This window comes from Patagioenas fasciata, chromosome 1 (genome assembly GCF_037038585.1).
Source record: "Patagioenas fasciata isolate bPatFas1 chromosome 1, bPatFas1.hap1, whole genome shotgun sequence".
NCBI lineage: Eukaryota > Metazoa > Chordata > Aves > Columbiformes > Columbidae > Patagioenas > Patagioenas fasciata.
Window position 1 is genome coordinate 136,422,833 of NC_092520.1, and position 72,089 is coordinate 136,494,921.

General features: G+C 37.4%; 1 protein-coding gene across 2 annotated transcripts; it reads left to right on the forward strand.

The window, feature by feature from the left end:
- Positions 1 to 807: 807 nt before the first annotated feature.
- AEBP2 (AE binding protein 2) lies at positions 808 to 49,879 on the forward strand. Of its 2 annotated transcripts, XM_065858124.2 has the most exons (9): positions 808 to 1,645; positions 19,655 to 19,862; positions 22,874 to 22,981; positions 31,322 to 31,508; positions 37,596 to 37,720; positions 41,999 to 42,066; positions 46,049 to 46,162; positions 46,420 to 46,486; positions 47,788 to 49,879. In XM_065858124.2, exons 1-8 carry the CDS (start codon positions 1,002 to 1,004, stop codon positions 46,472 to 46,474), a joined length of 1,509 nt encoding a protein of 502 aa, XP_065714196.2. In that variant the 5' UTR covers positions 808 to 1,001; the 3' UTR covers positions 46,475 to 46,486; positions 47,788 to 49,879. The 2 variants fall into 2 exon arrangements, with proteins under 2 accessions (XP_065714196.2, XP_065714205.2); XM_065858133.2 differs by lacking the exon at positions 46,420 to 46,486 and having other exon boundaries at positions 809 to 1,645.
- The last annotated feature ends 22,210 nt before the right edge of the window (positions 49,880 to 72,089 follow it).

The window sequence follows — 72,089 nt, forward strand, 5'->3', positions numbered from 1 at the left end:
CTATATTTTGCATTCCCCTTTAGTTACACTGCTTTTACCTGATAGCCAACACACCTCTCTGCTGCAAACGGATGTTTAAGGCCACATCTAGTTTATTCTCTTTGCTCGTTCTCCTCACTGCATACCATGCCCACTTTTTCATTCCTTTTTGTTACTACCGCTGAAAACCCTTTTCTGTCTCCTTTGTGCCTCAGCCGAGCTTGTCTTTTGACAGTTCCCACTGGGTAATGTCACATTGTGACCTGCACCCTGTAGATCTCTGTGCTCGTTTCTCCCTTTCTCCTAAGTTGTGTTCCGTTTCCTCCCTATTTTAGTTACTACGAGCGCAGTCATCTCTGGACTCCCCACACCCTCCTCCCACCCCCGTTATCCTCTCACGGGTACAAATGTCACGCTGTGACACCCGCTCTCTTTGCACCCTCCCTCCAGCAGCCCCGTAGGACTAAAGCTGCCCAGCTTGTGACCGAAACACCCCGGAGGCTGATGAGATTTTGGGCACTTTGGCCGCCGGGGAGGTTTAGGGGGAAAAGGGGTGCGGCGGCTGCGCCTCCTGGCCGGGGGTTCCTGGTTCCCCGTTCCCGGCTCGTCCTGCGTGACTCCCCCCACCCCCGCACACGAGTGTGGAGCCGCGGAGTGTGAGTAATGATGACGCGACTCAAGCTGGACGTTGGAAAGCGAGCGACTGTCCCCGCCGCCCAACCGCCGCCCCGTCACCGCCCCTCCCGCGCCAGGGGGGCGGCCGCTCCGCCCTTTCTCACGATTTTTGTCCCCGGGCGCGTTCCGTAGCGCGTGCGGCGGCGGGCGGCCGCCCCAGCCCCTCCTCTCTGCGATTGTGCGGGTGAGAAGGGCAGCGGGAAGGGGGGAGCGTGGAGGGAGGAACGCGGCCGCGCGCGCTCGCACGGGACACGCGCACGCCCCCGCCGTTGCTGCTGCTGCCGCTGCTGCCGCCGCGCGCGCCCGCCCGCCCGGCCCCGCTCCGCTCGCAGCGACTCGCAGGCGCCATGGCGGCCGCTCGCAGCGACATGGCGGAGCCGGAGGGGCTGCTTCCCGGCGAGGCGGCGATCGCCGCCGCGGCAGCCGAGGAGGAGGAGGCCGCCGGGGCTGTGTCCGGGTCCTCGTTGTCGCTTTCGGCCTCGGCGGCGGCCGCGGCGGAAACTGAGTCGCTGTTGCTGCTGAACGGCGAGGCGGAGAGCATGTCGGAGCCGAGCCCGGAGAGCGCCAGCCAGGCCGGGGACGGGGAGGACGAGGAGGAGGAAGAAGAAGAAGAAGAAGAAGAGGAGGAGGAGGAGGAGGAGGGCGGCGAGGAGGAGGAGAGCAGCCTGGTGGGGAGCAGCAGCACGAGCAGTGGCTGTTGCAGCGACGAGACCCGCTCGCTGAGCCCCGGCGGCAGCAGCGAGGCCGACGCCAAGGAGGAGCCCAAGGGCCCCCGGGGCAGTCAGGAGGACGGGCTGGGCCGCGGCGCAGGCGGCGGCGGGGGGAGCAGCTCCAGCAGCGTGTCCAGCGGTGGCGACGAGGGCTACGGCACCGGCGGCGGCGGCAGCAGCAGCGGCAGCAGCAGCTGCAGCGCCACGTCGGGGGGCCGGCGCGGCAGCCTGGAGATGTCCTCGGACGGGGAGCCCCTCAGTCGCATGGACTCGGAGGACAGGTCAGTGCGCTTCTTGGTCCCCGCCGGTGGCCGCCTTCGCCTCTGCACTTTCCCCGCCCTTCCCTGGGGAGCAGGGGGTCCCTCGGGTCTGGGGGCTGGCGGGCGCCATGTCCGGTCGCCTCCCCGCCCCACAGCGCCGGGGGGCTCGCCAGCCCGCCCGCCCTGCCGCAGCGGCCAAGGGGGCCCTTTTCTCTGGGCGCTGGCTGCCCCTCGCCCCCCTCCCAGCCGTGGGGGCTGTCAAGGCGGCGACGCGGGGCAGCCACAGGTTTCTCCGGCCAACTTGCGCCGGGCGGGGCGGGCGGCGGCCTGCGGCGATGCGGCGGGCCCTGCTCCCCCACCGCGGTTTCTGCTTCTCCGGGCGCCCTTCGAAAGCTTGTGCGCTGCTTTTGGGAGGAGAGGACGCACCCCCCGGCTTGGCACCGGGCGGCAGGCGGCGTGGGGGCTGCTGGAGCTGCAGCCATCACCGTTAGGCGTCTGATGGAGAGCCCCGGAACGGCCCCCAGTGCCATCTGAGCACAGGGCGCTGCCTGTTCAGGTGACGATATTTGGTTACCGCTCTCCCCAAAAGCTGATTTTTTTCAGATGATGCTTTTGGGGTTCTTTAGGGTTGTATCTTGCACTAACGGACAGGCAGGGTGTACCAGAGCTTCAGGATGGGAGATCATCCAGGGATGTGGTTTTTACCTGCACCAAGATCTCTGCACTAGAGGCAGAAAGCTCTTAAAATAGTAGTGGAAAGAAAAATCTAGTTTACTAAAATAAAAAGCCTTTCCATATTAAGTGTGTACAGGTAATAAGTATGCACAGTATTAAGCGAAGCTCAGTAAATTGAGGTTCAAAGTCTTCTTTGGATGAGTTCTGTAATAGCAATTGTAAAGATGGTTTCTTACGTTTTTCTGTGTTAAAGGTGCGTCTCTCATTTGACTGAGGCTTTAGCTTGATTTTTGTGGAAAGGCACAACCAAATTCTCACACATGGTTGAATTTTGCCTTTCAGGTTTAGCTTAGCTTACTAAGTCAAGCGTTTCAAAGAAGGTGGTTTATGCAGTAGCTTTCTTGGATGTTGTGTGTAACAGTTTAGCTGACAAACTGAAAATAGAATGAAAAATGGACATAAGAGCAGCCTTAAAATGCTGTAAGTACCTTTGCTAATTAGTACTTTAAAATAGTTTAAGAAACTTGTGTGATCTTTTTGTTTCAGTTTAGCTTTAAAAAGTCTTTGACTTCCCTGTTAGAGTTACAGTTAAGTAACAATTACAATTTTGTTGGTCCTTTCTTAAGATGGTTTCATTGTTAAGTGTGAAGGATTATGTGGTTTGGTCCAGAAATGTACTTTGAATATATATTAGATCAAATTCTGTGTAGCTATACAAATATCTGTATTCCACAAGTGTGGCATCACTAGATCTAACTTAAAGTGTTAAAAACATTTTCTTTCTTCCATACTTGCGCAAGATGGAAAGGGGGCTGGGTACTGAGGTTTTGTTTGGTTTGTTTTTTTCAAAAGCTGAGATTTTATGTGAAATCACAGAAGTATGGAAGTAGACTTCTGGAAATAAAACAGGTTCATAATGGAGTTCTAAGATAATAGTTTATTGTTTCTCATAGAATTAAAATCAATCTGATCCTGATCTTATCTGAGTGCATGTCAATTTGTGGGTTTGGGAAATAACAGAAATAACTTGCAGGGTTTTTCTGGAAGTACAGTGTCATTTTGTCTTGTTTGTGCACTGCAGAGCTAGTGTGCTACTTTCTCTGTCATTGTTCTCATGGTTGTCTTGCTATAGTCACACAGTTGAATCTATGTGTGTACTTGTTGTTGCTCCTTTCCAGTACCATTGATACAGACTCGGTTGCAGGAGTGAGACTCTGCATTTAGTGTTTGAAATAAGGGCTGCGCCTTGGTTTTAATCTTTGCAAAGTTTTATCTTGAACTGCCAGGCTGAAAACTTGAGGTGCTGAGTGTAGATTTTGTGCTGTAATTTCAAAGCCTGCTTGTTGAGTTAGGTAGGAAAACAGCAATGCTACCAAGAGTGCCATTTGTTATTCCTTGGGATGGAAAATTTCATTTTGTTTGCACTCCTTCCTGCAGCATGGTAGAATGCTTTATTATTTTTCCCACATGTAGTCCAGCAAGTCACTTGCTTGACCTAGTGATCCAAATGATTACTGCTGCTTGGAAGTCAGCCACAACATACTCTTGTGTGTTTTAGATGATCAGACAGACAAGGAGAGTGTTGCAAAAGGTAGGGGATGTGTCGAAGAACTAGAGTGTGTGAGGTGAGATGGTGAAATAGCAGCTGGGAGCAGTTTAGACTTATAGGTGGAGGTACTGGTTTATGATAATATTTTAAAATCTTTAAAGAATTAATCATTCAATGATTTTGTTACCTTTGCATCAAAATGTAAGCTCTGTAACTATTAGAAAATGCTATTGTATCTATTAAGTGACATTTCATATGAAATAGTATATTGTGCAGTACTTCATGACCTTTGTTGACTACCTGTGTCTCTGAAGTCCTAAGACACTTGCTGTCTCACCTCACAGTGTGTTGTAGAGTATGATTACCCAAGGGAGGGAAAAGAGAAAACGAAAGAAAGAAATTGAACTAACATGCTTGAATTTACACTCCCTGTGTTAAGAGGAAGCTGATAGAAGGGTATACTTGATAAAGATTCTCTGCTGTAGGCAGGTTTGGTAACATTTAGAACATGCCTCTAGGCTTGGGATTTTTTTTTTCTTGTTTCCTCTTTAGAAAATTTGAATAAAGAAGAGGGTGTGGTGAGAGGGCCTGAATTCCATGAGTGATCAAATTCGTGTTTCTCTGTGTACAGTTGTTATCATTTTCCACAATGATCAATGTGTTCTTTCTTTGATTTTTAGTTTAGCAATATCAAATATAAAATAAACTACAATTAAAACAGCTGATAAATCATACATATGATCAAAATATAACTACAGTTGGGCAACTTCTCTTACTAATGTTTTGAATGTATTTAGAGAGTATCTGCTAACAGAATAAATAATTTGAGGCATTACTGTAGGAAATTTGTTTGTTAGTATTTAGTACAACACAAGAAACAGTTATAATTATGAATATCGATGCCCTGAAATTTATGGTAAATTTTAACTGGCTATTTCCATGCACATAGACAAACTTGTTAAGAAAATATCTTCTCATTGCACCCGCCTTCCCTCTCCAGCGCCCCCCCCCCCCCCCCCCCCCCCAAAACAACCCCCAACCCCCAAACTGATGCCTAGGATAACCAGGTGGCATTTTCAGCTCAGAGGTATTAGTCATGAGAGTTGAGAGCAGTAATTGTGGGACTAGTAAGCATCTCGTTGATGTGTAATCATTCTAGGTTTTTCCTGGGAATTGTATTAAGTTCCCACTACTGCGCTGAAGTTTGTCTATGACTTGAGCAGGCTCAGATCAACTGGCTCAGTAATAATAGGCTGCATGCGAGTGCTGATAATTTTCTTTTGCCTTTCCCTACCTTCAGACATGTTCTGAAAGAATGAATGTGTTTCTCCAGAGTTCTCTAGAACAGCTAGTCTGATTACAATGCTGAGAAACATTTGATATGACTTGAAAAGAAAGAAATAGTGGTTCCATTAACTATGAACGGTCACAGGAGTTTAGCATTATGCCACAGGTAGTGAAGCTAGACCTAAGCAGATGCATGGATTTGGGTATAAATCAGCTGATCTGAATGCAGTGAAGATGCATCTGCAGCTCCCTGATGTCTTATTACTGAACTATAATATTTACTTACAAACACTTAGTGTTAGATTACTTAAATCATTTAAATATTGTTTACTAGAAGTATATTTAAATCTGAAATAGTTTCATGATTGACACTGGTAGATCTTGCAATTGTAATAACATCTTTAGCAGAAATATGAGTTGTAAAGCTATATGAAGGGCTTTTTTGTGTACCCTTGTGAATTTGTCTTGCATCTTTGTGCTCTCACCCAGACATCACCCCTGGTATTCCATTCATACATCGTCTTTACCCTTTTTTACCAGTTTATCCTTTGCTCTCTCCTCATACTGACTAGGCAAGGAGCACTGAAAAAAAAAAAGTTTTAGCTGGAGGTATCAGCTGTATTTGCTGAATGATATATAGGTGCTGACTGACTAGCTGATAGACCAAATGCAACAGGTTGTCATTGGACCTGTGTAGCAATCGTTCCCTCAGGCACAGCACTAATTAGTGTCCATCTTTTTTCACTAAGCAGGCAATTTTCATGCAACTTGTAAGGCTTTCTTTTTCTTTTATTTTCTTTTCTCTCGCTCTCTTTTTTGTTTTTATCCTTTTCACATTTACTGTTATTCACCAACGGAATCTGTTATTGCGAGAGATTGACTCAAGACTTGTAGAATACTTCTAGAACTATTATTCTGTTCCTCTGTAATAAGCAAGCAGTTTTGAAAACAGATGTTTCAGATAAGTCTTTTTCAATAATCAGCCTTTTTGTGCTGCAGATTGTGAGGTTTGTTCATTTTATCGAGTGAAATGATGCAGTATGAAACTAACAGATTGAAAGCGAAGAGATTTATACTTGAGAAACCCAGGATCTAGTCTGAGTTTTTTTAAATCTCATTGAAAATTAAGGTCTTCTCAACCATTAGTATATATGCTGATTTTAAAATGCTAGTTATTTAAAGGTTTAAATATAATCTTTATCTAGTTTTTAAACTTTTAAAAGTGAAGCGTTTTCACGACCGACTAGGCATTTACATGTGAATTGTATGAGTGATATTATGAAGGCAAAATAGTAAATTTGAAATATAATCAGGAAGGCATATGGTACTAATACATATGCTTCATATATCCATGTGACCAGATTAAGAAGTGCTTCAGGCCTCTCTTTGCTGCATAGTCTCACTTGTTCCAATCCAGGAAGTAAAGAATCATTCATTAGCACTCATGGCAAGATGGTTAAGTCGTTACATTTTTTTGAGAGTGTGTGTAATATTGATGTGTTAGAGTAGGCTATATAAAATTACCTGAGTTTCCAAAATTGGGCTAAAAATTATAGTTTCAGCATTTGACTGAATTTGTTGTTGCTATTATTTGCTTTCAAATTGCAAAATAAACCCCTTGTTTCTGTAATGGTTATGTTCAGGCCTTTCTGGCACTGAGAAAAATAGCTTTTGATGGGAAGACAAAACAGCCCAGATATTTTGTATGGTGAGTATCTTTATGACTAAAGCTGTTGGTTGGTATAATTGAGTGGTTAACATGAGGTCTTTTTGTGAACTAGATGAAAGAGCTTGATATAATGAGCTGTTATAGTTATTTTATTAAGATGTAAATATACTTCCTAGAAGTTGAGAAAGACATTTTCCTATTCAATGTAAGAGATAAATGGTGTTGCTTTTATGTTGGATTTGTATATCCACACAGGTCTGTGTGCATTTGGTTCAAGTTTGTGACATCAGTAAGTCTGACAACTTCTGAATATGAGGTTTGGTCCTTTCAGGGAATTTCCTAGGCAGTAGGGGAAAGAACTGTCTTGGTCTCTTCCCTCCCCCCCACCTCCCTGCCCCTTCTGTGTGTGGGGGGGGTTTGGTTGTGTTTTTTTTTTTTTTTTTGTGTGTGTGTGTGTGTGTGTGTGTTTTTTTGTGTGTGGTTTGTTTTGTTTTTTTTTTTTTTTTCCTCCTGCCCCTCCACTTACCAGTTAGGCTAAACTGGAAGTTACGTGTAGCCTGAACATCCATTTGGCAGAGATGTGACATACTCATTTCTGGACTTGCTCACAAATAAACCATTTGGGATGATGCAGTAGAAATGTTCTACCATAGCCACTCTTATTCAAATCTGCACAGCTTTCCAATAGCTTAGTACATTTATGTGTTTTTTGAAAAAAGCCATCCAATAGAGAACAATAGTTAGGGAATGAGCAGTATGCAGAGGTAGCATGAAGGCAACAGTATGGAAGCACACCTAGAACCCATTGCACTGGACTAGTTGTAGAGCAATCTGTTATTGGGTAGGAAAGTGGGGACATGGCATAGAAGCGTGCAGATAGAGCATTTGACATGGGAATACTCTGTTCCCATTTGCTTGTGGCAAGGTGAAGATGTGAGATACACACAGAAAACTTTTGGTATGGTAAGGACTACGATGTCTAAGAGCCTGAGGAAGAAGCAAGAGCTTAACCCAGAGGAAGTGAAAAATGGGTCTCTACTGTAAATGAGCTGAGTAATTGCAGGGAATCTTTGAAACAGGTGGGATCATAATATCCAGTTAATTTGTGCAGGAGAAGGGAGCAGAAGTGAGTAAGGAACTCCTTTGTGTCAACAGTGAGGTTTTTTTCCCACTCTCCCAGTTGCTATTTGGTGGTATGACTTGCAGAAAAACAAAAGTGATAGTTTTGGAAGATTGTTTGGCTTGTTTTGTTATCTATCTATATAAGCAGTTCCCTTTTATAACTTTATATGCGTCCTGTCTGGAGTTGTTCATGTTTAAAATATGAACATGTTCAAATAAATTTGTTTTGGAAAATAAAATACAAAGATTCCATTTTATATTTGTTGGTTTTTTGGCATTTTTTAATGTACTAAGATAGTGTTTACGAATCTCATGATTTTCAAAACTAAAAACCAATAAATAACTGGGGGAAAAAAATTGAAGCCTGCCTCTGAAGATACATTTTTCCCTTCATGGTGGTAAATTGCAAACAAAACAAAAAAACCCTAACCACCACCACCACCAAAAACCCCAAGCCACAACAACCAACCAAAAAACAATGGACCTCCAAAACCAAATCAAAAATCCCAAAAGACCTGGGATTTATTTTTCTTTTTTTTTTTTTTTTTTTTTGCTGTACTAGAGTTTGAGATAAATATCTTTTGCTAAACTTCAGTTGCTGAAGTTTAATGAGTACTTTCTTTAATAGAGGGTTAATTAAGGTATATGCAAAGAGACTGAATAATGATAGAAAAGCAGATTTGTTGTGACCTTGAAAGTCCTGTTGGCGACCTGATGCACTGTAGTAGAGTGCTGTGATTCAATAGTTTGTGTAGTGTCAGAGAGTGTAATATGAACCTAAGTTGTTTGAGTTTAAAGGTTTGTTAAAGAAAAGGTTATCGGCACATATAATAGTAGTATAATTTATTAAATATACTTTACCTAAATAAGAGTATAGCATAAAGAATCTGCACTTGTTGTTAATGTTGTTCAATACAGCATGTTGTACAAATTACTGGCTCCCCTGTAAAATTGCAGTGAAGTCTTTATTTTGATTATTATAGTTTATTGTGCTGTAATCATAACTTACACTACAAATCTTAAGAAAAGAAAAATCTTAAGGGTGCAAAGAGAGTATTTTCATTATAGAACACAGTAAACAGAGAAACTTTTTAAAAAAATTGGAATAAAGCTATGTTTGGTATGTCTTTAAGTATACTTCCATAGGCTAACTTGCATGCCAAATTGTAGATTAGACAATTTGTACAAGTAAACATGGTGGTAACTGAAACTGGAGGGTTTTTTTAGGTCTTAGGAGTTTTGTGTCTGGTTTTGGTCATTTTGTCTTCTGCTCATTTTCAGAGTTTTGTGTTGTGGGCATGCGGGAAAGCATCCTAAGGGTGGGAGAATGGAAGGATAATAATTACAGGGGGTGAAATTTCGTTGATGCTGTGCCTGAAGTCTAATCAGCACTGGAAGTTAACAGCCTACTTCATACTCATTATCGTTCTCAGAATGGAAGGCAAGGTTCAAAAAAAAAAAAAAAAAAAGGCAAAAAACCAACCAACCAAAAAAAACCCTCACAGTTCTTTAACAACTAAATGTGTTTGTGTTTCTTTTGTGTTGATCTTAAGCTGTGCTAGTAAATGTACTGTTATATCAGTAAGAGTTGAAAATTATAAGCCGCTTGTTGCTCTTCCCTAACTTTCCAAGGAGATTATCAAGTTGAAGATAATGTGGTTCCCAGAAATGAAAGTCAGTTTTATTTGTATCTTCAAGGCAGAACCACTTACAGTTTCTTGATTTATGTAATCCTTTTGCATATGTAGTCTTTATGCTGTCATGAGTTATGCATGTTTTACCTCCTCTGCTCTCTCACTGCTCTTCTAATATTGTGATATTCCAGGTTTCTTTCCTGTGTTACCTATTCTTCTGTATGCTACAAATCCCTGATAACCTAAGTTTGTTATGTAAATATTATGAGCCCAAATATTGTAGGCCTAACAATTTAAATAATCAAAATAAGTGATCCAGGAGAGTGGAAACAGCTCTAGAGAGGTTGTGATTCATAACACAGTTTCTCAGTCTTGTTTTGTTTCCTGTGCATGTTTGTTATTTTAAGTTCCTAAGATTTCTCTGTCTTGAAGAGCTTTTCTATCTTCCCCTGGTTTTGTAGTATGACTCTGAAGTGTTTCCAGTGTTGCTCCCTTTTCTAGGTAATTATACCTAATCTAGACATCGCTTTACTCTAACATAAGTTGCTGCTTCAAGAATAATTTCACAAGAAGGGTTTTTTTTGTTATCACTTGTCATGCTGTATACAATTCTCTGCCTTGACCATTCTGTTTGCCACTACGTTGATTTCTTTGTAGTCATATAATGATATAGATTTTCAATAAAGAGTTTTGCAGACTTGTTTTTAAGATTGATTTATGAATGCTTTTTGAGTCTTGTCCATTTTGAGAAGTCTTTGTTAGAATAACTTAATCTGTGTAAAGCATAGGTTTGATTTAAAAAAAAAAAAAAAAGTCTAAGTGATTCAGAAGCACAGATGCTTCCAAGTGAGCAGATACTCTCTTGAATCATGTAGTCCTGGAAATCATGCCTTTTTCCTTTATCTAGAAGTTTCCTTAATGTTGCTTTTACTTATTTAAAGGTGTCCAAGGTGCTTCTGGAAAATGCTAGACCACCAAACACTGCTATTTTCCTTCTCTATCCCTCTTAACTTTTTAGTATTATATCTATTACTTGCTAGGTTAGTTCTCCCTCACTTTCACAAAATGACTTTGCTGACATATGCATTTTTGTTTATCCTAAATTTCCTCCCTTGCCTCTGAAGAGCCATAGAGTCAGTTGTGTTGCCGGATATCAGGGACCTTTGTGGATAGGAGCTGCAAGAGCAGATGTGAACAGAGGTACTGCCTCTAGAACAAAGTTGTTGACTTTTACTTCATGTAGTTCTGGCGTACTGTTTTGATCCAGGTATTCTAATTTCTTGTTGCTACATAAATTATCTTTCTGTTTGGCAGCCATTTAATGTTCTGCAAATTATTTTTGTTCTGGTTTTGTTTTGATGGTGGTTTATCCACATACCCTTTTTTCTTAGTGGTGGTAGATTTTCCTGAATTCAGAAACTGATCATTATCAGTCATTAAATTATTTTGAATGCGTCCTATTTAGATTAAAGGCAAATGGCTTTCTCAGGAAAAACCGTAAAACAAACAAAACAAAACCAACCAAACAAAACACGCCCCCCACCACCTGTTTAGAAATGCGAGTAGCTGAAGTTTTTTTTTTTGTCTACTTTGATTCTGTTTAGGTGGAAAGAAACTGTAGGAGCTCTGAAGCATTATGGCATTTCCATGTCATAGTCAAATTACCTCTGTTAAAATAAGGCAAACTGGTTTGCTTGTGGAACATAGGTGTTTGATTTGGGGAATTAAATTGATAGATCATGAAAATTTAGTAGTAGGAGTGTGTCTGTTACCAATGGAGTTGCATCATAAAATACCAAATTCACCAAAGACCAGGAGAGGAACAAAAAACATCAGACAAATGTTAAACTTTTCTACTCTGTTGCTGGCTCACTTTTAAATCATTTGAAGAACATAAAGCAAAGATTAATTTAAATCTGCTTGGACACCTGTATATAGTTGCCTTGAGCACTGCATTTTATTGCATGCTGGTACCCTGATGCACATATTTTGGCAGTAACCCATAAAGAGGTTGGCATTAAATTTTGCTTAATATTTAGCTTTTGCTGACCTTCAATAAATATTAATACAAATACATATGAGTGTATTCTTCCTCTCCTTTCATTTAGGAGGCAATATAGCAGTTTCTGTTATTAAAGAGTTGTATCAAGTTCAGTTGTACCGCTAAAATTGTTAGCTTTTAGAAACGACATTTGTCCTAAATCAGCTTTTAACAGCTTTGGTCTGCAGGTCCCATTTCTTAGTGGATGTGAAAAAGTAAAAGTTAATAATGTGATGCTCTTTGGAGAAGACAGTGTCTCTCCCATGTTTGGAAGTAATAGAGATTATATAAAAAAGATACATAAGATTCCAGGGATGGATGGAGGAGCTTCCTATCAAATATTTGAGCTCAGGGTTAATAATTTGATAATTTCCAAGCTTTGTGAGGATTTATCTTCGCTTGACCATTGATTGCATTAGGAAGTAGTGAGTGTAAATCACTTTGAATTTGATGGCCTCAAAAAACTGTACAACTTCCAGGTGGCCTGTTGTTTTTGTGGAGCTAGTCCATTGGACAGAACTATACACCAGATTTTTCTACTCCTTGTCTTGGAATGGAATAGCAAATAGAGTAATAGGGAAACTTATGAAGGTTTTTGTTTTCACTTCTTTTCCTAGGGAAATAAAAATAAGGAGGTGTTGAGTTATGTCACTATGCCTGTCATTATTATTAGTTTTTCCTCTTTCAAGTTTTATTATTTTTTGATTTGGTGTTTACAATTGAATGATTGTGATTGCTGTTTATTGTCTTTGGGGATATGTGATTTGGTCTTCCATGTTGTAAAAGCTTTCCTGTTGTATTCTAGCTTTGAACCCTTGAAGTTGCTGTAAGAAATGACTGTCATTTACAGTGTTTCCATTATTCTCAGTTTATTTTATCTGAGTGTTACAGTTCAGCTTTCTTTCTCAAGCTTCCCTCATATGGGTTGGAACTTGTAACTGAAGCTTCATGCAGAAATTACAGGGTATTTAACTGACTGGTAAAAGCTAAAGAAACTAGCAGGGTATTTTTTTAATCCTTAAAATATTCAGCTACTTCCAGTGAGGTTTGTAGTATTTAGATTCTTGAATGTTAATCATGCTTTTCATCTAGTGGGAGGCAATCTTCTGTGGATTTGATGCTTTATGACTGGATTATTACTGTATACTTTAGAATAAACTATTTCTGACGATTCCTCTCCTGCTTTAGGGTAGTGTACAGCTTGATGGCTAATCAGTAGTGTTGGTTTTAGCAACTCTGCAGTGTGTGTTCACTGAAATCTCTGCTTGTTTTTAATTTGATGCATTACAAGATGAGGTTAGTTATTATAGGATCTGTCATAGTTGTTTCCTTTGGTGTTAGCTGAAATCAGCTGGGTCCTTTCCTTACCTACAGAACATCTGGGGACTAGAAGCTAACCATTCTCAGTGGAGGTACTGTAACTCTGAAATGAGCTCCTGTTGATCAGACTGAAGTAGTGCCTATTGACCCTCAAGGGCATGGTATAAGGCCCATCTGTTAGGTCTGAATTTTGCCTGAGGGAGGGTTACTTCAGTTAAGGTCTAGAGGGAGTATGTTTAGCAGACATTAAAAGTATAATAGCAAATTGATTGGGCTTTTGTGCATGTGTTCAGTGCCTGGCTCTACTGTTCCTTCCAACTGGACAGTTGCTAATGGGGATTCATAGAAAGGAAAAATGAAATTGTACTGTTCTTATTTTGCTTTTGTTGATATTCCTTCTAGATAACAAAAAAGAGACCTAAAAATTTTGTTGGCCTTCCTTTTCATTAAATTAAATGGGACTACTTGCAGTAGTGAGGAAATCGATCTCCTTGGAGAGCAAAGTGTGTGTCAGGAATGATGTGGAATACACTATTTCCTTTAATACATTAAATCACAGGCTTGTTACGTTTTCATTCACATCTAACTGTACACAACAGTTAGTGCCCAGATGCACACATGGTGAAATAAATGGTTTGAAATTTGTGCATTTTAAATTGAGACTAGTTTGGATTTTTTTTTCTTCCTTTTAGAAAATATTCATGTTTATATGACTCCAAACAATGGCTTAATTTTGCTCAGATCCTTAAAGGAAAGTAATAATCTGGGACTTAAAATTCTTTGTAAACTTTTCTTTTCTCTATAAAGTGAAAATTACTTGCAACATCTTGTAAGATTTTAGCTATTATTTTTTTGTTTAAGTTTCAGGGTTGTTTGGACTGCTTTAACCAGCTATATGCATTTGGTTTACATGCACAAATAAATTGTGCAGGCACTAACCTTTTAACATAAAAGCGATGCTAAAAAAAACCTTGATCTGCTTAATTTTAAATATATATTATTTCCAGTTACAGGTAAAGTAGGTACAGGTAAAAATAAGACCTGAAACAGTGCCTTTGGGGTACTGATTTCCCTAAGCTTGTGTTAATGTTTTTGCTTAATGAACACACTTCAAATGTGAGTATCATTTCCAAGCTGTTGATCTTTTGGTAGAGGGAAAAATTGCAGGAGGAGGGGAAAAAGGTCTGTCTCTTCTGAGAATATTTTCTGTTTCCAGTTCTACTTTGCTGCATTTGGAAGGCATTGTTTGTCAGTGTTTGCAGATTTGGTAAAATGAGGTGTGGGCTCAGTAAGGTATTTTAGAAAGGCATTCAGTTCTTGCCTCTAAGGCTGTGATTTTTTTTTTTTTTTTTTTTTTTTCCCTTCAAATTGATTCTGGTGCTGGGATTAGGATGAAAGTAGGGATAACATAAGCTCGAAGACTATGTTGTGCTTGCTGTAACAGTTTTAAATTTTAGTAATTAGTCGGTCTTTTCAATGGTGCTTCTTAAAAACAGCTATTGTATATGCAGGCTCTCTCCAGCAGTGACTGTTTTTGATGCTCTATTGTTTGGGATGACCCCTGAGTTGAACTCTCTGAAACTCAAATGTCTAATGTTCTTCATCAGGCTATGGTCTATAGATCCATTACAATGGAGCTGTAGCCTGCTTACAGCTTGGGAGCAAACCCAGACCTGTCTGTCACTAGCAATAGGGGAATGCCACAAGCGCTTAAGTTCTACTCGTGTCATTCTGCTTTGATAGTGGCAGTCAGGATTTAAACAGATCTCCTGGTTGGGGAAAAAGGGCTTAGAAAAAGACAGAAAAACTTAATTTCACTTATATAGCTAAAAAATTATTTCAACTGTTTTGCTTTGTTACGAGTAGTTTGTCAGAATATCTGTTTTCCTTACTTTGTTTTTCTCCTCTTTGATACACATTACTTTCCCACTCACAGGCTTTGTGGATTTCAGATGAGAAAGCAGAAGGATGTAATTTCCATTGCTACATTCCCTTTGTTAAGGAGCTTTTCCCTCTCTTGGATCATCTCAAGCAGATAGAAATTCAGATTGGATTGAAAAGCCCTATTCATAGATACACAGGCACTCTTTTGGTATTCTAGCCCTTCTTGGGTGGAATTGACGTGCTTCTACTCCTTTGGTCAGGAAGAGACTCATGTGGACTAGATAGGATGGTGGAGTGTGTCCGTGCTTGTATGTCCTGCCCTTGCACCCTTTCTGAAATCCCAAAAAACAAAAAAAGTCTTCTCAAGTCAGTGTCTTCTCTGATGCTACAAACTTTTCCATGAAAAGCTTCATAATATTTTCTCAGTATGTGGAAGACTAGAGAAAGTGTACACATTCTTGAGCTGCACAGGGCACTGTGACAAAGAGGAAGGTTGTTGCTTGTCTTTCACAGATTCTCTTTGCAGCCTTTACCTTTTTCCTGAGTGACCCAGAAAATTGTTAAGTGGGAAAGACAGAAAATAATTCTAGCTTCTCAGTACTGTGAAGTGCCTGATCACCAGAAACTTGTTGGTTCTGGTGACCCAGAAGACAAAACAAAAATAATGAATTTTACAGTTTTATTTAATGGGTTATTTCTGGAGAAGGAATGTGTCACAGCAGTGAGTTTCTTGTGTTTTGATGGAGGCTATCAAGAGAACCACCAGGAAAGGAGTGATCTCTCATTGTGTGACTCCCAGTCATTTCTTTTTATAAGCAGTTTAGCTGTTTCTCTTCTTGGTCCTGTTACAGCAATACTTGTCTGTACTCTTTAATGTCTTACATTAAGTTCTTCAAGCTAGAAGAAGGGAGGGAGTTCCCTCTTAAACAAAAAGCTGATCATGCAGCTGGACTTGAGCTACATTTTTTCCCCCATTTTTAGACTTTATCTTGAATAGCTTATAGATTCATATTCCACTGTAGCATTTTATCCTCAATTTCCAAGAAATTCTATATGCTACTACTTAGTTTAAAAAAAGGCTGTCCATAGCACTTACTCCAGTTCCTCTGATAAGAAATTTTGAAATTGCATGTGCAACTCTAATCTGTTAGCCCTTAGCAAACACTTAGGCTATGAGAACAAAACCAAGCAAACATTTAAACTGTTAAAACTAAATCAGCTTTCTAAGTGCTTTTGGTTTCTAATGTCATTAATAACCCTACTTATCAGAATATCTTTTTCTGTGCTGGTAGTACTAGTTGCCTTTTCCATTTTTTCTTTAAAACAGGAGTAATTATCTACAGGTAGGATAACATTAAAACAAAAACCCACCAAGCACCATCAACAGAAAACCCCCCTAAGTATTTGCATTCCTTAGGCTGTAAAATTAGAGACCTGTGAATTGGTATCATAAGGTGGTTGAGGTACATTCCATTGCATTTGTAATATGAAATAAACTCTCGTGCTACAGGTTCATCAGTTTGAGGTGTGTTGTGTTTTTGCCCGTGAACTGGAGAAACCACACATTTGTGCATGAGTGCATGCTTGTGCTCCCTCTCCCATCAGTTATTTTATAGAACTTGTTGTGGGTTATGTTTTCTCATTACTTTCCTGCTACTACTTGGGTGTAAAACCAGGAAGCCCATGAGAGAACTGTGCTAAATACCCCTTCATAGTCTGTCCTTGTGGTCACCAGCACCATACCTCCTCTTAGTTGGAAGTTTGTTTATCCTTGCTTCTGGGGTTTTTCAGAATGAGACTAATGTTGGTGGATGTAGAAACTCTGACTGCCAATAGTTCGGAAATTAGAGCTCCTACTTTAAGTACTGTATTTTGGTACCTTTCAATTGTGACAAAATTATGGCTACTTACCCACGTTAAATGGTCTGAGGCAGTTGTTGCATGAGTGCTGTATCTGCAGTGCTTTGCCATCCTTGGTTAAGCAACTTCCTGTTGGAACCACTGATCTGTGTAACATTACTGTGTGCGACAGAAGTGGTCAGGCTCTGTGCCATCTTGTATGCATTCAAACCTACCTCTTAAGTATTGATATTGAGAAAACTGCATTTGGATAAGTCAGACTCAGGTGTGTGGGTGGTCACATTTAATTATTTATTCAATTTTCCTGTCATCATGTTGGTAAACTTTGCTTTCATAACACAACTTTACAGATTTTTACTTTTGGGAATAATTTTTGTCTTAAGTATTAGCTGAGAAAGGAAGGGATGTCATACCCCTAGTTGCATCTACTGTGGACCTTGCATGATGGAAAAATTGGGGTTGCTTGCAATGTATTTTACACTTAGAGCTTCTGACAATTTCCTGCAGAGATCCTAAATTACTATTACCAGTAGTTTTAGTTAGTGGCTGTTAACTCTGTTGGTACTGGTAGCTTCAGCTCAGTGCTAGTTGATGTTGATTTTTTTTTTTTTTTAAAGTTTCTGGTAAATATGAAGTTTTTGGGAAAGGCAGTGATATGGAACAGATTTGAAGCTATATCTCTTGGCCATTTTTATTTGCTAGTCATGGATTGTGATCTTTTTTGAAATTGAGTGTGGGGGGGAAGCATATGGCATTTGTATAGCATTTAGGGAGTATGCATTTGATTTATTTAAACAAAAAACCATTGAGAAGTTCTTTAAAACTTTAACTTGGAAAACAAAGGCCTACGAATAATAGATTTAATAATAGGTTTATTTTTTATTTATTTTTATTTAATTTTATTTATAGGTATATTTAATAATAATAGCTTTAATAGTATGAATAATCAGCTTTAATAATAGGAGAAAACTGGCTGGTTGCAAGTTTTTCAAGGGATCTGCACTTGAGATATGGTAGTCAGCGTTTTCATGAATGTTACCTTGCTGATATTGCTCAGATCAGAATTCGCTTGTGAAGCCAAGTTCCTTGGGGTAGTTAAAACTGAAGCTTAACGTATTGGTAAAGGGAATCTGTGATTTTGAGTAAGGCAAAGCGTTTTTTATTTATAAATGCAGTGGAATCCACATGAGAGGTGAGGGATGGAAATCTAAACAAAGCAAATATCTGTGATGAATTCCAAATCTATCACAGGAAAAAATGGTAGCACAGTAGTGATTGAAAAAGAGAAGCTAAGTAAAAGCTTTTAGAGCAACAGAGCAAACATGCTAATGTTTGCTAATGCATCTTCAAGTTTTTAATAATGGCAGTTTTTGTTTCATCCTTTTCAAAATGTGTAATAGAACAATAATGGGTATGTAAACAGTGGTGGTCAAAAAATACGAAACAGCACCTGTACCTTTAAAAGCAGAATGTTTTAGCATAAAAATTATGTGCAAGAGGTGGGGGAAAAAAGGGGTATGATATTAATACAACTTAGAAAGTCATAAATATTATGTAGAGCTGAATAGGAAGTTATTATTTTCTTTCAAGTAATGTAATTGGATTTTTTTCCCTTGCATTTTGCTCAGAAGAATATATATAGACACCTATGCAAAAATTACTGCTGCATACATTTTTGCTGATACAGCCCAGTATCTGTGTGGCCAATAGAAGTGATACCTCAACTCTTCTTGGCACTATTAAAACTGTGTCTAGATTACTGTGTCCAGTTTGGGACTCATCCCAGATACATACAGGAGAGGATCTGGTAGAGAGTCTGCGAGGTGGTTAGAAGACTCAAGCAAATGCTATACATGGAGAGGCTGAGAGAATGGATTTCTTCAGTTTGAGGATAAGAAGGGCAGGGTTATTGTTCTTTTCACTGACCTGATAGGGAGGTTTAGCAAAGGAGGAGTCAGAGTCATCTCAGCCCTACATCTTCCAAGGATGAGAGGCAACAGGCAGAAGTTGCAACACTGGAAATTTTGATGTTGGGAAATTTCCCCTCCCCCACAATGAAGTTAATCAGACATTGGGAAAATTGTTCAGAAAGGCAGCAGAAACTCCAGACTTCAAAAAACGCCCGTTAACAACTAAATTGGACAAGACCATAAGCAGTCTGGTCTCGCATGCTCCTGTTTGGGCAGGAGATTTGACCACCTGAGGTCATTTCAAAGATGAGCTGTACTGTAATGTTGTGGGTTTGTGGAAGACAAAAACATAAAGGTCCTAAAAGGCAAAGAACAGGCTCACAAGGTTACAAAAAGTACATCAGTAGCTAGTTAATGTTTATCCAGGAAAAATATCCATTTAACTACATGCCTTCTTGTTTATATATGGAAAGAATACACACTCTGCAATGTTTTTTCTGGTCCAGTTTGATACTCCATTCTGTATTTGCCAAGATACAGAGCAGAACGGCTGATGGAAATGACCCCTGCTGGCCATATCCCCACTAGTGCTGGTTTTTGTTTTCTGGTGCTTGTTGTTCTGGTGTTTGTTGTTGTTATTGTTTTAAACCCACACACAACAAAACCAGAAAGCATTAGTTTAGACCATGTATGTGATAGACACCATGCTGGAGCAATTTTTCTTCTGGGAAACAAAAATAACGTATGGCTGTTTAATGTAGCTTAAAAATTACTGTAGTAATAATGAGATTTAATTTTCACACAAGTCAGTGAATGGGAGCATTTTTCATTCCTCCCTTTTGTTGCTCATGTCCAGAAGAAGTTACATTGTCAAGTAATAGTAGCTATTTCCTGACTTTACATTAAGGTGATGAACTGCAATAAACAGTAAGTTTGTATAAGAGTTTCTTTTCAACCCATCTAAATATATTTGAAACAAAGCCCCAAAGAGATACAATTTTTATTTGTTCTGTTCACATGCAACAAATGCAAACTTTGCCTTTTTTTTTGTTTGTTTGTTTTTTGTTTTTGTTTTGCAGCATAAGCAGCACTATTATGGACGTAGACAGCACAATTTCCAGTGGGCGTTCAACTCCAGTTATGATGAATGGACAAGGAGTTCCTGCCTCCTCTGCAAAAAGCATTGCTTATAACTGTTGTTGGGACCATTGTCATGCTTGCTTCAGCTCCAGTCCAGATTTGGCAGATCACATTCGTGCCATACATGTGGATGGTCAACGAGGAGGGGTTTGTGTTACTTTTTTGTTTTCTTCCTCTTTCTGTGTTGCCAATATTTTACTCTTTAATGACAGTAGGAAATTTTATGTTTTAAAGTACTAGTTCTATAGCAAATGGCAACTAAGTTTGGGCCTTCAACAACCTGATATTAAGCATTCAGATGTTGTCATTTGCATAGTTCACTTGATTTGGTATTCTGTGTTTTAAATTGAATGCTTGACTTTAAGAATGTAATAAGTCCTTTTTAATAAGTGGTTTGAAGCTATCAGGTTTTTGATAGCTGTGCTTAACTTCTCAACATCCTGAAGCTGTTGGTGTATCTTGTAAGTGCTTATACTTGGAATTCATTTTCTTAAAACTACTAGTCTATGCATTACTGCATATGAACTCAGGTGAAGTCATATCCTCATTATTTTTATGAATGGAGTTTAACGAGGTAAAAGATATGCAGAATATGTAATAGGGATGATGCGAGACTCAGTGATTTCAGAGTACAATGTCCTACCTCAACAGCTCTGTCTGTAGTACTGATGGCAAGTATACCTTCAATATAACTGTATCTAGTATGTTTTGCCCTTCCCCAACCTTCCAGATTACCTTTGATGCCTGGAATATGTCGTGTAAACTACCTTCACACCAAACATGAGCAATCTGTCTGCCTTTGGCACTGTATGTTGCAGCTCTTTCATTTCTTGGAGGGCCAATATAAATTCTTAAACTAGAATAGTCACTATCTTTTGACTTTTTGTTCTGTCACTTCTCCAGAGGTAAAATGTTAAGCCGTTACACTTTATCTTGAGTGAATAAGAGACTTAAATAAAGTGTTGATTTGCGTTACCTTAAATAATTTCTTACGTGATTGAGTTACTGAGGCAGCCATGACTCTGGTTGTATTTAGCTAATGGTTTTTTGTATGATTGAACTTTCAGCTTCATACTTGGTGACTGTTTTCATTTCAAGCTCTAAACAGAAGCATCCATCCAGTGAGCTGGCTTCTGAGCCACCCATGAGATTATGTGTGTAGTTCACTTCATAGCATAGGTTTATAAAAGTGTTATGTGAATCCTGGATGAAACAATTAAATTGATGAGGTGTATCGGTATCCTGTGAACACTCACATAATTGAATATCTGGGTATCTTGATCTCATCCATGACCCCTTTTCATTTCATGAAAAGCGAGTGCAATATTTTTCAGGTGTTTTTTTTTTAAATTGTATTTCTGTTCACTTACATTCCATGCAACATAATTTGTGGATACTTTTATTTAGAAAATATTAGACTGTATTTGTCTTTCTGAAAGAGGAACTTGTTGGAAACACCAGGTGTCTAATAAACTGTTGCATTCAGTTTGCGCTTTTCATCTCCCTACTGGAGTTGGTTTATTTTTTTGAAAAGTTCTTCGACTTAATGCTGTGGAAGGGGACCGATCTTGGCTGTTTTGTTTCAAGGGATTGTCTGCCACCTGCTGGCGAGGTCTTTAAGTGGTGTTATACATAATCTTCCTGTGGTTTTGATTGGTTTTCAGATATTACTCAACTACAACGACTATAAATTTGAAGAAAAGTGGAAGTAGTAACTGCTTGTTGAGAACTTAAAAGCAATGTGATAAACATCTTTATATGGGAAAATGTGTATTTTCGAGCTAATACTGAGACAATAGCTCCAAGCCAAACCAGATAGATCCATTAAGATGCCAGGGAAGTTTTTTGTAAAAGTAATTTTGGATTCAGCCTTTTGACAAGGGTTCCCAAGAAGCATTGTGTGGACTTCTAGTGGGTTGTTGTAAAACAAAGTGCTTGTTTTCTAGAGGGATTTGATTTCTACAGTCTGTGACTTCATAGTACTGCTTTGCTGAGTGCCCTGCAGTCTACAGTTGCTGATGAAAATATTGGGACAGTTATGGAGTTGTTGCAGAGCCAGGAATCTCAGAAATTCCAATTCTGTGGCTTCAGGGAAATCTCAAAACCGAGGACCAGCAGACACAAAAGGTTTGGGGAATTGGGCCTTATGTGTAGGTTGACATGGATCCGTCACCCAGACATGCAGAGTCTTCCAGCTTTGCTTTAGTAAGCTGGGTGATCTATATATTATATAGCAAGTATGTAGCACTCCTGGGGCTGCTCTTCTGTTCTGAAAATAGAGTCTTTTGAAGATTAAGTTTTTTAATCTGCAAAAGAGAACAAGAAACTCAAATCCAATTAGTTTCCTGCAGTTCTGAAAACCAGTATTATGGACAATACTCTTCCTGGGGACTGTATTTTGCTGCTGCAAATCAGTGCTGTACCCCCTTCACACACAGACCTGTTGAGGAAATTCTAATGAGAGGCTTTTTTATTCTCTCAATTATAGATAAATACAATGCGAGGAGAGAGAAAAGCAGCATGAGTAAGTTCTGCTCCCCTTAATGCAGTATTGTGCATGTGACTGATCTGTACACAGGAATCACAAAACACCCATAGACTTTGAATACTATAAGAAATTGTAACTTTCTTCATCAGGAATTGAGTATAAGGCCCCAGCTAGAGGTTTCCAATATTCCATAAGATGAAACTCCGGTATCTAAAGAACTATATTGTAATGAAGAGCTGTTACTTTTTTTGCTCAAAGAATATAATTATTACTTGCTCATGAGAGTAAATGATTTAATTTCTCAGTCTGCTACCCAGAAACGTAGATTTGTCCTGTAAAAATGTTCTGTCTCAATATCTGCTTGATACAGATATTGAATACAAACACCAACTCTTTACAGTGTATGCTGTGGCTCTCGAGTGTGTTTATCTGCAGGAGCATCTTTTTTTTGATATTTTATTCCAGTGACCTGCTTTTTTGAATACTTGTGGTTGTAATTATTTTTCCTTGGTGAGACAGAAGTGTGTTGCAAAATAAATGATTACTGTTCAAAATTCTTTTAAGTACTTTGTATTGTGAAAGCGAATTCCTCTGCTAATCTGTTGATTTTTGGTGGTTGTTACTGGTTTTTTTTGACTTGTGTAAACTTACCGCATTTTTACTCTATTAGGTGTTTGTTTGCTTGTGGAAAGGTTGCAAAGTATATAATACACCTTCAACAAGTCAAAGTTGGTTGCAGAGGCATATGCTGACACACAGTGGGGACAAACCTTTCAAGGTAAGGTTCATTGTAAGATATATTATCCCTTCTTTAAGAGCAGACCTGTTCATTTTTTCCTGATACGTTATATTTAATTGAAAAATGCCATCACAGGAGGATTTCTTAAAAAGCATGCAGTGAGCTGAGCCTTCATCTTTGCAGTAATTGTGCCCAAAGGTCCTGTTCTGTTATGAAAACACATGAAGATGATAAAATTATTGCTTATCTGTCCCTGTTTCTGTTAATCTATAAATGGTAGGGGAGTCTAAAACTAAATAGTGCCGAAGTTCGGGTTTTTTGTGCATTTTCCAGTTGAGCTTTTAGACCGTAACAGTGAGAAATTTTGCCTCATCCTTTATACTTCCACATTAAAATTTGGGTCATGCCTGATGGTGCACATTCTGTGCTTGACTAAGAGCTGGTTTTGTTAACAAAATTCAGTGAAACAGAGTCAGTGACTATTTATGGTTAACCTCTCCGAGAATAATAAGGAAGTCAGGAATGCAGGACCATTTAGCTGACTGTATATCCTGCATAGTATTTTCTAACTTTCTCTTTCTTTCTCCCCCTAATCTGTACCTGCAATTCTAGGTATAGTAGTGTTTATCATTCCCATATCCACCAATCCGTTATTAATGAGTTGCTTCATCCTCTTATGGATACAGTTGGGGCAGTTCATAGCTGTCAGTCCTGGATCACTTAATGGTAAGTCCCACCCACACTACTTCAGCCTGAAGTTCTTCCATGTAGGATATGAAAATGATTAGGGTGTTTTTTTTAAGTTTAGGTAGCATTTTGTGCCACCTTCTCCCCCAACCCCGCCAGGTTTTAGTCACTGTTTCTCCACTTCTCTCTCCTTTCTTTCTTCTCAAGTAATAGCTTCTGCTTTTTTTTTTTTTTTTAATATATATTTTAAGTCAGATTTATTGCTAAAAAATACTGTTACAGTGATGGCTTCCAGAAGTTACTACTTCTGCACAACTTATAACAGTAGTTGTGACAGGACACAAAACTAAACTCAAAACTTAGTAAAAATCGTGTGGTGCAGGTGAAAAAGTTTTTTGATAAAGATCAGACTATTTTTCCATACTGAACTGTGTAGTTTAGTCTGAAAATTTCTGACTGAGTGAATAACAACAGGAAACTTCTCTTGAGGTTTTCATAGCCTTTGTTCAAAGGAATAAGGTTGAAAACAGAGTATAAGGGTCATAGATCCCTGAAAGTTTGCAGATATTATGTTTCCAGCAGCTGATCTGATCTTGTGTTAATCTCTGATGATTTTTTTTTTTTTTTTTTTTTTTAAGTCATCAAAGGAAATTTGGACCTTAGGTTTTCTCATTTTGGAATTAAATATTTTATATAGCTTAAGGTGTAATGACAAGCTTTGGTCTTGAAGGAAAGTCCTTCAGTAGGGTAATTGGTATACTTATTTGGTCTAGATGAAAGAAACTCAGTTTTAGAGACATTTGGTTTAAAAGAGGTGGGCATAGCTCAGAAATACCAGTACTACTTTTGAGTCTGTCAGACTTACCTAGTGAAGTCAGTAAATGTTGGCTAGGCTGATTACAGCTAGAACCCTAAATTTAAAACAAATAGTTCTGACAATAATAATCTTGTGTTGAATATGTGTAGTTTCACCAGCTCATTTTCTGTTCTTTCTGGTCATACTAGGGGAGAGAACAAAACACAGACTGGGATTGCAGTAGTTAATCATCATTGCTTAGTATGTGTCACTTCAGTATTTTTTCCTACTGTTGTCTTCGGTCTGTCTTGTTTGGTTTTTTTTTCTCTCTCTATTTTTCAATTTGTTCCTGGGGGCTTTAAATGGAGGATAATTGTGGTCTGAATAGAATTTTCTAACATCTTTTGTTCCCCTGTCATTTACAGTGCATATAGGCTTAAGGGCTCACATGAGGTAGCCAAGTATGTAAGTTTCTGTGATAGCAACCTATTAGTTAACTAGCCCCCTTTCCTTCTTTTCTTTTACAAGCTTTTGAAATCTACTGTGATACACTTAAGAAAGTGTTGGATATTAGTCTTGACTGGTCCTGGAACAGCAATTAACTAATTGTTTTATGGCAGTCATTCAAAACCAGAGCAAACGCTTCTGTTTAGTGCATTTTGCTGTTCTTACAAATCTTAATTGCTCACCTTGTAGGAAAGACCAAACTTTTTCAAGTCAGGATTAGGTTAAAGATCTCTTATTCTCGATGATTGCTGAAAGCAAAATATCTCCCAAAACCTAAATCACAAATGAAATTTCTCTTGCCCTATGAGAATATGCTTGAGCATAAAAGGAGTCTGTCATTTGAGAGGACTTGCTGAAAATACCTAGTTATTCAGTGTTTTATTAAAAACAAACAAAAAATGTCAGGTTTTTTGAGGAAAGCTGTAAAAGGCAATAATGGAAATAAGATAGATGTGTGCTGTTGCCTAAAGAACTGCTGTTCAGGATGTTTTTGAGAAAAGCAAACAATATTGGCTAGAAGAATGACAATTACAAGCATGGAAAATTTACTTTTGTAAGGCTAAAAGAACACTATAACTGTTTAATTAACAGAAGAGAGCAATAAATAGAAAGAAGGTTCCTATATTCCTATTCTTTTAGTCAAAATAAGAGACAAAAGTATTTTCTTACGTTGAAAGGCAGCTGGGGACTGTCTCAGGCATAAAACTCTCCTTTGCATTAAGACTACTCTAAAGGATATGTCCCTGGCCTGTCACCCTTCTGCTTTTAAGTGGAGTCCTTTTATGTAGTTGCCCATCTGAGGTTTCATTTTCTATTTTTGTGATAAACATGGTGGTGTCCTTTGATTAAAACCTGTATCTGGCTTTAAATGAGCTGCTGTGCTTTCATATTAGAAGGCCTTTTGTGGGTTTACCTGCCCTTTCCATGCATTCATATAAATTTTGTGACTGTGTAATTAATTTGTCACAGAAATGAACCCACTTGTAAATTACAAAGGCAAAATGTTTCATGTTTTCATAAGTTTCTCCTGTTTGTTTGTGTGGTTTAGTGAGTCCCACCTCAGCATCAATATTGCAATACCTCTGTCACAGAAAAGGTCAATTTCCTTATGAATACCTATTTTTGAGACTTTTTTTATGCTAGCTTCATTTTTATATGGGGCAATTTCTTGGTAGTGTAGGTCCAGCTCAGAAAGGAGGAGACATTTTATATCTGAGCCATCTGCTGAACTAAGGAGAGGAAAACAACAACAAAAACAAACCGAACAAAACCAAAATAGATACCCTAGCTTTTTTGGGCAGCATTTAGGGCCTTGCTTCCCCTTTGGTCATCAGAATGCTTTTCTGTTTATTCCGTCTCCTTTTTTTCTAAGTTTTTAATACTGATGCCCTTGGGTTTCATGTATACCACATGGATGGATTTTTTTGCCCTTTTTTTTTTTTTTCTTGAGGACATCATAACTGAGTTTTGTTTTGGTAAACTATCTTTTCCTAGGGTACACACCAATCCTTCTACCAAAGAAGTGTCCATCTAATGAGATATAGTTATCATTCATGGCTGCTGGTTCTCAGTTTCTAATCAAATGCTGTTTCTGCAAAGCAGTATGTTTTTCCAATCCTGCTTTTGGTAAGCAGTTTCCTAGTTTTGTTTTTCATATCAAGAGGAACAGGCAAACAAACCATTATTCCAGAAAGTGGCTTTGGTTGAGAACTTACCGACCTTCTTTGGCCCACTGTTAGATATTTTTGAAGTTATGCCACTCCTCTTAATATTTGAATTTCATTGCTCTTATGCTGCTAGAAGTTTTTGCTTATTGCAGTCTGTTTCTGGATATGCTTTCATTATTTTTGTCACTGTAGACATTAATATATGTATTTTCAGAGCATGTAATTGTTTCTCTGAAGACATTTAGTATGTTCATGTTCATATGATTTTACATTCAGAGTTGATAGAGGAAAAAACTAAACATTCTTTTTTAGTTTCGTTATGACATAATTTAGCAGCTTTTTAGAAACTGGTGGGATGTTGTGTAGTATCACCAACATGGAGAGGTGGTCCTGTTTGAGGTTTCAGCAATTTAAAAACTTTCAGGCTTTCAGAACATGTAGACATGTGGATCTAGGGGAATAATCTGCCGAGTTAGTAAACTTAAGCTGGTAAGAGTCTTTGGCAAGCTGAGAGAATTTCTTCATTCACTTTATCTTTCTTGTCCAAACCTTGAATGTTACAAATAATAAGTATTTGAATAATTAAGCCTTCGTTTTCCAGCATCATTTCTGGTACTCCAAGTACTACTCACCATGCCTTATTGCTTTACAAGGCATTAAAAGTTACTTCAAGACATACCAATGAACTCTTAAAATGTAGTCTAGTGACCAAATACAAGATGTTAGGCATCATGAAAGGGCAAATGGTAGAGTGAGCACAAAACAGCAGGAGACTTTATGCAAAATAATTGCATATAGCAATTTTCTGTAAATATAAGACGGAATGAGGGTATACTAACAACAGCTTTCCCGTACTGATTTCAGTGGCTATGCTCTTAATGTTTAAGATCAGTCATGCAAGGTTCGCTCATGTGGGATAAATACCTTCAAAAACAAGGAGTGACAGTACACAGGTTCATCAGAGGCTTTATTCCTTTGTTTAGAAAGGAAGAAAAAAGGAAGAAAAAAAATGAAATTGGGTGCTCATACTTCCACTTGTAACTTGCAGAATTTATTAAGAGGTGGCTGCATTTGGTAAGATTCTCAGTAGAGTAACAGTTGTTGAAATCTAGAAAACGCAGCCAATCAGCTTCAGTCCTCATTTGGAATTAGTGTCTGTTACTCTCCTGGCAGAATATCTTCTATTCATCAGAACACCACAGATCCAGATAGAAAATGTAAAGACATTCTGCCTGAACATTTAGGTGATGAGACAATAAGGAGGTTTATCCGGATGTCTAAAAATACTGTTAAATTTATCAGGAAAATTACATATTGAATATTCTAAAAATGAGATTTAGTTCTTCTTAATTTAATTGGAAAAGACCCTGTATTGCTAGATATGTTTATCCTGTTTATATTAAAGTTGCTGCACATTACTGCCCATTAATAATGGTGGGTATGGGTACACTGGAGAAATTAATCTTATTATGTGTTGACTTTTCTCTTGAAGTAACATATCCACCAATCCGGACCCAATCTGTCATATTTAAAATTGAATGTAAAATTTTGAGATTTAGGTTTTGGGGGAAAAATTAAGAGTTTGGTTTGAAGTTTTACATAATAGCTGAGTTTGGTTTAGTAGAAGCCCTCTAGACCTGTATTATTATCTGGTGGGAAGCTGATTTGGTGTGACTTACCGTCCAGAGATCCTGAAGTGACAGCCTGAACTGCTCCTTTATCTTTGGAGAGAAGAGACTTTACCCATTAGTAACGGATTGCTGGATATATTATTTTAGAGAAAAAAAAAAAAGAAAACAGGTAAGATTTTTCTCCTCTTCTACTATTTCCTGTCTCCTACAAAGGCATTCTGTGCTATCTTTGATATATCAGCTGTTGATTATTTGATGACTTGACCTTGTAGTCTCAAACTACACAATATCTGAATGTGATTATTTCTGTAAATATTTCATACTGTGGCTGCAGGCTATAAATGGGCTTTCTGGAAAAGAGAATTTCTAGTTGTGAGTTGCATATATTGATGATACAAAGATACTTGTTTCGGGCTTTTGAAAGTATAACTTGGGTAGAGCGAGAAGAGTGGTGTCTTCTATAGATAGATAGTCTGTATAGAAGATCTCTGTTTTCTTTGTACATGACTAGACAAAAGTTACAACATTGAGTCAAACTGCAGTTTGGCATGAAACAGTGTTTCCCATCTGACAAAAAATACAATTGTCTCATTAAATTGTGTTTTTAAAAGTTTTAGAAATGTGCCTGACACGAAGTTTGTGTTATTTTTCAGAAAGTGTTGCCTTTTGAAAGTACACTTTAATAAACTTTGAATGGAGTGGTCATGCATGCACTGTACCAAGACTTCAGGTTATTTTTTACCTTTAGGACGCATTGGCAAGACTGAAATTTTAATTTTTCAGTGTGGTTATACTTCAGGGTATGGGTTTTGTGTGTTTGTTGTTTTTTTTTTTTTTTTTACTCTTTTTCTGTCAGTATTTGTAGGATCAGAAAGGGATAGAAGTTGAAGTCAGGAGCACCTTAATGAAAGTTAAACCTAAGTTTAGATTTAGTTGCTTAATTTAGATTTATGGCACTGCTTTTGTTGGCAAGACAGCTATTTCAAGGGCTTAAAAACGGAGAATATAGAGTTGTTTGAGCTAGTACATGCATGAGTTCTACCTGTATCTGTTGATTGTGAATTTGATCACCTCTAGTATAACTAAATGGATCAAGTTCAAGGCGAGGTTGTGTGAGGCTTTGAGCAGCCTTATCTAGTAGATGATGTCCCTACCCATGGTATGGGGGACTGGAACTGGATGACTTTTAAAGGTCTTTTCCAACTGAAACCGTTCCCTGAGTCTATAAGTGTAAATTTTAGTTTTCAGTATTAATTTGAAGTAATAAATATTGCATTGAGGTTATCATAGTGTAAATGAGATCAGGATATTCAGTGTTTTGAATGTCATAGATGTGCTGAGATTTCTTACACTGTAAGTCACTACAGTGTAAGTGTACAATATTGCTATTGTTTGAATATGGGAAATTACAGGGCAAGACAAAAAGGCCTAGGTAGGTTTTTTGGTAAAAATCGTCAACATTCTCAAGATACTTATTAGTGTGGGAGACAGGAAGTATAAATGCAGTGTGAAGGGTCCTAAAACTTTTTGTCAGGGAACTTTGTTTGTAGTTAGGACAGTACTTAGAGGAAGTCAGGGAAATTTGATCATCTTGCACACACCCCCCCCACCCCAAAAAAAGAAGAAAGGGGGGGGGCACATTAAAATGTGAGAAATGTCCTATTTTTTCTCTCTTACTGTCTTGAAAAATATATGTGTGTGTATTTTTATTCCTATAGCAAGTAATAAATCCTTGGGAATAACACAGATATTTCTCTTCATGGACACTGTATTGTTTTATGATGATAGTGAAAATCCATTTGCTAGGTGTGAGGTAGAAATAGACTTCACAGTTCTGCAGCAGGCCTGGGGCAGATTCCTGAAAGAGCTTGCAAATCATCTTAGTCTTCAGAGAAAACTGCAGTATGTACATAGTTGCAGCATTACTTATTGCTGACCTCCTGTTGGAGCTGCCTCGTCAGTTGACTGTGAGGGGAAGTGCTGGGGAAGAGAGGTACAGATGAAAGAGCTAAGAAGGAGAGGAAGGAGCAGCACAGATGTGGAAAGAGGAGAACTTTGCAGTGATTTAGAGTGATATCTTGCTGCTAGCTAATGAACTCATTTGCCCTACTACTAGTCTCTGGATCAGGAGAAAAATTTATCATGTGGATACGCAATGCATTGCAGCCCATGATGAAATGCATATCTTAAAATCAATTTTCTATTATCCTTGCAATCTTTGAGCACAAGAGAAAAGGTTTGCACCTCCCTCCGCAGCAGTATAATTTAAATACTCAGTTTCCAAATTAAACAATTGTAAATAGAATTATATAACTGTAAATCACGTGCTTATAAAAACACCAATAAATGTAGCCAGTACTAGCTTAGTTGCATATATCTTTTGATATCTGTCTTTCTGCTTAGTTATTTGACCTTTTCTTATTTTTCTGTTTGAGAAAGAGAGGACATTTTATTTAAATATGACTTCTGAAGTAATAGTAGCATCCCAAACCAAATGTATAAATAATTGTCAATACAGCTCTGAAGTTCTTGATGTTAGTTTTAGACACAATGGTATAGCATTTACAAAAAATGTTAAGCTGTTTCAAATTTAATGTGGGTAATGATTTTTTTTTTCCGCTTTTGCCTTGTCACAAGAAAGGAGGATGTTAATGTCACTATTCTCAAGTGCAGAAGATTGGAGAGCTGTTGAGAAATACACAATAACACAATTTTGAAAGACAAGAGGATATTGGTCCGTAAAGGGAAAAGTTTTTCAGAAACATTTATTTTCTGTGGGAGGAGTGTCAGTACCTCGCTTGAGATTGGTTTTATGCTATACAATATTACGGAATACATATAGCATAGAAAATTATTTTTACACCATGGAATAGTTATTGAGAGTTACAAGGTTTAGATAGAAATTTATCCGAGATTGTTTCTGTTTTTCTTTTTAAGAATTGCTTGGTCATTGAGGAGTTGTCTTCCTTTTAGCGTGTTGAAGGTTGAGCCAGAAAAGTCAAATTGAAAGATCTATCAAACTCCTGCGAATGAGTGCCAAATACCATGCTGATACAGTCGTTCTGTGTTTTGTTTTGTTTTCCCCCATTAGTGTGTAGTTGGTGGGTGCAATGCCAGCTTTGCATCTCAGGGAGGACTTGCCCGTCATGTGCCCACGCACTTCAGCCAACAGAACTCTTCAAAAGTTACCAGCCAGCCAAAGGCCAAAGAAGAATCTCCATCTAAAGCTGGAATGAATAAAAGAAGAAAGTTAAAAAACAAGAGACGACGATCATTACGTAAGTATTTCCAGAGTAGAAGTTCTTGAAAGTTTTGTCTTCAATAGGATTTCTGTCTTCAATTTAGATGTTTCTTTGCAGGTACATGTCTGGTAGGGCTGGTGATCTTTGCATTAGAGTGTTGGCATCCCTTGTCATGGGAGTAATACAGTTCCACATTCTGCTAGTGTTCCCTTCTGGGGGTAAAGGATCTATGTGTTCAATAGAAAAGATCAGTTTTCTGTGAGCAACAGTTTGAGTTTTTCATTTTTGAGTCGCCTTTTACTAATTTTATTACTGTTGAAAAATGTTCTGTTTAGCGTTTAAGAGACCTGGAGTTCAGTACTGCAGGCAGAGATTGCAGATTCATATAAATTGGAGATAAGCACATGTTATATAAGGTCTCTTTTAAGCAAATATTTCATTAGCTTAATGACAGTTTTATGAGTGAAACCAAGATCTGATTTTGATGTTCGTTAAACTTAGATGAATCAATGTGTTTAGGAGTAATCACTTAACCAGTACCTTTTCTAGTCCATCTTAATCCAGTTGTTTGATTCCAGTTGTCCTAGCATCAGACTAATAACCACGTCAAATTTATTCTAATGTACAGAAATACTTAGGAAAGAATAGGCAATTGTTAAAATAAAGCTATGTTTTATAATTGCTTTGAATGCAGGACTGAACTGATTATTTACTAATTTTAAACAGTTACTGTGACAGTTGCGTTTTAGAGTAGAAAGATGTGAAAACCCATTTGGATTTTTTCCTGCTAGTATGTCAACAGCTGAAGGAAAAACTTCCATTAATTTTTACCTGGCAGTTCTGGTTGACAACAGGTTGACCATAAGTCAGCAATGTGCCCTTGTGGCCAAGAATGCCAATGGTGTCATGAGATGCATTAAGAAGAGCGTGACCAGCAGGTCGAGGGAGGTTTTCCTCCCCCCTCTACTCTGCCCTGGTGAGGCCACATCTGGAGTACTGTGTCTAGTTCTGAGCTCCGCAGCTTAAGAAGGGCAAGGAATTACTGGAGGGAGTCCAGCGGCAGGGCTATGAAGATGATTAGGGGCCTAGAGCACCTTTCTTATGAGGAGAGAGTCAGTGTGGCTCTCTTTAGCCTGGAGGGTAGAATGCTGAGCGAGGATCTTATCAATGTTTAAAATATCTCAAGGGTGAATTTCAAGAGGATGGGACCAGACTCTTTTCTGTGGTGCCCAACAACAGGATGAGGGGCAACAGGCACAGACTGAAGCACAGAAAGTTCCATCTAAACATGAGGAGCAACTTCTTTACTTTGAGGGTGCCACAGCACTGGAACAGGCTGCCCAGAGAGGAGGTGGAGTCTTCTTTGGAGATGTTCATTCCTATGCAGTCTGCTCTATGTGAACCTGCTTTAACAGGTGGGTTGGACTAGATGATCTTCAGAGGTCCCTTCCCACCCCGACCATTCTGTGATTCTGTGATGCCTCCTTTTATGGATCACTAGACCTCTTGTATCTCATACTGTCCACAGAAATGGAACTTTGTTCATAAGCAGGCAATTATTTCACTCTGGTCTCAGGGCTGGCAGTAGGATTTTAGTGATGGTGTGCTGGAAAACTTGCATTCCTTTGCTGGGTCAGCAATTACAGTCTTATTTTTCCAGAACTCCTATTTGACAGAACAGTTCACTGTATTGTTCTTTTGTTCTTGTGAAGAAATGCAGTTACTAGTTATTCAAATGGTACTGCAACAGTGGATGCACCTACTAGTGGTCTTAGGCAACTGCTGTATATCACATGATTGTGATTATTCTTTTAGTAGCTCATCTGTGTTCTAAGCAACTGAAATTTATGAAGCAGCGATTGTGTTTCTGTCTTGAAAAGTGTATTTCTTGTATCTTATTTCTATAGCATGTAACGATTGTGCAGTTCAGTGCTGGAAGAACCACTGCTAACTTCAGTTATAGTGATTTTTTTTTTTTTTTTTAAAATGTTTGAGTATTGTTAAAATATATGTGAGCGTATTATACCATTAAACACATCTTAAAAGTGTAAACTTCAAGAATTTCCCTAATATTGGCACTGATTTAACATTCAACGAAGGTAGAAATCTGATTTTGTTGTTGTCATAATTTAACTTTCAAAGAGCTTTCCCATTTACTCTAGTAATCTATGTAAATAAGAAGATTCCAGAAGGGAAGGCTGATCAATGAAGTGTTACATGGTCACTTTGCAGTATCCTTTCGGTTCATCTTAGGCGTAGTGAAAGAGAGACTTACTTGAAATAGTTGTACATCCCTGATTTATTACCTTGAAATGTTCAGTTTTACTCAAATGAAATATAGATGTCTAAGACTTGTAATCTCAAAAGTTTGCATCTCGACTTGCTTTTCCATATTGATTTTATTAGGTGGCTGATATAATGCATCTTGATTCAATTTCCCCCCAAGTAGTTTTTTGGGTTGTTGTTTTATTAGTAATTGATGAATATTATAGACTTAAAGTTTCAAATCATAGCTTAATAATTAACTTCAAATTACCTGCTAATATGTTCTAGTCATAATAAGAATTTACTGCAGAATTCTTGAATGAATCTGTGGCAAAAGCATTATTAGTAAATATTATGGGAATGTTGAAGACCAGACTGTAGTACTTGAATGGTCTGCTGTCTTGATCAAGTGTTGTGCAGGAGAAAAAATGACAGCTGCTTGAACAATTTCTTATCTTCTTGCCTCTTGAGACAAATGCAATACTGGCTGTAGAGTTTTGCCTTAAGGCAAAAATCATCTGCAACTGAGTTGGGAACTGACTACTGTAATGTGTTTCTCTAGGGAGTATGTGACCCAGAAATGTATCCATAGTTGATGGCATTTTCTGAAAATGCTAGGTAGTGGTAGCTTTTCTTTCAAACTTTGTGTGGATTATTGTTGATTAGGTGAACTTTACAAAGGGCTGATGCAATTTTGCTTGTCTTTCTGTTTCTTAGTGTAGTTTTAGTTAATGAAGTATTTATATTTTGTCTTTACAAGAACAAGGGGGACAAGGACCCTTATTTTAGAAGCCAAAGTAGAAAAATAACAGTCTAAATCTGTGTTCCTAGCTTTATGTATTCTATATCTATGTATTTTTAAGAGGATTCCAATGGAGAGGTCTTGAACATGCTTACCAGGTTTTCTGCAAGTTGAATTGTAAGATATTATGACAAATGCGTGTAAAACAAGATGCTATTTGGTAGTGTACAGTCTGTTTAAATTACTCACAAAGAGTCATTTGATGAAAACAGGTTTACATCGCAAAACAATTTTTTCCTCCTGAAAAAACATTGTCAGTGTGTTCTTTAAACATCATCATGTTTTAATTATACCCTAGGGTTTTTTTGCAAGGTGTAAGTGGCTTGCTAAATATTTGACGATTGCTAATACATGCTGCTATTGAGGCATGCTCATATATAAATTCTTAACAGTTTAAATACAGCAAATCAATAAATTTGCTTCCTCTATATAGACCTATGTTTTGTATCTCAAGGTTAACACCCTCCTGGGAGACAATGCATAGATAAAAAAGGAGACTTTACTGTTACTTCATATGTGACAAAAACTTAATCTATAAAGATAATTCATGCTGTTACTTTTTTTAAATTTTCTTTCATAAGAACTTGTCATTGTTAAACTGTTTTGTATTTGTCTTTTCCTGTCTGTAAACAGTACGCATTTTTTTAGGTTTGGAAATTAGTACTTTTATTATGAAAGCATGTTTACTGTAGACACTTAGAGTAACTGCTTACATTAGTGGTACTACAGAGACCATCTCATTTGTCATATTAATTTTGATATTGCAGAGTAATTCAGGATTACAGCTAGTAACTTTCTTCTTGATAGTGTTAAACACATTCACTGTTCCATGTAATCTGTCATTTGAAGGTATAGAGCCAAACATACTGAAAGTGTGTAGCTTTAAAATAGATCATACCATTGCTATTCTGAAGCTACCTCAAAGAATTTTGGAGAACCTAAGATCCTATTTGCAATATTGTTACTTGCTTTTCCAGTAGCAAAGATGACACTGTAGTCATTAACAAGCGTGACAATTGAGTTTACTGGAGAAATTTAAGTGAGATAAGGAAACTTACTGTTCATGGAGTTTACAGTAAGAATGTTAGTTACATAAGACTTGGAATTCCATTTAGTAGGCTAGTGGTATGAAGATTTTAATTTTTTTGACTTAAGTAATTGATGTGTACTTGGAACTTCTATTCATCGGGGGGCATGTTACTCTGGAAAAAATGTTGGTGGAATAGATTTAAGATACATGGAAGATACAGCATTAACACTCAATAAGGACTAAATAAAACTATTCATGTGCCTTTGACAAATGTGTTCTTCTGCATCTATTGAATATTATCCAATGGTAAATCCTGAAGAAATCTGCTGCGTGAAGCCAAAAGCAAAAATTTGGGGTTGTCTTTTCCACCCTCCATCCCTCCTTCGTATTTATTTATAAAATATTTATATGCTTGCATCACTGACCACCTGCAGCATGAGCTGCGGTTCTATGTTACACTTACAGCGAGAGAACATTTCAGTAAGATGATTGCCTAATTGGCAGTGTCCAACTGAGATAGAGTAAGGAGAACATAATGTACACATGAATTCTTAACAACAGTTAGTCCCAGGAGTGTAGCCAGTACAAGCTTTAAGTGGAATTTTTAATTTGTTTTGAAATAATAGATTATCTTGGTTAAAACGAATATAGAGGTTGTTTTAAATGAAGACAACAGAACTCTGAAACACTGCTTTTGCAGATTACAGGATATATAGTTAATAATGTAATATCAACTCCTATTCTTAGTTTTAATTTCAGTGTGTTAAATAGAGAATTGCTACTCTCAAATAAGGCTTAAAAAATATGAATATTTTCATACTGTAATATATGGTTTATTTTAAGAAAAGTTGTGTGAAGTATTTTAACACTATGCAAGTATGTGCCTAGTAGCAGTTTTTCAGTTGAAGTACTTTTAGTGTAGAATTGATAAACCTTCTTTACACTCAAAATCAGAATTCAGTAACTTTTTACTGTTCAAGAAACACTTCATAGAAAAGGGCTTTATTAGTGCATGCTACTTTTAGACTATTTGTGAAATCTCAGATGCATGTTAATTTCATTTTACTCATAAATGGAAATGTAGTATATGATGCCGTTGATGCTTGCCTAGAAAATAATCTTACTAATAACTGAAGAACATGGAATGACAACTTTTGCATATAAATAAACATGTCTAGCAGTGTGGAGTTTTTCAAGTAACTATTCAGCATTATTTCTCCTTGGAGATCAAAAATTTCTGGAGCTGGTATTTTCTGTGTTCACAATTCATAATCCTTTGCTTTGTGTCCCATTGCAGTACCACACAGTTTTGTTTTCAGTGCCATTGTTGATCTCCTTCACTGGAAATATCTGGGCTTTTTAGTGATTATAAATTAGATCAGAATGTTTTATAATAAAGTTAAGAAATAAGGTATGGGTATAATTCTGCTTTTAAGATGTTGATTGTATACATTGTAATGTTTTGAAGAACTAAAATAGTTTTTTAAAAGTCACAGCAGTACTGTAACTACTCACTGTGCTGTAAAGATGACTTGGCCACTTAGGTTCCCATAAACATCACTAACTAACTGGGTTGTTTTTGCATTAAATTAGATCTCACATTTATTAATGAGTTCTGGGTTTAGTTTCTTTGTACTGAGACTTCTCTTAAAAAAAAAAAAAAAAAAAAAGAAGATGATAGCAGTGGATGTTCCCAGAGGTACTCAGCAAAATTAATGAATTCTTAATTTTGAAGATTAAGAAATAATAGAATTTACTTGAAACTTAACAAGTGTTAATTCAGTTTGTCAAAATAGCTGTTTCATTTACAAGGACTATGTTTTGACCAAATATAAATGAATTGTGCCTATCTTCCTAGTCATTCCTGTCAGTTAAATTAATGCTTACAATGTGCTGACAAGGTAGTGCTACTGCCATACTGATAAATGATTTCCTGATGACACTTCAGACTTATTTAGGTGCTTGTATGTGTTTCAGTGCTTTCAATGTGCTCAACACTAAGGATCTCTTACTTTTTTTTTTCCAGCAAGACCTCATGACTTCTTTGATGCGCAAACACTGGATGCTATAAGACATCGAGCCATCTGCTTTAACCTCTCAGCACATATAGAAAGCTTAGGAAAAGGCCACAGTGTTGTATTTCATAGTACTGTAAGTATATGTATTATGCATTCTGTTTGTTGACCTATGTGTCTGAAAAATCTAATACTTCAGAAAGATTTCTGTTTTCCTCTTACTGCTCTCGGCATTTAGTAGTGAGTATTTTACATTGTTGATATGTCCATTTCTCTTAGTAAATTAACTTTCAAAAAGTACTATTAGTGGTTGCTCTAGCTCACAAATTGAGTAACTTGCAACATTTCCTGTCTGATACACTTGGGGAAATATATAACAGCAAGTATTTGTGCAGAAAAAATTGGTTATGTCTTCTGAATAAGAATAGAATTTAGATGGCATTCCCATAGTCATGAGTAACAGTGCTAATTAGTCACAAGGAATATTTTGAGGGTAATTGTAAAATTGAATTTTCAAATATGCTGATCTGAAATTTGTGTTTATTACTTTTTTCAGTTTAAAAGATACGATCCTGAATAAATGTGGTGTTGTCCCCCTTTGCTTCTTTTAATAAACTCACCACTAAAATGTCAGTGAATTGCTAGGAGGAGGCAAGAACCAGGTGGGGAACTGGCCTTTAGTCCTGTTTCCACATCCTATTTTATCAGTCTCCCTTTTTTGTGGATAGGATAGGTGCTTTGTAAATTGGCAGACCTAATATGAGGTGAACTGCAGTCCAAGGAAAGAATACTTGACTGCTGTGTCTTCAGCTATGGCTTAACATTAACACATGATTGAAATTACTAAACTGTCAGTCTCTTGCCGTACATAGATGATTTTATATGCATGAAACTTATTTTGTCGTGTTCTGCACGACTGATGATTATTGGAACTATCTGTGGCCTGTGTTAGAATGTTTTCCCAAGTGGTTGCTCGTGAACTTCATGTGTATTGAGCACCAGCTGCAAGTAGAAATTTGTAGGTGTCTCAGCTGTTACTGTATTTAAATATCATTGTAGTTTTCCAGGCTAATGTGGATTTTACAGTGCTGTGAGAAAAGCAGATTCCCTTCCAATTCACAGCTTGCTTTAATCTGAAAGGTTATCCAGACGGATTACTTGGTTGTGGAAGCTCACTTCTGGCTATTGGTATAATTCATAAAGAGATGGAATTAGAGGAAGGAATGTGCTCTAAAACTGCTTTGAATTAACTTGGAGGAAGTGGTGAAAATCCTTTTAACTTACACATACATGGGGCACTCAAGGTCGTAGGGAGTTGATTAGATCTGAAACTGCTTAAATTTCAGTTGTGGGAGAGGTTGTACCAGTGGCAGAACCGTTCTAAGAATCCAGCCCTATGCTGCACTTTGCTGCGCTGTTTTAGTGTGTTGGGCTTATGCTGCACATCAGCTATATTGATGAGACTCAGCCTAAAATCTGCCTTAAAAAGGAAAGGTAGAATAGAAGTGATCTTGTGAATGTACACTGTTATACTGAGCTAATTGTCACCTCAGATGCAAACAAATTTTGCATAACATGCAAGCATTAGGACATTGAATTTGAATGGTGACTGGATAAATAGTGTAATATGTTTGTATGGTCCACTTCCAGATTAATAAAAAAATGTGTAATTACCAAAGGCATTAATTTGAAAAGTGAGAAATATGAAGATAGAATTTTCTTGCTGTCTGAAAACTGACATAAATGATGTAGGTGTATTTCTTTTTATGCAGCATAAGAATAATGCCAGTATTTTACAGGATGGATATCCTAATGAAAAATTACTAATGTGAAGAATTTCTAAACAGTCACTTTCATCCCCTATGAAAAGGCACTCCTTTTTATATACATATGTTTTCAAACACATATTTTAGTTTATACATATGGAAAGCTGTAGAATGCAGTCATCACTAAAGCCTTTTTGAAGAAATGTTTTTGCTATCCAGAGTTCATCCTTAACTTAATTTTTTTTCCTGCTTACTTTTTTTTTTATTGGAGTCAAATTCCTGGTACTTTGATTCTCTGAATTGTCAGATGGAAAAGTCAAACATTTCTATTTAATCTAAAGTGCAGATATTACATTGATTAAAAATGTATCTTATAGGTTATCCTGTCCTCAGCTTTCCCCTGCCCAGCTTTTTGAAATGCCTGGAGTTAATTCTCTAAAATATTTTAATACTAACTTGTTCTTCACTGGTTTTTAGCTTCTTTAGATATTTCAGTTCAGTGATCAGATACTAGTTACATGTGTTTTGAAACACACTAAGTAAATAAAGTGAGATGCAGATCCATTTAGAGAGTGAAATTTTTTTCTTTTTCCAGAAGAGGTCAGCAGAACTCCATTTCTGGTTTCAGACAGCTTTGATGCATGTTTCCTTCACGGAGTTATTTTCAAATTAAATTTCACTGTTCTTGCGAATATAGTAAGAGTTTTTTCCAAATAAAGCTGTGCTGAGCATACATCTGCTGGCTGAATAATATTTTTAAAGAGCTACACTATTCATTTTCTATATGCTAGATTTTAATAGCCTTTTTCATAAAGATCGCTTGCCACCTTTCTGTATTTCTGTGTTTTAAAGGTTCTCCAGTGTCGAGGGTTTTGATTACGGGGTGACAATAAAACCCTGGCAGATGTATTGTTAACCTCCTCTCCCCCCTTCCCACTAAGGACAGGTGATTGGGATGGAAAGGACAGAGAGAAGAGAGTTAAAAAAATAAAAAATGTTTTACTAATGCTACTAAAAAGAATAGAGAAAATAATACAAAATATACAAAACCAATCTTGAAAGTCTCAGCAACTGCAGAGCCGGCACCCAGAGTCCTGGGCTAGACTCTGCAGCCAACTGGAGCTGGATTCAGTCTGTCACCAGGCCTCAGTTTGCAGGGACAACTCACAAGGTCCTCTCCTAGTGTCCGCCATAAGGAAAAGGGAAAAGAAGGGGAAAAAAAAAAAAAAGGGAAGAGATCCTCATGATCTCCCACTTTTATATGAAGTATTCATGTGAATGGGATGTTATACACAGTTGGTCAGTTTCTTGGTCACCCGTTTCTTGTTGCCCCTGTTGCGAGGTGTCCATCCGTGCTTATCAGTAACTTTGCATTCCATTGCTATATTTACCAAAACATATATCTGTTTCTCCAGGAAAATGCAGCTAATATGAAGGCTTTTAGCTGACAGGCAAATTCACTAAAAGAGAACAAAACCAGGACATCCAGTGAACTTTTTGGTATTTACAGTATCTTCAGTGGCTATGTATAAAACCTTTCAAAGATCTAATAGGTGTTTTATGCTCAGAGGTGCAGAAGGTGGGAGAACTGGTGTTTGAAACAAGTAGGAAAATCTGCATGAAATGTTGCGATGTGTAGTAGAGGAGAAGCTGAGGGTGAATCATTAGAAGAGGAAGCAAATGACCTTTCCCTGTTTTCCTGGATACTATAAATCTTTGGGATACCTTTTGAAAGCTGATGTTAAATAATATATTTGTACATGAATGGACAGATTTATCTTTTATACTATTGGTGTGTGTATTTCTAACTTTATCTTGGCTAAAGGTGGGAGTCTAGCTTCCAGGTCCTGCACCTAAGAACTTTATTCTCTGTGAGAGTAGCTTATGTGTTGGTCTACTCTGAGCTAGTGTGAGAAACTCTGAGAAAACAGTTCTTACTTCTTGTCTTGGACCTTACTTGTGGGGTCCGTATGTTCTGCTTAAACTTTATCAATTGTTGACAAGTCTTTGACATGTCATTTGGTTTGTCATTCATGTAACAATAGTAGCGAGTGTACTCTCTACAGTGTTAAGGGGATCCTTCTTACGTGTGTGTTAATCTCTGTAAGCCTGTGAGTTCTTCCAAGTGGCCTTTGCTTTGCCTCGTTCAGTGCTTGTTTTAGGTGTTGAAAGGAATGAGTAAAGGTTACCTAGTTATACATATTATGAATCAGGATGTCAAAGCATCTGTGAGAGAAGATTTTATTCCTGTGACATGCTGTAATTAATCTATAAGCTGCATCAGTTTGTTGCGTCTTCTATAGACATCTCGTGGAACAATGTGAGCATATTTGTAGGGGAATGTATGTTCTTCAAAGTTTTTGGAGTAGCTGCTTGAAAATTTAAACTATTTTAAAAGAAAGAAGGCTACTTACTGGATGCACCTGATTTTAATGGGGACCAGTTAGTAGACAAATGTTAAAGTAAAATGTTAAACCTTGACAAGATAGGCTTGAGTAGTGATATGTGCATTCTACCCGTATATAGGATTAATACAACTTTTGAAGAGTAAAACAGTTGGCCTTTCATGAATGTACAGTTGAACAACAGTTTGGGGCAAAAAAATCTGCAGATTTGATTTTAATTATGATTTATATAATTATTGTCAGGTAATAGCTAAAAGAAAAGAAGATTCTGGAAAAATAAAACTCTTGCTTCACTGGACACCAGAGGACATGTGAGTATATTGCTAGTGATATGATATAGAATTCAAATGGGGAAGGATTTACAGTGGGGTAAATAAACTGTCACTGAATTATTTTATGCCTTTGAATATCTAATCTGGATTTCATGTTTTCTAAATTACTTTTTAAAAAGCATTTTTAAGTTTAGAAAATAATTAGCAATGGTTTGATTTTTTTACTATGACTTTCAAGTCTTTAGGCTCTGGTACCTGTTCAGGTAAATGTGAAGCTGTATTTTTTGATGCATTTTGTCACTATGGGTATTAATAACAAGATCCTCTGTTTACTGAATGGAGAGTTTAGGTTGGTTTTAGTAACCATATACATAGGGGAATTTATCACTGAGACAACTTTGTTTTACCCAGTCACTCATAACGATCTTAAAATACTTTGAGACACTGAAAAATGTACAATCATCAGTGTAACAGTAGAACTACAAGAATTTTTGCCTAGGTGCCACAATTTAACAGGATAATAACTACAGTTGGCCCTTTAAGATACCCATCTCCTGTTGCTGCTGCTTTGAATTCTCCCACTGAAGCTTGGAATATTCTTCCGGCATATTTGGCTACTTTTTCCTCTCGGTTTTTCAAAGTTCTACCTTCTGAGTGTGTAGCCTTGTGTGTAATACAGAACGAAGGAACTGCCCTCAGATAGGCTTGGGACATAGGAAGTAGTAAGTGTACTTCAGAAATAATTTATCTACTTATTTGAAACAGCTGATATCTCATATCTTCTGATAGAGGAAAGAATTTACATGTAAATATTTTGATCTTAATTCTATAGAAAAGTAGAGTAAATGTTTGGTTTTCACTACGCTGTAGGAGAACGGTGGGCAGAGTATTTTTCAGGAGAGGCAGTAGCTGTATGTTCCATGTTTTTCACAAGTTTTAAGGCAATTAACTACTTTTCCTTTTAAAGGTAAGAATAATTGTAATAGATTAATTTCCTGGATCCATACTCCCACATTCCTGGATCCATAGTTCTACATACAGATGAAGTTACTGGGACGTATAGTTCACATTAAGGTGGAAGTTACTAAGACATTTAGTTTGCGCTAAGATGAATACCTAAATAATCAGGTGGGACATGCAGGTTTACAGGCTCTTTCTTAAAAGGAACTTCAGTTTTACCAATAAGCTATCTCTGAATTGGTAGAATTCATTAAGTAAGGATATCTTAAGTTTCAGATGAAGTAGTTAGAGTTCATGCAATTATCTTTTGGAACAAAGAGGTCTTTTAGATTCAGTGCTGCTTTTAAGTGATCGAGTAGGATGGTGATGCAAAGCCTTAGCACAGCAGAAATTTGCCTTTGCTTTGGTGATGTGGTTTGAATTACTCAGGTTTGTAGTGTCTCGGATTAGTCATGTGCAGTAGTGTGAACTTGGAAGTGTGAATCTATTATAACTTCTATTTGCAGAGGACTAAGAGGTTACTGATAAGTTATCTGCAGCAATGTTTGGCATTTTGGTGCAGTTTTGAAATGTCTAGCTTTATGTTGCTCATTGCAGCACTTCTAGACAAGTTCTAATTAATCTTGAGAGAGAATAACTAAAATACTGTAGTAAAAAGTGTCATTTTGCTTCCTTTTAAGACAGCTGGTAATACTGTGCATAACAGCATTCTGAAATTATTCCTATTGAAGTGTTGCAGATGAAGATAGATAATTGCATTTTAAGATAGAAACATTTTAAAAAAGCATGTAACACTCTGGGAACATGAAAAGTAAAAAATACTTTTTTCCTAGTACAGAGTAAAATGAGTTTTTTGCTCATGCAGAGCAATACAATATTAGAATTCCTGCATTGGATAAGACAAATTATTCAGTGATATTAAGACATCCCCAATAGAATGTATATTTGGTTCATCAGGTCAAAGGAATAAAGTGTTTTGTATTGATAATTCTTGTATCTTGGCTGGGTTAGGTAGAGGATGTATTTCCTGCACTGAGTGATATAGTTTTCAATTACTTAGTATTTGGTATATTCATCTGGATTATTACAGTTAAGAACAGCAAATGCAAGGTATCATGGCTCATGTCTTCTCTGTCTTACACAGTGAATGTACTCACACTTTAGAAAAGTTTAATGTAATGATGATGATTACTTTCTGTTGTGCTGAGCTGTTCATCAGCCTTTCAGATGGAGCTAGTAGTAATGATTTAACTTTTTCTACTCTGAGTCACCTTGACAAACTGTTAAACTGCTCTGTGTTCTTGGGTATATTAAGTATTTTTTTGGGAAAAGTAAATACTAGTCTTTAACCAGTTTCCTAGACAAGATTAAAATAACTTTTCAATTTTTGTTTGTTTTAGAGCAGCAATTTATTCTTTGTGCCATTACTACTTAGCTTACAGAGTTAGTTTTTATGTACATTTCAGATAGTCTTTGCATGTGAAAAGTTTTATTTTCTGTTTGTATCAGTTTGCATCTTCAGCATATAGCTTCTACTAAAATTGTCTTCCAAATGTTGCTTGTCAAAAAACTGAATTTTGGCTTATTTTTTTTAAAAGCCTTAATTTTTTTTTTTTTCATCTTTCATGATCAGTATTAAACATAAGTAGATGTATGGATTGCCTCCTGGGTGGTTTCACCTCCCCTTTTTTCTCTTTTCCTTCCACCTTCATCTAGAAAAGGAAAAGTATCATTGAAGAAACTCTTTTTCCTACTGGGATAGAAGTTCTCTGTTTTATTTAGTTTCATTTTTTGGATGGCTTACCCAAAAAATTGAATTACAGCTAACTTCCTTTGCTGAAAAATAGAGATTCAGTTTAATAATTTGCAAAAGTCTGTCAAATTGCATAGAGCTTCGGTCAGAGAAAGATCTGTTTCATTTAGATAGGCTTAAATGTTTAATTTTTCAATTTGAAACTTGTTTCAAAATGTTAGAATTCTTAATTATGAACTTAAAACTTTTTCTCCAATCCGAAATTAATTTTTGGCTCCTAGATAATGTTAAAAAGAAACAAACCAAAAACAAAACAAAAATCACTTAATGTGGGCTGAAAATAATCTCAGGAGGATGTTGTGTTTTGTGGGGTTTTTTTTGCTTTTTTGTGTGGTTTGGGTTTTTTTATTTGTGTGTGTGGATTTTTTGTTTGTTTTTATCCGGTAGTGGGAAGCAAAATGGATCACTTGCTTGTTCTGCACAGGCTTGGTCAATGCTGACTTTGGAAGGTGACAGGAAAGTGGGTTTTCAGTAAAACACTGGTGACCCCTGCAAGCCCAGTGTTACCTGAAAACCTCAGGAGGGTCTTAAGAACCAATGTACTTTCAGCAAAAGAAACCATAATGCAATAAACCACTCTGAAGTAGACGTGCTTGGTTTCAAAGGATTTGAGTACAAAACATAGAACAAACGGGTAGGTTTCCAGCCATCTTCCCCAAGTTTCACTGCAGGTGGCAATGAAGCAACAACTCCCTTTGATGTATAAAAATGAAGTTTTATTCCATCTCACTATGAGAACTGTTACATAGCCAAAATATTTTGTGGTGTTTGCCTAGAGCAAGCAAATTAGTCTAACTTGAAGCCCAGTGCCTGCAATATATTCTGACCTTTACTTACTTTTTTGACAGCATAAAAGAATTTTATGCCCAGTAAAAATACTTTCAAAGATCTGTGTTGATGTGATTTTTTTGTTTGTTTGTGTGTTTGTTTGTTTCCCCCTCCCTGCTACCTATTTTCACATTAAATAGTGAAAATGGAGAATGTAGTGCCATTGTCATTGTATGTTTGGTGTGGTATTCTTTTGGAATAATCAAAATTCTTTTGAGTATCTTTTTCGCACTGAGAACTTGAAAAACTTAGAAGTGTAATGTGTAAAGATTGCCTGTCTTACTCCAGTGAAGATGCTTTTTAATGAGTGAAAGGTGAAGATTTCTTAAACTTCATATGTACTAGTTTACCGCATAATTTTATGGTAAGAAGAATGGTTGATTTTTTTTGAATATTTTTATTTTATTTATTTATTCATAGTCTGCCTGATGTGTGGGTAAATGAAAGTGAGCGACATCAGTTAAAAACTAAAGTAGTTCATTTATCAAAACTACCAAAAGATACTGCCTTGCTTCTGGACCCAAACATATACAGGTAATGTCCTAATTTTGAAACTTTATTTACTTTAATGTAGTCTTAAGCCTTACTTAACTTTTAGACGTTGGAAAATCGGGGTTGCTAATGCATTATACACCAGTGCAGGGACCCTCGATCCTGTCAGCGTCCAGGAGTTAAGTTCTGAGGCCTTAAGTTGTTTCAGAATTACTTCTTGAACTGAACTCTAGTTACTGAGAAACGGGGAATGTGTGTATTTACCAAGTGTATTTTACTTTTTTGTGCTTGGTGTACAGAAATTCTAGTAAAGGAGGTACATACAGTGGAATCCTGAAAGATCACTTCTGTTAAGATCACATACTGGTTTGTATACCAATTTTTTTAAGTCCAAATTTTTCTTTACATATTTTATATTCAACTGTAATACATGCAGTATTACCTTGAAATATGTACTTGTGTACAAGTACTGTTATTTTTTTTAATACGAGATTCTTCAGAGGGGGACAGTACATGTTACTTGTATTTAAGCTGTATTCACACTTGTGTTTTTAGGACTTCAGATTGGCTTCTAATCCATCTTGTTACTTATAATTTCCTGCCCTCTCCCCCCAGCCCCCCCCCCTTCTTTATTGCTGTGCTCACATAATTGTTAATACCCACAGGTCTGTGTGTGTACAGTTTTTAAAGGTGATCTGAAATGCTTAATTCACTCTTCAGTTTTCGGACATCCAAAGATACATGTTTATGGGCTTATATTAAAAATCCATGAAAATGGGTCCAAAAAGAAGTGTGTTTTTCTGCCATAAGTTCAGTGTTCCTGTGTTTCTTCCTTAACATCCAGTGACCTCATGTTTAAAGGAGACACTAGAACACTTATCTGAGGTCTCAGTATGTGATAAGCCTTTCAGTTCACCTTTAATATTCAGTGTATTTCACTAATCAAATGAATGAAAACTTGATTTACGATATCAAAATAAATCATCATACTATATCTGCTGTCTTTGTAAATGTAAGTATGTAAAATACTTACTTTATTGTATGAGTTACTGATGTTAACAGTAGGTCATAAAGATGTTATGAGGAAATTGGATTGCATGTTTTAAAACTGCTTAACACAATGACTGTTTTATAATCTAATGTAGTTGTTAATCATCTTTATATTGGTTACCTTTGCAGAACTTGATAGTTTGATTTGAAAAGAAAAACCAACCTTTTAAAATAAAAAATGTAATGATTCTTGGGATTAAGTCCTTGGAGAAAACTGAGCAACCCTTTCTGCATCTCCCAAATAAAATTAAGGTCCCCTCACATAATGTGGTGCTAGATTTCTAGCAATATAGATCAGTGTGATTAAAAAGAGCTTTGGGACCACCTGTGGGAGATCAAAGAAATAAAGCTGAAGACCAGAATTCTTCAACAGAAAAAAGTGGTTAAGGGAGTTCAGTGGCAGCTGTTAATGTCATGCTAAAATAATGACTCCAGTAGAAAGTCTGAAATAATTATCTGATAAGTACAGTAATACGGTATCATCTAAAATGGCTTTTACTTTCAATCAAATTAAATGAAAGTAGATTTTATATTGTTGTGATTACATAGTATATTCTAGCTGACTTGAATGTACACCTCAGTGTATTTATGTAAAGCTGTACTATCTTCTTTTACAGAACAATGCCCCAGAAGAGGTTGAAGAGGTAAAAACCAAGAAAGTGGGGACACCTGCAGTCTTAGTCACTGACAATGGATTTAGAAATAAAGTTGCACATTAGTCAAATCCCATCCTTTTTTTTTCTTAGATAAATATTTATGCGTAGTGTAAACATTCTGTGAATGAAGTTGATGCTTCCGTGGAATATATTAATATATTACTGTATATCCACATTTTCATGGAATGGTACAGTGGGAGACTGAGCAAACACTCTTCTGGCAACTTAGTGGAACAACTAAAAGGCTTTGCATGCTTGCTTCTTTAAGCTGCTTTTTTCTTTAGTGAATACAGTAGTCTATATTTGATGAAAAGAAAAAGTAACCATCACCATTTACTCACAATTCCCAGGAGAACTATTAACAAGCTATTAGACTTCTTGTCAATGTTAACTAAATGTAACACATGCCAGACAATAAAACAGCTACCAAGGGATTATCCTGTTGCCCTTTGAGTATGGTGGATAGTAATCATTCGTAATTTGTAATCTCGTGTCCTTTTGCAGATCCCTAAAATATGTTGGATTATAATGTTTAAGCAAATGTTGATGGAATGCTTGTCTTTTCCAGTCAACTATGAATACATATAGTACGGTTTAAAGACATTAAGAGTGTTGCAGTATGTCTGACCCCCTTTTCAGGAGTAGTATAGTATGTTAATGAGATCTGCTTTTATGTGATCCGTATCAATGGACGGTTTTTGAAAAACCTCTACTTAAGCAGTTATTATTATTGGTGTTTTATTTTATTTTTTTGACCCTTTAGGATCCCCATTCACTTGTAAAGTATACTTTTTTTATTTGGCGTAATGTTTTCTAGATGTAAAGAAAATGGTATTTTTTAAAAAAAGTAATCTAGAAAATCAATCCTTTATGCACCAAAGTTGGCTTTGAAAAGGAAAGTTAAATCATTTTCTTGCTTAATAAGCAAGAAGCCATGGATTTTTTTAACTGACAAATAGAAATGTGTCTAACCTGTTAGTCTTTGTATGGAGACAAAAATGTTGCATATAGATAATAGGACATTGCTTGTAAATATTTCAGCAGATTTGTAATATATTTTTATATTATGAAATGTACTGTAGATGTTTTTCTAGAGGCATGAAAGTTAAAGTGTATATATTATGGTAGAAATAATATTGAAGGATATTGTAATTCACTAGTGCTGCCAGAAGAATTGTTTAAAAAAGCACCTTCCTTAACAATAAAAAAAACTTTCTTTTACATACCTAAGGGACTATATACTACTGTTGTTATCTGTTGTAAGAACAAAAATACGTTGAACATCCTTCCCAGAAATCTTAGAGGGATGAATAGTACCCATAATTAATTCATGGCACTCCTTTCTAATAGTGAACATGAAATTAGTTTTTTCCTTACTATTGGAAGGAACTAATATGTAAAATTTGTATGGATATATGCAGTCAAACTGCAGAGTTAGTCCTCCTTATTGGGGAGGAATTTACTACAGTGAAACTAATAACCAGCAGTTTTTACACTAAATTTTTATTAAATAGAATAAAACTTAAAGTAACCCTTTGGTTGCAGAAGTGAGCATATCCTAATAGACAGATGCATTCTGCATTGGTACTGACACGAGAGTCTTGCTTAGCAACAGTGGGTTAAAAATGTTACTTATATACACAAAAAAATCTTATGAAACAAAATGAAGTGCAGATTAAAAGCACCACTAATATAAGATGTTCTGGAATGGCTGTTTAATAAGGGTATTATTCATGAAATCTGTAGTGATGTGACTTTATTTTTGAAAAAATGCAGTGTTTTGGTTTTTTGGTTTTGTTTTGGTTTTTTGCTTGAGCACTTCACCTACTGCTTTTTCTGTACCTATAAAGTAATCCGTAATCTTTGTTTCTTTTTTGAATTTGTTATAAAATTGCCAAATAGAAGTGTTTCAGATATAGTTTGTATTTGTATTTTTTTAATTTTATTGCTTCATGAGTTCATGTAAGTCATTTATAATTGACAGATGATTGTAGACCTTGCCTGAGTATTTTTTCTAATAAAACAAAGCAAACAAACCTCATTAGCTTCAAAATTGTAAGATTTCAATGAACTTTTCAAAGATAAATATAAAAATATAATTGTTTTTCCTGTAAGTAGTAACATGCATACCTTTACACAATTGGGAATTAATGGATTCAAGTCATGTTCATGTAAACTGTGACTTTCTTTTTTGGGTTTGAGAAAAGTATTATCTCATACTCTAATGGTACAGCTTCTGCTTTGGAAGGAAAAATCAGTTGAAATTCAAAATGTGTGAACAAATGGATTCATTGGAATTAACTAAACTTTCCATAGCAGTCAAAAGGTAAGTTGATTTTTGGTGGGGTTTTTTTACCTCAGAATTATCAAAGAGAAGAGCTAAAAGTTTTTATGCTTGAAAGTTATTTAGATTTACAAATTATGCAATTATTAAGTGGTGTTCTATGTTTCAAATGACAGTCATGTCCCTCTAAAGCTCTGCTTCTGTTTTTATGTGTATCCCCAGATGAAATCCAGTTTTGTTAGAGTACCAGATACATGGAACTGGCACTTCATGCTGGGAGACTTTGATCATTTTGTTCTGAATAAAAATCCTATTGCTCTTACTGTTATTCTTGACAAGTGTTAGTGAAATAGTTGGCCCCTCCTTTTTAGAGTAGGTCTGTGTGCCTTCTTTTGGGATGTAACATAGAGGTTTCCTCTTGTCTTTCTCAAGAACATTTTTTTTTATTAACAGATTATTCCAAATACCTACAGAATGCATTCCCTACCAGCTGAAGTGTTTGTTTTCTTTGTAGAGAAATTTCACCAAGACAAACCTATAGTTATTATACTCTTTGCAGTTCTGTTTCCGGACTGCTTTGAGTAACTTTATAAATATCCTAAACGTATACTTTTTTTGCTTAGTTGTTCTGTATTATCTTGAACACATTGCAGAAGGTGAGCAAATGAAAATGGCTGATTTTACAGTTCAAGCTGAATCATGGCAAAACACGATGGACTGTGTACTCCACAAGGAGAGGCTGAGGGAGCTGCACAAGTTTAGCCTGGAAAAAGAAGGGTTTTGAGGAACTGAACAGCAGCCTTCCAGTACATAAGAAGTTACCAGGAAGGTGGAACCAAGGTCACTTAAGACTTCACAGCAATAGAACAAAAGTCAGTGGTCATAGATTGAAATGGGAGATGATGAAAGTCAAGTGTTGGAACAGATTACTCCCAGAGATCCTAGAAGTCTCTGTCCTTGACAGTTTTCAAGATCAAGACAAAGCCCTGAACAAACTGAACTGGATTCAGTTGTGTTAGTGTTGCTCTGGCAGTAAATTCGATCTGGGGCTGTAGTCTATGTTTGTTTTCTCCCACTATGTGCCTGAACTACAGTGATAATGTTACCTTAAGGTGGATAGTGATGCTTGAGCATGTGGATCAGAAAGGGCAAGGGATGGAATGTTTACTCCCTTGCTGTCAGGTGACACCAGCAAGGGTTTTCAGAAATCTCAAATGTGGTTGTGGGTGTCTTGGATTATGTTTACTTCTGGGATACCTTTAAGGAGGAAATGCTGTATCAAGCTTCTTGAAAGTTGAACTTTTCAGAAGTTGCAGTGCACCTAAACATTGGTGCCCAAAATCTCTAGTCCTTTTGGAATGCGTTGGCTTGAATTTTACAGTTTTCTAAAGCTGAGTACAACAGGATTTTTGAGTGAGGAGTGCTGTTTTGGGAATGACGAACATCTACGACTTTTGCTTAAGTGGATGGAAATCCTTCTCCTAGCATTTGGGTAGTGTCCAACTGATTGTTTTTTACTAGATACCGTTCCCTCTGGTAAAGCATTTTAATAGATGAAGCAGAAACTCAGAAACTCTTTTCTAATACTTTTCTTGCATATAAATGTATCTGAACTTACTGTAATTTTTCAGATTTTGGCCAAACTGCATAATATGCAACACTTTTTTTTTTTTTTTTTTTTTTTTTTTTACCTCTGTATTCTGTTAAGTAATTACATCAGTAGTTCCTGGTTTAAATTACGTATTACATTTGGGCTGGCTTCATTTGGTAACAAATAGGTGAATTATGTATAAATCTGTGTGATTTTTAATAATAGGAATTTAAGTGGTTGATTTCACTTTCTGCTTTTCAGTGCAACAGGTGAATTGATTATCATTAAGAAAAGTCTTAATACTTCAATCTGAAATTGATGATGTATCTTCACTTAATGCTTTCTTGCCTTGACACTTTAAACTTGCATGTGAACCTCTCATAAGTACTTCTCTTGTCACCTTAATGCATGACAAGTACAACAGGAAAAAAAGTCATCAGGCAAATTGGCTTTTAAAAAAGCACCTGAACCTATGGTTTGTTTCAGTCATTTTCTGTAAGTTGTTAAGTAGATGTTGTGTGAATGGCTCCTATATGTACATGGCTCTGGAAATAAAATGTCCAGTTTGATCCCTAAAACAAGTATTGTAAATAAAACATTGAAGCAACAGAAGATGGTTTCAACATCCCTTGGGTTTTCTTAGTAAAGGTACCCTTAGCTCTGTTAGTTATCCTGGTGTTTACTTACTCCAAGCAAAGAATACTCTCTGGTGAGCTATGTTGCTTCAACTTGAAATAACAATTTTCAAATTATGTATTTTAGGGAGGGAAATCCCTGCCTGCACTGTTTCGAGTAATACAATAGAAAAAATATTTTAATATCAAGAATATATATTTGTTCATGCCTTTTCAAGAAGACCTCTTTTTCTAAAACTCTTGTGTGCTTGCAGTTATATAAACCAAGTTGAGAATAAAAGAATGACTGCTCATTTTAATACAACTGTAGTCGCCCAGTGCTTGTAATGAGAAGAACTAGGTATAAATACTAGAGGTGAAGCTCTCAAAGTATACTTATAATAATTATCATCAGAGTGCAGAAGGGCTTCACTATTGTAATCTCTATTACAATATTTTTTCTAATGTAGGTTGAACTAAAATTAGACCAACAATAAAATCTCATACTCAGGGAAGATGAGGGTTTTTTTCTACCATCTATTCTGCTGTGTTTTCCTGAATATAGCTGACAAACTAGAAAAAAAAAAATAGGTATGCTGGCAAATCTCAGGTTATCTCCTGAGGCAGGGGAAACCCAGGGATAAGTAGTGTGTGTTTAAAGCAGAACTTTGTTTCCAGTAGAACAGGAGCTCTGAATTCACTCTTTCCAGGTAAGAAACTGGTGATGAACATCGACCAGTGTTGCAACCTGTATTGTTGGGTGACTGGAAATGGCAATACTGAGAATTTGCTTGCTTACTGTATTACAGCAACTGGCCTTAATAGTGAAAAATTCTCCATAGACTGTATGTCCAGGTGTCTTAATTTTTATAGTACAATATATATCTCTGTACAGTAATCTGTGATGTATGTTTGGATTTTGATGTAGTTTTATCAAAATCCTGTGTAATCACTGTTTTGTATTTTTCTTCATTTTAATGAAATGTATAGTTGGAATACTGTTTTCTGCCTCTTAAGGCTTTGTAATGCTTAAAATCTAACCAACTTGCTTGTCTTTTCTGTCCAGGACTTCCCATGCTAATCCATTTACACTACATTATGGCACACAGTAGTACAAGTACAGAGGTGGACCAAATTTGTGAAGTTCCACATGTACCCATAATTCTTGTGTGCCCTGATTTTTTTGAAAACCTGTCTTGCAACCTCATCTTACAGTACTTATATCTGTAATTTCTTAAATTATTTAAAAATACATAGTGATTCCAGTATAGAGCATCTTACCACCATTTTCAGGGGTGAGAGCAGAATTGGGAGTTACCTGTTGGTATCCACAAGGCTCAGTGTGGCAGCTGCAGATGTCGTCTTTCATGCAGACTTGAAACAGGAAGGGTAGGAGGAGATGCTATTTGTGAGTGTGTAGATGTTGAAGATTGAGAGGTAGTAATGCTGTGCTCAGTTCTAGGCTGGAAGCAACTGTGATATAGATCTCTCTTTAAGGTTTTATGCTTAATTGTTTTTCTTTCCTGTTTTCTAATATTTTTAGGCAAAAAGAGAAGCAGTGTTCTGGTCTAGTGCTACTTTGCTGTCAACTTTACATCAAGTTTCTCATATTTGTATAATTTTCTCTCCTACATACATATTTGAACTCCTATCTCTATTTTCTAGAGAAAAGTTAAAGTTGAGATGTGCTTGATGTCACAATGTAAAGCTTAAAAGTTAGGTGTAAAGAGATGAAAATTGCATTGATCGCATACTAAAAGTGGGCTATTTGTTGACAGTTATGGGTCAATTCAACTCTTACAGTTGTTTGTGAAGGTTAATATGCTGTGATTTCTGCTGCTTTATTTGTTTTTTACTAATTCTAAAAATGGCCCTTTTCACTTTTGTAAATCCTCCTTGATAGTAGAGCAACAAATAGTAAGTAATATGATAAATCTGTTTACTTTGTCTCAGATGAGAGATGTTTGCTGAGCAGCCTGCCCTGGCTTGGCTTCCTTACAGGAAATTGGAGTACTGTCTACTGAATGCCATTCAAAAGTTTTGTCAAATTTTAATATAATTTCGTCTTAGTACTTCGCCTGTGTTTCTAGTCTCAGTGGAGGATATAAGATCCCCTCATACATTTACCGTGAAGAACTGTCTCTGATTTGAGACACAGTAGCCAGTCTGACTAAAAAAGTGGAGCAAGAAAATGTAGAGTCGATGATGGGTTACTGTGGTGGGATGGGTTTCTGGTGGTGTGAAGTTTTGTTTGTTTTGCTGGTTGTGGTTTGTGTGGTTTTTTATTTACTTGAAAGTGTGTGGTTGCATTGTTTCTGAGGAGAATGTTACTATGGAGAGAGGTGAATCTAAACAGAAATGTTTCTCCAATACTTGCTTCTAAGAACAGCTACTTTCAACAATATTCAGCAAAATGCATGAAGGACATTTCACCGTAAGTTCCAAAGGGACTTACGGAATACTGGAATACTAGTAATGCACAAAAACTTGACAGTCAAAAGCTAATTCCATAATAGTACTAGATGTTTAATGCTGCTGACCAAACTCCGAGATCTCCTTTATCTGAATGTCATTATTCTGTCGTGTTTTTTGACTTGTTGCATCATGTTATGTCTAAGGTCACAGAGATTTGTGTGGGCATATGGAGTCTGACCAGTGCCTTGTTGACTCTAGGAGGACTTCAGTATGGATACTTTGTCTACCTCAGTTCAAATCTTCTGAAACCCAGATTGTGAAATGGGGAGGAATGGAACATGATGTTGCTTATGGTTAATTTAAGCCAGAAAGCTCAACATGAACCACTTAAACGTGTCTAGGCACTGAAATATATGTTTGGATTTACATAATTTCAAGGCCAAAAAATTAGTAAATGTGTTGTTTTGGGAGCAAAGCATTGGAATGTGAGATTAAAGACTGCCCTTAGGCAATAAAGGCATTTTAAACAGTTTTAAACAGTTTGCAGCTTTTACATTCTAGTGAATATGAGGCAGGGGCTTGGACCCTACTTGCTTTTCCTTTCTTCATGTCTTAAGTAATCTCTCCTAGAACGTTGAAAATATGTCAATTACACTGAAAACAGTTTCTTGCACAGCAGATGTGTGTATAGAGCAACTGTAGCTGAAAGCCAAAGTATTTAATTAGCAGTTGCCTGCAGCTGGATTCTTTCTTTTTATACAAGCGGGGAGGTGGGGAAACAAAAGGATGTCAAGAGACGTTCTGCTGACACGGATCAAGTTCATGTGTAATTACTTATTAAAAATTTTGCTCTGCCTCCATACTCAAAGAGCCATCATGTGGTATCGACGCTTTTTCATTGTACTGTGCAGTCATCTATGAATTTCAAGTCCTCACTGACCAGATACGTGCGCTGCCTCATTCAAATAACATTTGATTGGGTTGTTTACTCTTTAAAAGAATAATAGATATGAAGATTGTTTTAATAATCTTTATGCTCATCTATTAGTTTCATTGTAGCTGTTTCCTCTACAGTTGTTGAGGGTTTGCTATTGATTTGAAGGCTGAGGATTTATGTTACTGTCAGATCTTGGAGTCTGGAAATACCTTCCTCATGGGTAAAATGGTCCAGATTTGCTTGTTCACGTGTTAAGTACTGAGACTCCTAAGTTGTAACATAGACTGCGTAGGTCAAATCTGTGGTGGCAGGTTTGTGTTTTGTGGGTTTTTCTTGTTGAGGTTTTGTTTTGTGTTTTTGTTTTACTTCTTGTTGACTAGTTATGAATAGCAATAGCTTTTAAAGTGAGCAGATGTAAATAAAAGTTGAAACTAGGCTGTAAAAAATTTAAAGCACAGGTTTCAGCATGCAAGTTGGCCTCTGTGTTAATATTAAGTGCATAGTTCCTTTGTTGTTCAGAAGTGAATTATTGCAAAGGAAAAGTGCAAACTGAAAGTTTTATCTTGGTTAGTGCTTCATCTGGGTCATCTACTACCAGCTGTACAAGATGCATTTTGTACTTTCTGATGTACTTATTTCCTTGGAATACTCTGCCTTTTTTCTTCCTTGGCTAATATATTTGTTAATTTTAATCTTAGAAGGTATTTCATAATTTCGTAACATTACATCCATTCCAATGGGAGCTGATTTCAGCAATAGAAGATGATGTGAAGGTATTTTAAGCTGGAAGATGGTAAGTAGATGTTAAGACATGCACCCACACACAATGCAGTTCATAGAAAGTATACACAATGGTCCTGTCCCACCCCCGCACTGTTCCCTGAGATGCCAGGATCCCAAACATCACAGTATGTATTTCCATTCTGTGTGTGTTTTGGGTACAAATTTAATTTCATAGCAATCTGTAGCCAAAAGGTGGCAGCAATCTACCGCACTATGAGTATGTGTAAATGTCATGCGTCACTTGGTAGTGGTATTACTGAAGGTGTTTACTTGCTTTTCTAAACCTGCTGTGCGATTTTTTCTCTTTGTTGATAGAATATGGAATTATGTATTATTGTTTCAACAGCTCTCATTACTGGTTGGGCTATATCTCTCTGATATTACAGAGAATAGGAACAGCCTTCTCTTTAAATAAAACTAACTAACAAAAGTGAAAATGCTTTAAAGAAATGTTACTTTACTCAAGTACTGAAAAGACTGAATGTTATCAAATTATGTAAAATGTATCTGGGTAATTACGGTGCTTGGTCACTTAATTCTCTAACTTTTCTCTGCCAGTGATGCCCAAGATTGCACTTTTGACCACTTGGTTATTTTCCTAAAGGAGTGTGACTGGAATTATGTTTATGGAATTCTATATTTATTTTCTACATTGCATATCAAACTTACTTAGGTAATCAGATTGGGGGTGGGGGGGAGGGTGTTTATTTGTGGGGGATTTTGCATGTGTTTGTTTTCCTCCTCCCCTAAATAAAATTTGCAGTTTTCAGCATAGATTAAAAAACAAAGCAAAAACATCCCTTTCTTAAAGTTCCTACCAATGGCAAAACCTTTCAGAATAGTATTAACTTCAGGAGATCAGAAAAAAGTGCTGCTAGAATCAGGATCACAGTTTCTTTTGTATGTGAGTAGTCCTTTCAGAGGGAAAACAGAATTTTTGTCTGTGAAATGAGTAGCCAGGTAAAAGACAGGATTAAAGCAAACTTTCTTAACTCAGAAGTGCAGTTTCCCTCAGAATCGTTCAGTAGCAGCATTGAAATGGTCTGTGCTTCACACCTGGCCCAGGAACTGCGGAACCTGAGCCTAGCCTCATCTCAAACCTTTTTGGTTGCAGCCATCTTCATTCAGCAGTTGTCTGAAAAGTGACCAGCTTCTCATCACCATCTCTGTAGCTTTCTAGGGATTCTGATAATGTCATTGCCAAGCTTCTGGTGTGATTTACTCATGGTTATAGTCTCGAGTTCTTTGCAGTCTCAGGTAGAGATCAGGACATTGTGTACACTTGGGTCACACTTCCCAGTTTCTGGTCACAATGATGAAGGCTGAAAATATGCAAGATGGTTAGTGGCAGATAAGTCTTGATGCAAAGGTGATCCGTTGACCTAGACTTAAATCTCCCTGTTGCTATGGCAAGTATTTGCAAGGAGAAGGTGGGTAAGATCACAGCTTCTGCCAAAGCAGAAGTAAAGAATTTCTGTACTTGTTCTACCATGATGTGAAAGGCAATGGATGACTAACTGCATGAAAGTAGAAAGAATAATGGGATAGCGGTAAATGAGTCACAGTTGAAAATTGGTTTTGGGATGCTTTGGGGGATTCTTTTTTTTCCAATGATATAAAGCTAAGTGTTTGGTTTGTTTTTTTTTTTTTTTTGTTCCCAGCAAGTTGTTTTCTTATGATCCAGGTGTGTTTGAGTTCTTATTAGGGTTAGCAAGGTGCTCATCAGAACTTACAGAAGAAATCAGATGGTCTTTTGTTGGAATCCATGATGCAAGCTGTTTTCTGTTTCTGCAGACTCTGTAGTCGACATCCTTGCCAAAACATAAAGCGCATTTACCCTCTGTGGTTCACCTTCCTGCCCTCAACAATAGTGGCAGCACCAAATAGTCTTTAGGTTTTAAAACACTAGTTTTATTACTTGGATGCCTATTTATTTGCTATCCTTGAAGTACCTCATGAATGCAAGTACACAAGCAAATGCTGAGTAACTAAGCTTTGTGAGGCACATGGAAATAATGTCTTAATGTCATTTCATCTAAGTGGTGATTTGAGTCATAATTATTTGTGTTTCCATAGTCCTTTACTATGTGTTTTGTATGATGTACTGTGGACTTTATAGTGAGATCTATATTTTGTAGTTTGCACAGCTAAAATGAGCACAGTATTCTAGTTATTTTTTTTCTTTTAACAAACAAATCCGCTGGTTGACGTGTGATGTACACGACAGTAATTCGTCAAGTGGTGCTAAGTATGTCACTAAATACTGGCTACCTATTTAGAAAAGGTTCAAACTTTCAGGGAACCTAGGAAACTGTCTTGAAACTACAAGTCAGTTATTGGTGTATCTTTTTTGTGCATTTGTCACCGTTTGTTTTCAATTACAGATGACTTTTTCCAAAGCTGACTTCATTCCAAGCAGTGCCTAAGCATGAGGTCAGTGAGGAGAAATGATTGCTTGGGCAGGTTTTATCTTTCCAGTGGTTAATTTATCACTTCTGTAAAGAAAAGACAATCTGGGCTCTGCATTATTTTGTATTTCTTTGTTAAAACCTTGCCATGCCAAAGAGTGGAGATGGGCAAGATATTTTGCAGTCCTGTATAGAACAAAATTGCCAAGTGTTAATTCCATTTTTATTCCAGATGGATGAGGTGATCCATTTCATATCCACCATAATTGCAGTCTATGAAGCAGCCAACTCAATACACAAGTTACTTCTGCACTTCATCAGTTTCTTTTATAATTAAGGACAAACTTTCAGCTGTCAGTCATACAGATGATGTGTGTTTTGAGTGATTGTATATTTTAAAAGTAAAAATGCAAAAGTCAACATGTCCTGTTCTTGCATGTGCTTTTGTCCTCTTTTGCCCTTTGAAAATCAGTTGGCTTCAGTTCGGGGTTTTTTTGCTATCTTACCATCAAATAAGCTGTGCTGTTTTTTCACAGAAAAGGGACACCCACGGAGGAAAGAACAAATGGTTTGCTGGTAAAAAGCTTAGAAAGTGGCCTGACACTGCCATTTTACTTCCATTCTGACCTCTCAAGCTGACCTTCATTAAACTTCCAGTGCTGACTCATCATCCCTACCTGGAGGCTTTTCAGGACAAATCTTGGGGTTGGGGCGTTAAGGAATAAAACCAATTCTATTAATTGCACCCTCCACTGGTTTCCAGCACTTTCTTCCTCATAGGATGTCATAACTCACAACATCACTACTCCAAATTCTTCCGTGTGTTTCAGTGTTGCTGCCGTCCTTCGCGTTTCCTCCAGCTCCCTTTCTCTTTGGCTCAGCTGTGCTGTGACTTCTCGAGGCACCACTGACAACGAAGGATTTGGAGGCAGAAGGCTTCTGGTTCTGTAAAAACGACGAGTGAAGGAATATGCTTCTAAACAACCTTCTTTATATCCATAACTGTTTGAAACATTAATTTGGCTGATTAACAGTGGAAAATTAAAATGTGTTTTCAAGCATCCAGAGTTATTTTGCTGTTGTTCCATTCCAGAGCAAGTTTATAGTGAAAAATCAGAACGGGTCCCTGCTTCTTTTTAAAGTTACCAAAAAGGAGCCCCACTTAGAACTTTTGAAATACAATAGAAGTGTGATACAGTGAATTTTTGTGCAAGAAATGTCTTCATTGATGCACAATTGATTTCAGAAATCTATCCTACCTGAAGACAACTAAAGTGTCATCACCTGACTATGTTGCGATAAACTGCTGGAATGGTAGTCTCTGGAGCTCTTCTCCTAGCACATTTGGACATGGAAAAGTTGAATTTGCTGAAAAACTTGCACTGCTATAAGATGCGAATTCCTTCCAGTCACACTTCTACAGTGACACCAGGGGTTTTCTTCAGCTAGGTGTATGTTAGAAAGGACATCAAGCCAGACTGGAAAGTGTTTGGGATGTGCGCTTATGACTTTGTGCTTACAGTGATAGGCAAGTTTAACTTCTATTGGTGTGTTGTACTGGTAAAACCTGTGCAGACAAACACTTGTTTTCTCAGTATAATACCAAGCTATAGTTCAAATGTATTAATCAATACAATATCTGATATCTGTGAGTCCAGATGCTGTGATTTTTTAAAAAACAAAGGACACTTTTAGAGTGAAGGGGTGAAACAGAAAAGGGCTAGAGCCTAAAGAAGTGTCTCCATAATCACAGAAGGGGAATATGTGCCTATAAACCATATTAAAATGGCAACCTATGTGCCTATTAATGCCTGAATCTGCCTCTCATTTGTCCTACGAGTTAGGGGACTCTAAGTTACCTTGGTATGAACTTTTGGCTTCTGGCATGGTTGGACTTTTTGCTACATTCCTGGTCTGTTTAATGCTGTTAGATAAATGACCCCAAATGACTTCAGTCTTCTGAACCTGTTCACTATTATTAGCAAGATTCCATGAGAAACAGAGGGGCTAATGCATTAAGCGAGTCTTTCAGTAAACACAAGTTATCGGAAAGTCCTGTTTTAGCAGCAAAGAGTACAACATGTCTAGGACTGATGCTTGAGTTAGCTGTACTAGTATTTCTAAATTAACAAAGTATTCACTGTGTTAATACTGTTTTATCAGGCAGCTGCCTTTGAGATGATTACATGAAAGGAAAAAATTGGTAAGTTTTCTTCAACGCAAGCCAGGTTTTCCAGACTCAAGATAGTGATAGATTAACTAGTCTTAGTCTGAAGTGTGTGTATGTGTACATGTGAATGAAAGACAGCAGGCTCTAATGCACGAGTAAGGGTACATTTGGTAATGATCAGCAGGCTGCTGCTGGTTATAACACAGCAATAAAATATGAAGCACTGGAGATTGAATCTATCTGTTGTATAAGACCAAACCACAAGGTCAAATAAGGTTTGAAACCATGTTGCAAAAGAAGCTAGTACAGAAACTACCCTTAAACATACTGTTAGTTCTGTGATAAGTGTTTATCCCTCTGAATGACACTTGCCTTCTTGACTGCACTGGAAGCATATATGCCAGCAGAGCACAACTTCCCCTTGTGTCTAGGTTCTTAAAAGGTGATACAATGCTTAGCGCCCAGGCTGCAGATCAGAAGGCCCTAGATTTTACTTGCTGTCTTGATGTGAAATAGTTTAAGCACCAAAATCAGGCTGGCTGCTCAGCTGTGCTGGCTGCTGCTGTCTGATTCTTGTTCGAGTGGATCACTGGTGCTAAGAACCGCTGGAGACCACTGTTTCCAGAGGTTTGGTGTCTTTGTTGGTGTTGGACAATAAGTTCTATTGGGTAAACTTCTCCCCACAGCCCCTTCAAGATTCACTGGTTTCCAAAATACAGCTTCATTCTTCAGTGTAACCAGGCATTTGGTGCTTAGCAAAACCTAATCAATAACACATTGTTCTGCTCACCTTGTCTGTGTACCAGATGGTGTAGTTATATTCATGATGTATCCACCTGATCAGAGGGTTGGTACAGAGTGTCTGTTAGACTGCATGTCCGTAATGGCAATTCCTTACAGAATAGCATCAAACAACTTAACTTGCCCTGCCATTTACTTCGTTATACTCTCTCCTTCAAATATGGTTTCTTGCCCAGTCCACATGTTTAAAAGACTGAGGATTCAACAAACATTTTCTCATTTCAACTTTTTCTCTCCCTTGTTTAGTCTGAAGAAATTTCTGCAGTAAGGGTGAGCTTTTTAGCATGTAATCACAATAATTGTGCCTACATATAATTCATACTGCTAATTAATATTTTGTACACCTGACCTTATGACAAAAATCAAGCTCTGTACCTGGTCATTGTATTGTAGACAAAATATAAAGACCTACGTACAGGGTATTACATGAAAAGGATAAAATACGACACTGGCTGTAGTTACATGTCACTTCAATATTTGAAGTTGAGCTAAACTGAGGAGGGTATTTTCAGGTAGATGGATTTCATCATCCCCAAATGAAATGACATTACATGTTATTTAAATTGAATATTAGATGTGCTTTAGTATGCTAAAGGGATTTCCAAACCAGCCAAAAATACTTAAAACCACTAAAAAATAAAGATACCTATGGGTCTCTAAAGCTTTATTGTGCAATTTAAGATATTTGATAGAGAACAAGATATACTATATATTCTACATTTATTTACATATAATGCTAAACATATATGAATTAGATATACAAAATGTATATACAGTGCTTATCAGCGTCTCTTCAGCATTTCGGTTGATAGCAGTGTACCATGCATGTCATAGTATGGATAATTTTTTAGGAAAATCAATGAGAACTTAAAGAATTATAGTTAAAACTGCACAGTGCAGGTGGGTCAGCTGTGCTACAAAGGAAAAGCAAATCGTGCATGTTTGATTTTTTTTTTTTCTATCATATTCCTCGTTAGGGGTGGACATTTTTTAGGGCGTGGTTGTTGTTGTTGTTTTGAGTTTTGTTTGTTCTTTGTTTTTGTTTGTTTGTTTTAAGACTGTAGTGTAAACATGTTAGGTACTGCTGGTGTGGTTAGGACAAGTCTGTGTATAAGTATGATAAAATTAACAGTGTAATACGGTGTTTTCAGAAGCAGTAGTCAATGGCTATCTAATTTGTTGTGAAGCATTTTGTATGAAAGCCTCATTTACTTAATTTTCCCTTTCATCTGTCTGCTTAGTTGCTTTAGTACAGCTACAAGATGCAATTGTATGTCAGACTGCTCTACTCCATCCTTACTGGTTAGAGTCCATGTTTTCCCTGATTTCTCCATTTTCAGTGCCCAAGTGTAAAGCCATTGTTCTAAGAAGTAGCAAGATTAATGCTTTTAAATTACGGAGGTTGCAAGATGTCTTGGATAGAAAGTGCATGTTTTTTTCTGGTGGAGTACCAAAAATTTGATTTTTTTTTTTTTTTTTTTTGATTATTTTTTTGAGGGCAGATGAATCCCAACTGAAAGAGCATGAAGGGGAAGTCCTGATCTTTCTAGTAAAACTTATGTGAAAAGAAGTCCCAAAATTCTGTGCAGCTTCATCAATGGTGACTTTTCATGTACAGTGCTGAAGGATGTAACTTTGACTGCAGCTGATATGCTTGTAACCAGGTATTTGTGTAGAGGAGAGGCTCTCATAGGCACCTGAGACCTGAAATGAGGCCTTTAGATAGGTCAGCATGTGTTGAACACAAAGATCTTCAGAGGATTATGTGAGCATGGAAGGCAAAGAAGTGCACATGTGGAAGGGGAGATGGAAGTGAGGCCCATGAGCGTTATCTCTCTGGTAGATAATAAGATTAAGCAGTTGAAAGAAATCCTAATGATCAATAGATGAGGTTACCTTCAAACCAGTGGTACAAGTGAAAGTGTATAATTGGTAGTCTCATGGGATTTAGTCTCACATAGGTTCCTATGAGAGATAAGTTGTGTGTAACCCTGAAGGCTGCTGTTATAAATCCCACTTAATTTGCAAAGTCAAGCTTAGACCATTAAATCTCTTGTTCTGATTTTTATCTGAATAAACTTAATCCCTTTTATGCAATGCACTGAGATTTGGGTTTCTTTTATTATAATTTGAACAGTTTCCAACTCTACAGTCTGGTAGTGGGAGGTGAACCTATAGCCCTACAATCTTAAATGCTCTCCAGTTAAGCTTTGTAATTAGAACTAAAAGAAGGATGTTGTAAGTTTTGTTCCTAAAATGATGCGTCTTTTTTGTTGTTGTTTAATGTATTCTCAGTTATACGTGAGACATCAGTGGAGAACTGACTGTTCAGGACTCTCTGGTTATGTTCTAGGCCTTGGGAACAGGGTGTGGTATCGTTTCCAACAAGAATTGCATGCAACCAGTGGCAAGCTCTTTAGGTGTGAATGTTCTGTGTGTGTCTTTGGGATGCTTTGACTTTGCACTGTCATATTGCAGGTGTAGGTTTTTCTGGGAAGAATTACAAGCCCTTGTTCAGATAACAGTGATAGGGAAATGCAAAAGCACTACCTACAACCTGAGGATAAGGTAAAAGAATGGGATCACTGCAGCTTTTGGCACTTTCCCTCAGCAACAGCTGTTTTCCTGGAAAATATGTGTCAACAGGAGAAAGAAGGGGTCTCAAGAAATTTTAACTTTCTTTTGCAGAGGATGCCAGGTGTTTGATACTTAGCAAATCTGGAGTCCTTGAGGTTCTGTAGTGAGGGGCAGGAGACTGTCCCAGCGAATATTATTGTAGCCTTGGATGTTTTAAAAATGGTGTGTGTGTGTGAGAACCAGTGCCAAAATGAATCAAAATGCACTGGGGTATGGAGTGCCCAAAGCAAGTCAAATTTTAAATGGATTCTTTCATTCAGCTCCCTCCTTCTTGAGCACTTAACTTGCTTTTACTTTTGGTTATATTCTGTTTCTTTTTTCCTGTCTTTTGGGGAACTATATTAATTTTTCACAAGCATGATTTAGTGTTTTCCACTGTCATAAAACAGAGACTGTTTACGAATTGGACCACCCAAGTGTAGACTATCATGTCAAATGGGATGGTGCGGGAGGTCTGGGCTTGCTGCTTTTATTTATTTATTTATAGCTTTGGAGGTGAGTATAGTTCCCAAGAGATTGCCAAAGCTCTGTGGAATGGGGAGTTTATTTCAATTCACCTCCAGCTAATGGATGCAAGCCCAAGAACTTGAGTTGCTTTTGATCCAACTGTGACTCTAGTTGTTTTTCTTTCAGTCTAGGAATTTTTTAAAAGCAGCTCTATGACAATGGTACTTCTGTTTCCTTCTAACAGGACATGACAATAATTCCATTCTTCAGATGCACATGAGACTTTTCAAGAAAAGTAGTTATTCAGTTAGAAGTCGGTGTGGATCTCCTGGTAGGTGCGCAGAAGCCCTGTCAGCAGTGGTATTGTTGGCTTCTGAGTACTGACATCCCTTGGAGCACATGTGTCTTGTGCTTCTGTTCAGGATCTGTGACCTTTATTCAATTTGATCCTAGTGCCCTTGACAACAAGATGGAAGCTGGAGATTCTCTCATCTGCTGCTGTTTGTTTGATCCTCAAACGTATGTGTGTGTGTTTCTTTTTCCTCCCTAAACTTCAGGTGCTTCAGAAACAACAGAGGGAACCAAAGAATAAGAGACTCTATATACTAGTGACTTAAAACACTATTTATTGTGCAAATGTTGTCATAACCTTAGTCACAGGACATCTTGGAAAAAGAAACATCCATGACAAGCAATCTAGTTAGTTACTAAACCGCATGCAAAAATTGTGCTGTAAGTCTCAGAATGGCATATCTGGAAGCAATCAAATTTAACCTAGGCTTATGTAAGATCAGAAGAGAAGCTCAACCAAATAATTACATTCTCACATGTACCACTTCCCAGGCTAACCAACTGATTGTACACTAGTTCTTCACTGGAAGAAAAGGGTCTTATATTCCTGCTTCTGCTGCTACAGTGTCTAGGGAAAAGGCAAATATGTGTAAAAAATGCTACAATGAATGGCAGCTCCAATGGTAGCTGTAACAGTCACATGGAGAGGAATCAGTCACATAAATATAAGCATTTGGTGTGCTTTCTAGACTATAGGTTATTTGCACAGAGCTGGCAGAGATGATACAGATCCTATGGTAGACCTTTCTCCTTCTGTAGCAATAGCTGCAAACCAGGGGGGGTAAGCTATGATGTCTAGAATTTCATGAAACACATGAGTTTTGTCACTGAAAATATGCCCCTGATAAGGGGGTTAAAAGGAAAGACAACAGTTGAAGACGGAGGAGCGTTCTTCCAGGGACAGAGCTCTTACTAGTCTGATGAATGAGACGTTTCCTTGTTGAATAACTGGGGGGCAGTACTGAAAGCATTCCCTTTGTGCTGTCAGATATCAGTCCTCAAGAGGACACAGAATAATATACGTCACCTATCACTTCCAAAATGAGGAACGGCCACTCATCTTTGCTTTCTCTCCTCTTCTCTGTGCTCTCTGTATACTAACCTCTTTCCAAAGGCTTAACGGGAGTTGTTTGAGAAGCCCATCAAGGTCATGCCAGAGCTGATATGGAAACATTACCTGTTCTTAATGTGGGAAGTAGTTGTAGTCAGTTGTACTCAACTACATTCTGTCTTCCATGCTCTGGAGGATTCTGGTTCATTTCCCTCTGCTTTTAAAACATGCTATCCTCAAAACTGGCTATTTTTCTTCATTTCAGAGAGAGATTCCACAGGGATTGATTAAGTATATATAAGTTTGTATGTATATAGATTTGGATGTGTATATGTAACTGAAGATACATATGTAAAGGGGCAACTTAATGTTACGTATCCTCAGGACTGTTTTTTAGCTGTGAGCTTGCAGGAACTACAATGACACAGCTGAGACTTACCAGAGAGCAAAAATATTACAAAATATATATCTATCTGCATCTACACAGTAGGTAGTTATTAACAGCTGCATGTTATAGTATGAAACTAAAGCAGCTTCACCTAGACTGAATTTGTATTCTCAGCCTGTTTGTGTCTCAGGTGGTGTTTAAATTGAGAAGACAACTTTTCTCTTGCCTGTTACAGCTCCTTTTCTGTTCATTCACCAGATATTCTTCCAAAAGACACCAGTATGTAGGGAGGAACAGGGAGAGAAAATAATACATGTTTGGACCTTAACTTTCCAGGAGTCAGTAAGATTGTGAGTTTGCCCAGACCTGAGCAATAGGAACTGAACCACCCTGCCAAACCCATGGTTTAGAAACGTCCTCAGGAATCTACTGTAAGCTAATGCTTGTTCTGTTGTGTGAGGGAATTGCTCTTTTTTTTTCTTCTTTCTTTTTTTCTTCTTCCTCAAAATGACAACAAATGAAATTCAGGTGGGAATGGTTTATTCCCATTGCCCTTCCTAGTCCATCTGTTTATCAGACTTCATAATTTTTTAGTAGAAGAGCTTGGACTTAGTTTCGTTATTCTTTTTTGAATTGTCTCATTAATAAAATATGTAGTATAAGAACAGTCTGATGGTCCTTGTGGCACTAGATGATACCACTGAATGTGGCACCTCAACACTGCTGATGTCTAAAATGAATTGGTTTTTGTGACCATAATGCTGTCCAGGATGTTACAGAGTATCAACTGGAAAGACTGTTCACTGCTGAAGCTCTTCAATACTTCAATGAAAATACTTTGGTCTTCTGTTTAAGTTTGCTTACTCAGCAAGTTCTGGTGTGTAGCTACTGATACTGTGTCTATTGTCATTGGACACTGTCTGAATATTTCAGGAACTTCTGGGTGGCTTAAGTGAAACTCACTTTGTCTGTCTCAGTGTTCTTGATGTCCTTCTGTTAAGAACTGGTATCAGATGTGTAGGCTGATACATGGAGCAGCTCTGTGGAATTAAGCAACATGTGCAGCTAGATCAGATAATACATCTGGAATATTGTGCATCCCATCTACATTTAACTGTACCGGGGTCACCTCATGCTGAGAGACCTGGAACTTGCAGTGGTATCTGTGCTGAGTCCTCACTGGAAGGGGGATAAGTTGCCTTGTAGTAAATTGGGACAGTTTGAGAAGTTTCTGCTGTTGAACCTAGAACCCATCTTTGCTCTTGGACTTTCAGATGCTAGGAAGGTCAATAAAAGGGCTTCTACAAGAGTTGTGTTTCACTCCTGATACCTCTTTCATCAGGGGAGGAGACAGAGTGGGACATGTTCACCACATGAGGGACCAAAGTTTTCAACAGATTCTGAGCTTTCCCCATGAGAGGGACAAACATCTGTGCTAAGATCCATGCTGACTGGTCAATGTTATTACTGGTAAGCTAAGTGACCTTTCTTTACTCTGCAGACACTTTGGACATATGTATTTAGATTTCAGAGCACTGCAGCTCAGAGACAGTAGTATCTTTTATGGGGTTTGTAGGATTTACTGCCATTGTTGCAACTGGCTTGCAAAGCTGCTGTTATCCTATTTCTCAGATATTTCTGGGATCACTGTCTTAGCATTAAGCATAGGCACCAGCTGAGTTAGAAATTAATAACACTTGAATACACACAAGGCAGGAAAACGATGAAATGGAAGAAAATGTCAAGGGTCCAATCCTTCTTAGTCTAGGATGTAAGCCAATTTCAATGGGGGTCTTGTTTCGTGAGTGAGGTGCTTGCAGGATCAAATCCTAAGCTGTCCAAGAGCGTGTGCAAAGCTTTGAAGAGGCACTGGTTTAAGCTGTTCAGTGCCAGAGTAGCAACGTGGTGTGTGATTGTATTCCAGCCACTGAAGCAAGTGTATATTACAAGGGAAAAACTGCTAACAGCACTTAGGGCGACTACCTAGACCTACAGCATGTGAGGCAGAACAAACATCCCCTTTTTCCAAGCAAAACATGCCAATCAATTTAAACTTTTTGTTTGTTTGTTTTTATGAACTGTCCTTGTTTTTCAAATAATCTTCTAAGCAGGAGCTCAGAGCTGCAGTATTGGCTGGAGGTATTATGGCTAAACTGTGCACAAGCCATACCATAAAGCAATGTGTTCATTGCAACTTGGAGAGCAGTGGAGGTGGTAAGTGGAAAGCTCTGTTAAGATTTTGGGAACGCTGGTGGTCCTGCCACAGCACTGGCATCACCTGGTAGATGCTCTGGGCTGTGTGGTGCTATGAGCACCACCTGCAGCTTCCCTTTGCTGACTTAAGGTGCTGAGTGAGGAGATGCCTGCTGGCCACAACTCAGCCCTGGTAGCACACTTGAGGTTTCAGCCACCAGAGTTTGACCCAGTTCAACATTGCTTGTTTCAACTCTATCTCCAAGGTCCTAAATACATAAACCTTTTAAGGGCTGATTTGTTAAGGTCCTGAGAGCTCTAGCCTAATTCTATTCTGATCTTTTGGGAACTGTAGAGTAACTGGAAACTTTGGAGAAGAGCTGTTTTTCTCATGACAAACCAATGTGCAGAAAGATTAGTTTTATCAGTGTTGTTAACTCTTGTTGCTATGCATCTGAAAGCACAAGTGCTCATGTCTTCATTTCTGACTTTTGTAGAGGGAAAAACAAAGCTTTCCTTTAGACCAGTGTGGATGATAGTCATTTACTGTCATGGGACTTTTTTGAGTGGTCTCTGCACTGGCTCGAGCTGTGGGTCAGACCCTCTTGGAGCCTACATGAGATGCACCTGCTGTTCATGTAGGTGCCAGTCAGTCTCTTTGAACAGAAGTGAATTTCACCTTGGGTGAAACTACATGATATGTGTATTCTCTGGCAATAAACTCTGCAATTAATCAGCCTTTTCATCGCCTTGTGGTTCCAACGGGTGGATGTTTGGCAGCAGGATGTGTTTTATCCGCCCCTGAAGTTCAGCCCTGACCCTGTAAATTAATGGGAGCTACAACACTTTAGGATCAAGTTGTTGTCTAGCTGGACAGGTTAATTCATTTTTCTTGGACTCTCAATCAACTGCAATGTTTGATGTGAATTAAGTTTGCTTTGAAAAATAGAAGTTTTTAATTACCTATTATATTGTACAAAGTGGAACTATTTGCCCAACCCTGTGGTTGCCTTAGAGACTTGGTGCAAACAACAGATATAAGCTGAGCTTAATATGAGGAATGTCCAAAGGAGGAGTGTTGAAAACAGAAGAATGCGATAACATCATTGCAACATCTGTTGAAGAGCAGGAGACTATTTGCAATGTTTCAGTTTCATTGTATGCTCCTTACAGACCTATGGAACCTTAGGCCAGCACCTCACCTGGCATTTGTGTTTCTTTCTAAAGGCCATTAAGTATTTCTGTTAATATTTAATCTCTTTCCCTTTGAGCCCCCAGATTGCATTGTTTGAAGGCAGGAAAAATCTGCTTATTTCAGAAAACATAGAAAGAAGTTCATACTTAGCATTTGGGAAACAGAAACCCAAATCCTGGAGTTCTCTCTTGGATTTTATTTGGGATCACAGGCTCTGTAGAATTTGCCTGATGCAAAGGCTTCTGCATTTGATATAGTTTTAGTATTCTTATGTGAAAATTAAAGGCCACAGTTGTTATTAAGCTTTAATTTATAAAACAGCTCAGTGTGGCTAACTAGTAAACTCTAGATATTTATAAAAACATAAATAGAGTTTCTTATATAGACTTATACACCAGTTATTAAAACATCTGTGAATCTTTGATACTATGCATTGCAAATAGAATATTAATGGATACAGCAATAATGTGTGGTCAGCTTAGGATCCCAGTCCTTTATTAAAGTTTGACCAGGTGGGGCTTTTATTTTCATGCATTTCCCTGCTCATACATCTCAGTTGCTTTTAGACAGAAGTCCCAATAGAAGCAGGGATCTGCTGCCCTTAGGTGCCTCATTCCTTTCTTGTGCATACACCTATATGCAGTGGAAAAGAACAATTAGCTGGCAAAGTCTGAGGTTTTTTCAAATGCTAAAATAAGAAATAAATAACAAGCATCAGTTTGTATGGAAGAAGATTGCCTAGTAGCAAAATAAATGAGTGCAGTTAGCTTCAATTTAATTCTTGGGACTTTTTTTTCCCTAAAAAATAAAGATTACCAGTGTACAAAAAATGTAGTGCAATTTTCAGAGCTCTAGCATGGATAATATCTAACATTTTGCTTATTTGACTATGTATATGTAGTCTATCTTTCTGCTGGCTTCCATATTTAAAACAGTTGTAGCAGCTGTTCTTCTCCAGCTAATTAAATCCTTTAAGTTTTCAATCAAATTTAATTCCACAGGCTTTGAAGAGGAGGATATTTTGAAGCCCATCTAAAAGCCTGTTTGGCCTAGCAAAAGCAGGGCTGTGGGGATACCATCAGTAAGTACAGGAGTAGTAGGGTGCCCCTTCCAAGCACAGCTAGGGTTAATTTAGGATTAAATAGAAAAGCATATCGTGGAGGGGAGGGTTTGGGCAAAACCCGCATAAGTGGCTTATCCAGCTGAAGTTCCTGTTTCCCAGGAAAACTGTGCATTTGAAGCTCTATGATGTCAAGATCATGACCTGATGGTGGCAAATGAACTGCTCATGTACCACCACCGTCCTCTTCTGTCTCCACTGAATTTACCCAGGAATAAAGTGTGTGGCTCCCACCTGGCAGACAGGGGATCAGAAAAATATTCTTCTTGGGCTCCTTAGATGTCACAGGTGCTCTGTAAATGGCTGTGGCACTGGGAACAGCGCACCCCACTCGATGCTGACCTGCCCTAGCATGAAGTGTTGCTACTCCTCTGTTCACCCCAAAGCCTCCAGTTTCTCTGAGTATCAATATTAGAAGAGACTGTCTTTAAGGTTGTAGAAACATGGGTCATGTTGTCTGACTTGTTTTCCCCTCTTTCATTCCATTTTGAGTATAGGGTATGTTTCATTAATGTCATGACAAAGTTTCTGGGCTTTGATGGGAGAGGAAATCAATAGTTTGACTCATATCTCAAGACAACTAATTGATACCTGTGGAATAATTTCATAGATAATTATGGATTTTCTGGTTTATGAGCCTAAAGGCTTTCCAGAAGTAATTCCCATGATGAACAATCAGTGCCAAAACAGAAGCATGACTTTCCTTCTAAGCAATTTTTTTTTTTTTTTTGTGGGGGGGGTGTGTTATGGGGAGTGATCTGGTGGTTACTATGACATACTAAACCTTCAAAATGAAATAAAGGTTTGTTGTGTTGTCAAGGTATCCAGTCAGTAGCTAGGAAATGAGAGAGAAAAAAAAAAAAATCAAGGTATAAAAA

Coding starts and splice junctions, on each gene's coding strand:
- AEBP2 (XM_065858124.2), top strand. CDS start 1,002: ATGGCGGCCGCTCGCAGCGACATGGCGGAGCCGGAGGGGCTGCTTCCC. Junction 1,646..19,654: donor CGCATGGACTCGGAGGACAG/GTCAGTGCGCTT, acceptor TTTGTTTTGCAG/CATAAGCAGCACTATTATGG. Junction 22,982..31,321: donor GTGGGGACAAACCTTTCAAG/GTAAGGTTCATT, acceptor TTCCCCCATTAG/TGTGTAGTTGGTGGGTGCAA.